A 72,089-nucleotide genomic window follows, 5' to 3' on the forward strand; every position below is an offset into this window, starting at 1 on the left:
CAGGACACTTGAAGCGGGGCAGGCCAGAAGTTCTATCGCAAATTGGGATAGCTCAGGCCACAGGTCAAGCCTGCACACCCAGTAGTCAAGGGGTTCATCGCTCCTCAAAGTGTCGATATCTGCAGTTAAGGCGAGGTAGTCTGCTACCTGTCGGTCGAGTCGTTCTCTGAGGGTGGACCCTGAAGGGCTGTGGCGATATGTAGGACTTAAAAAGCTCTGCATGTCCTCCATCAACAACACGTCTGTAAAGTGTCCTGTCCTTGCCGTCCTGGTCATGGTAGGAGGAGGAATTCTTTCACCTCTTCCCCTGTTAGATTCCCGTTGTGCTGTGACATCACCCTTATACGCTGTGTAAAGCATTCTTTTTAACTTGTTTTGGAACTGCTGCATCCTTTCCGACTTCCGGTAATTCGGTAACATTTCAGGCACTTTCTGCTTATACCGGGGGTCTAGTAGCGTGGCCACCCAGTACAGGTCGTTCTCCTTCAGCCTTTTGATACGAGGGTCCCTTAACAGGCATGACAGCATGAAAAACCTCATTTGCGCAAGGTTGGATGCCAAGCTACTTATGTCCCGTTCCTCGTCCTCACTGATGTCATTAAAGGCCTTTTCTTCCCATTAGCCACGGACAACACCACGGCTACCAGATAGGTGACAACGTGCACCCTGGGATGCCTGGTGTAGTTGGTCTTCCTCCTCCTCAAAGCCACATTCCTCCTCTGCCTCCTCTTCCTCAGACTCCTCTTCCAGCGTTGCCGCAGGTCCAGCAAGCGATGCTGATAAGGCTGTTTCTGGTGGTGATGGTGACCACAACTCTTCCTCTTCACGCTCATCTACGGCCTGATCCAGCACTCTTCGCAGGGCACGCTCCAGGAAGAAAACAAATGGGATGATGTCGCTGATGGTGCCTTCGGTGCGACTGACTACGTTTGTCACCTCCTCAAAAGGACGCATGAGCCTACAGGCATTGCGCATGAGTGTTCAGTAACGTGGCAAAAAAATACCCAGCTTCGCAGAGGCTGTCCTAGCACCCCGGTCATACAAATACTCGTTGACGGCTGTTTCTTTTTGGAGCAGGCGGTCGAACATTAGGAGTGTTGAATTCCAACGTGTCGGGCTGTCGCAAATCAAGCGCCTCACTGGCATGTTGTTTCGCCGCTGAATATCTGAAAAGTGCGCCATGGCCGTGAAGGAACGCCTGAAATGGCCACACACCTTCCTGGCCTGCTTGAGGACGTCCTGTAAGCCTGGGTACTTATGCACAAAGCGTTGTTCGATCAGATTCAACACATGTGCCATGCACGGCACATGTGTCAACTTGCCCAAATTTAATGCCGCCAACAAATTGCTTCCGTTGTCACACACCACTTTGCCGATCTCCAGTTGGTACGGAGTCAGCCACTGATCCACCTATGCGTTCAGGGCGGACAGGAGTGCTGGTCCGGTGTGACTCTCTGCTTTCAGGCAAGTCAACCCCAAGACGGCGTGACACTGTCGTATCCAGGATGTGGAATAGCCCCGGGGGGGGGGGGTGCAGTTGATGTGGAGCAAGACTCAGCAGAAGAGGACTCAGCTGAGGAGGTTAGTGAAGAGGATGGAGTAGGAGGAGTAGAGGAGGTGGCAGCAGGCCTGCCTGCCTGCAAGTCGTGGCAGTGTCACCAACTCTTCTGCAGAGTCACGCATTACATGCTTGGCAGCCATCAGCAGGTTTACCCAATGCATGCTTTGCAGACCAGGTATCAGTGGTCAGAAGGACCATTGTCCCAACACTGTGTGCCAGACATGCCATGACTTCCTTTTGCACAATCGAGAACAGGTTGGGGATTGCCTTTTGTGCAAAGAAATTTCGGCCGTGTACCTTCCACTGCGGTGTCCCAATAGCTAAAAATTTTTGGAAGGCCTTAGACTCCACCAGCTTGTATGGTAAATGCTGGCGGGCTAAGAGTTCCGACAAGCCAGCTGTCAGACGCCGGGCAAGGGGGTGACTTTGTGACATTGGCTTCTTATGCTCAAACATGTCCTTGACAGACACCTGACTGTGGGCAGATAAGCAGGAACTGCTCAAGGCGAGAGACGGAGTGGCGGATGGTTGAGAGGGGGCAAGGAGGACAGCAGTGGTTGACGTGGCTGAAGATGCTGGACCAGGAGGAGGATGGCGGCTTTGAGTTTGTGTGCTGCTTGTACTCTTGTGTTGATCCCATAGGCGTTTGTGATTTGAGATCATGTGCCTTCGCAAAGCAGTTGTACCTAGGTGGGTGTTGGACTTCCCACGACTCAGTTTTTTTTTTATGCACAGGTTGCAAATGGCATCACTGGTGTCAGAGGCAGACACACAAAAAAAATGCCACACTGCTGATCTCTGCAATGACGTCATTCTGGTGGTGCCAACAGCATGCGTTGATTGGCGTGCTGTCTGGCTGACCCCCGGTCGCCGATGCATGCTGTCTGACTGTGCCACTAGCTCCTTGCGACGACCTCCACCTGCTTCCAACTCGTCTCCTCCTCCTCTCTGTCTCCCCATCTGAACTTTCCCCCTGTTCTTCTTCTCTTCGAGCCGGCACCCACGTGACATCCACGGACACATCGTTATCATCAACCGCTTCACTTGTATCTGACAACTCAGCAAAGGAAGCAGCAGCGGGTACAACATCATCATCATCCCACCGTACATCCATGTGTGTAATGCTGCCTGACTGAGACATATCCCTGTTATGTACATCCTCTGGCAATAATGGTTGCGCATCACTCATTTCTTCCAACTGATGTGTAAATAACTCCTCTGACAGATCAAGTGAAGCAGCTGTGGTGCTAGTGTTGGTGGTGGCGGCAAGAGGGCGAGTAGTAACTTGAGAGGTGCCCGAAGCTGAGCTGGAGGAGGATGGTGCGTCAAGGTTCTGAGCGGAAGCTGTAGAAGATTGGGTGTCCTGTGTTAGCCAGTCAACTATGTCCTCAGAACTTTTCGAGTTCAAGGTACGTGGCTCTGAACACTGGGCATTATTCTAGGGCCAAAGGGAATCACAGCACCACGACCACGACGGCCCCTGCGGGGTGGCCTGCCTCTGCCTGTCATTTTTTTAAGATTAGCTTAGTTGTACTATGCGTGCAAGCTACTGTGACACCAGATATGAGTGGCACTGTGCACTGGCAAAAGTTGGCAGAGTAGACGCTGTGGGCCTGACACACACGCTTGCAGACAACTAACTGCTATTCAATCTATTACATTTTTTTTTATTTTTATGTAATCTACTGTGACACCAGATATGAGTTGCGCTGGTGACACTATGCACTTGCAGAGCCTGAAACACACACGCGTGCAGGCAACTGACTGCTATTATTTCACAGTCAAAATATATATATTTTTTAAATGTAATCTACTGTGACACCAGATATGAGTTGCGCTGGTAACACTATGCACTTGCAGGGCCTGAAACACACACACGTGCAGGCAACTGACTGCTATTATTTCACAGTCAAAATTGTTGTTTTTTAAAAAATGTAATCTACTGTGACATCAGATATGAGTTGCGCTGGTGACACTGTGCACTTGCAGGGCCTAAAACACACACGCGTGCAGGCAACTGACTGCTATTATATTACAGTCCAAAAAGTTTTTTAGTTTTTTTTTAAATGCAAGCTACTGTGACACCAGATATGAGTGGTGGCACTCGGCAAGTGGGCACAGTATATGCTGTGAGCCTGACACACACTCTGGCAGGCAACTGCAATTAGATTACACAGGAAAAAAAAAAAAAAGCAGACTGATGTACTAGCCCTAAAAAGGGCTTTTTGGGGTGCTGTCCTTACAGCAGAGATCAGATGAGTCTTTCAGGACTGTAGTGGACACTGAATACACTAGCCTAGCTATCGATTTCCCTATTAAATCAGCAGCAGCTACACTGTCCCTCCTCTCACTAAGACTGTAGTTTCCGAATGAATCTAAAATGGATGCTGTCCAGGAGGTGGGAGGGTCTGGGAGGTAGGGTATGATGCTAATTGGCTGGGTCAAAGTTTACTCAATGATGACGAATAGGGGGCAGACCGAACATCGCATATGTTCGCCCGCCGCGGCGAACGCGAACAAGCTATGTTCGCCGGCGAATAGTTCGGGACATCTCTAGTTGTCACCTATCTGGTACCCATGGTGTTGTACGTGGCTGGGTGGAGGAAGAGACCTTCAATGACATCAGTGGAGACAAGGAACGGGACATGGCTAGCTTGGTATCCAACCTTGTGCAAATGGGAAGTTTTGTGGTTGTGCAAATGGACTGTTTGCGGTGCGTTAAACGGGGAGTTTGGTCTGTCACTGTGAAGCGGGCGTAACCCTTACACTACCTGATCGATTCAACATCATACCTGATCGTATACACACACTGGATGTTTTAAAGCACGTTATTCCAAACAATTTAGGAATGTTAGGTTATTTATGCCCTTTATGGATTAAAACCCGACTCTGCGTCAACTACGTAATTTTCCATGGGAGATTTGCCATGGATCCCCCTCCGGCATGCCACAGTCCAGGTGTTAGTCCCCTTGAAACAACTTTTCCATCACTATTGTGGCCAGAAAGAGTCCCTGTGGGTTTTAAAATTCGCCTGCCTATTGAAGTCTATGGCGGTTCGCCCGGTTCGCCCGTTTGCGAACATTCGCAGAAATCCACGTTCGCCGTTCGCGAACCGAAAATTTTATGTTCGTGACATCTCTATTCTGGGACTTGAGGCATACTCATGTCCAGGGATCCTATTTAATCCTGCTACTGGATCTTGGGTGTGTCTCACTCTGGGGAGTGTGTTATCCGGAAACAGAGGCCTGTTAAGTCTCTGTATGTGTGGTCTCAGCCGGGCTAGGCTGAGGGACCACGAAGCTAAGTGACAGCCTGTTATTTGGGGGACGCCGTGATGCCTGCAGCCCAAGGGTCACAATGCCAGAGTCGGGAGGACTGCTGGACCACAATCCCCCAAAGGGACTTCTATTTGCTACAGCCTGGAGGCTGCTGGACTATTGGGCTGAGAAAGCCGCACCTGAGACAGTGTGTGAACTGTGATGTATAGGTGAGTCAGAGAGACACGTCATATGTTTAGTTAGAGCCTAGATGGGCAAATGTTTATTATTTTGTGTGGCTGTCACATGCGATGAGTTGAAGCTGCGACTTCATAACCAGTTTTGCTGAAACGTACGGAATAAAACACGAGTTTGGACATTCTACCCTTGTCTGGTGAAGTAATCTGTGATGGCGACCCCCTAAAAGTAAACGATCCCTTACACCTCACAGATGAAAACCTTGCATTTCCTCTTCAGCTGCTCTACAATCCCAAGGATTCGTTGTCTACATACAATTTCAGGAGCTTATTGCAGTCAACTGGGGTTAATCTTGACTGAAGCTAAATGACAAGATAGAAAGCTGCTCTCTCAAGAGCCTTCTTTTAATAAATCGGTGGAAAACAGGAAGGAGAGCCAAACCCAAGAGTTTAATCTCCAATCCCAGGGAACATTATTCCAAAGACAAGATTTAACCCATGATTAAGCTTAAAGCCTATGCATATGGGGGTGCCATATCTCCTTATATAGAACGCCTTTCTTGGCATGAAAAGTCTTATATGCCATACATGCTCCTCTGGAAGTCTGGGAAGAAGGTATGCAAAGAGCTCTTATCAAGCACTGCCTCTGATGCCACCCGATGGAAGGTGTAAGGGTGCATGCTCCCAGAATTCCAGAGGACTAATTGACCTTATCCTTTTTAACTCCTCACCACAACTAAATTGTGTTGGTGTCACCCTCTTTATATGGAGAGGAAGGAACATTTTAGAGAGAGATTGGTCAGTCAGTCTGAGCATAGGCTCAGTAGTGAGAGGCACATAGGTTGCTGACTCAAGAGTCAGATTGGTTATGTACCTTATGTAAAAATCTCCATATCCTACAGTGTATTTTGAGGATGTGTTGCTGTGAAACCTGAAACATCTGTGGAAAGTGTATTTTGTGAACATCTACCAGTCCATCACATGCTAAGAACTGTTGTGATCTATTTGCATTTCAATTCTTCAGAAAAGAACTGTTCTGCTGCACAACTGCCTCAAAATTGCTTTCTGCACTACTAAAGTGAACTGTTGGCTTGACGAACTGGGACCCAGCCTTGCCCCCAAAACCTTCAACACCAAAGGCACCTCAACCATTGTCACGCAGGTGAACCCCAGAACCAGAGTGTGCTCCAAAGGGATGAAATGTGTGACCTTCCACATTACACACAGCCATCAGAACTGTGAGTACTTCTACAACTTCCATGTGACCACCCACACTCAAGCACACTCCTGTAGCATGCTTCACATGGAGGTGCTCTACAATCCAGCTCCAAAAATCCACAGCTCAGACAAGAGGTATGTAAATTAACGAGATGGCTGTTTCACTTGTTACAATGCTTAATGGCATTTTAACAATAGATATATCATGTTACATGACACTTTTAATCACTGGCAGTGGCCTATTGGGTCACCGCACACCGAATTTACAAGGATGAACCACATGTTCTACTTTATCCGATATAGAAGTCAGCTAAAGTGGGTGAGGCAGAGAATTAAAAATTCCTCCACTTAAAAAACAAACAAACCGTAATTCATCTAAAATCTTATGTGGGGTAAGTTTTGCCCTATGGGATCTGAGTATACCCTTGTCTATTGGTTCCAACTAGAGAACCCCCTTAAGTAAATGAAGTTCAGATTTGGCTGTGAAGACATACATAAATAGTTTCCCTTCCAAACAAGGTATTCTACCATATGTGGGTGGGTCCGGAGGTTCCTATAAAGGTACGTTTCCACTGAAATTCCCTAGAAATATACGAGAAATATTCACACTTTGACTGAAAGTGTCTGTTACCTATTTTATTTTACAACTGTAAGAGACATAAAATCAAAGAGACAGATAGTGGAATAGAATTGTTGACTACTGAAGCACAATGACAATCTAATATCTGTATGGATTAACTGGTTAGTCCCAGAGCAACAAGGTGACTCAATGACAATGTTGTTTCGACAACAGCAAACACTGCTTCTTGTGTTCCATTATCTGATAAAAGAGCCAGAGAGTCTGACAACTGGAGGATGGGCTTACAATTGAAGAGGGATATTACTTTAGCCATTGTAGTAATAAGCTAGGAGACAAATCTTGGCCACTGAGGCTTTTACCAAGATCAGAGATGCGAGATAAAACACTGCTATATAACAAACATCTGAAATATTTATGTATGATGTACCAATCACATGATGCAACCAAAGTAAGGAGTTGACCAGGATTAAGGTGCCCGTATATTGGATCTGTTGGTGGAGTTATCTCTTTCGACTCCCTGATAAACAAATGTTCGGTTCGGCCCGGCCAAGTGTGTGTGTGTTTTTAATGGACGTCATGACAAACAAGTCAGACAGCAGTTTATCGCCCAGAAAAAAGGATCAGGTGTTAAAATTCAACATGACTGATACTTCTTTCCCCCACTATCATTTGTCAGAAGAGTGTTGGGAGATCCCCATACAGATCAGATTGTTGGCTTGTCCTGATAAAAACAGTAGTCGTCTCCTGTTTGGCTGCTAGAACTGCAGGTAGTGGTAGCATCAGGTGTACTGTCCAGGGTTATCCCATGATGAAAAAAAAAAATCAGACCTCATATAGTACATGACAATCTTTCTAACAAAGCCAGAACCAGCCCTGTACCTCGCATAGATCCAGAGACCCCAATTCATTGCTCTAATTTATATCAAACTGCCCTCTCATGCAGTCTGTCCATTCTAGTGGACCTTTCTTGGTTTTTGAGGTGTCTACTCCACTGCAGCTCGTGCTTTGCACTTAACTGCCTGGTCATGCAGGTTGTGCTCAGGTTGAGATTGCACAGCGTGCAAACCACTCGTGTCTTGTTGTCAGAACATTGTCTGAAGAACTGCCACGCCAGGGAACTCCTTGCAGCTGGCTTTGGTGTGCTCGGTCCCTTGCTGCGGTGGGCAGTAGGAGGCATACTGTCTAGAGGATGGCCGCTCTGCTTTTGCACCCTGCTCCCTCTTCTGCTGTGCTGGTGGCTCTGTGCGACCACCGCCTCTTCCTCCGAACTACATCGGTCAATCGCATGACCTTGATTTCATGTGGGGTCGAGGATCTCATTGTCCTCCACATCATCTTCCACCCAGTCTTCACCCCTGTCTTCCTTGTCGATCTGCACACTTTCGAAATCCCCAACAGTTGGCACCTGTGTTTCGTCATCTTCCGAGACGTGCTGCGATGGTCTTCCCATGTACTCATCTTAAAAGATAAATGGTTGGGCATCGGTGCACTCAATCTCTTCCACTTCTGGGGCAGGGCTAGGTGGATGGCCCTGGGAAACCCTGCTAACAGAGTCATCAAAAAGCAGAAGAGACTGCTGCATGACTTGGTGCTCAGACTGCTTGGCTGATTTGCAAGGGGGTGAGGTGAAAGACTGATGGACATCGGCTGCAGATGGCAACTGTGGTCTTTCAGTAGGAGACTGGGTGGGAGACAAAGTGAAGGAACTGGATCCACTGTCAGCAACCCAATCTACTATCGCCTGTACTTGTTCAGGCCTCACCATTCGTAGAGCAGCATTAGGCCAGACCAAATACCGCTGCAGGTTTTATCGCCTACTCGCACCTGAGGAAGGGGTTTCACTTGTGCGTGTAGCTGGCACAGAACGACCACGTCCTGTCCCTGCAACAGGACCTCCACCAGCAGCACCACGACCTGGGCCACGTCCCTTATTTGACGCTCGCCTCAAATAAGGATCTTGCCCTAAATGGGTGTTTAATTAATAGTAGAATAGAACGACAGTATGTAAAGGCTGTATCTCACACTGCCTGAACCAGACTAGGCCTCAATAAAAGATTTTTTTGTCCAAAATGGCTGTATTTCAAATGCTTGAATCAAACTCCTGTATGTAGAGGGAGTATCTCAAAGGGTCTGAACCAGTGTAGGCCTGAAGTAAATATATCTTTGAACAAAATGGTTGTATTTCAAATGGCTGTATTTCAAATGCCTGATTAAAACCTCTGTATGTAGAGGGAGAATCTCACAGGGCCTGAACCAGTGTAGGCCTGAAGTAAATATGTCTTTGCACAAAATGGCAGTATTTCAAATGGCTGTATTTCAAATGCCTGATTCAAACCCCTGTATGCAGAGGAGGTATGTCACACGGTCTGAACCAGTGTAGGCCTGAAGTAAATATATATTTTCAAAAAATGGCTGTATTTCAAATGGCTGTATTTCAAATGCCTGATTCAAACCCCTGTATGTAGGGGGGTATCTCACACGGTCTGAACCAGTGTAGGCCTGAAGTAAATATATATTTGCACAAAATGCCTGTATTTCAAGTGTCTGTATTTCAAATCCCTGAATCAAACCCCTGTATGTAGAAGGGGTATCTCACACGGTCTGAACCAGTGTAGGCCTGAAGTAAATATTTCTTTGCCCAAAATGGCTGTATTTCAAATGGCTGTATTTCAAATCCCTGAATCAAACCCCTGTATGTAGACGGAGTATCTCACACGGTCTGAACCAGTGTAGGCCTGAAGTAAATATTTCTTTGCCCACAATGGCTGTATTTCAAATGGCTATATTTCAAATCGCTGAATCAAACCCCTGTATGTAGAGGGAGTATCTCACACGGTCTGAACCAGTGTAGGCCTGAAGTAAATATTTCTTTGCCCAAAATGGCTGTATTTCAAATCCCTGAATCAAACCCCTGTATGTAGAGGGAGAATCTCACACGGTCTGAACCAGTGTAGGTCTGAAGTAAATATATCTTTGCCCAAAATGGCTGTATTTCAAATGGCTGAATCAAACCCCTGTATGTAGAGGGAGTATCTCACACGGTCTGAACCAGTGTAGGCCTGAAGTAAATACAAACCGGATTCCAAAAAAGTTGGGACACTAAACAAATTGTGAATAAAAACTGAATGCAATGATGTGGAGATGGCAAATGTCAATATTTTATTTGTAATAGAACGTAGATGACAGATCAAACGTTTAATCCGAGTAAATGTATCATTTTAAAGGAAAAATACGTTGATTCCAATTTTCACGGTGTCAACAAAGCCCAAAAAAGTTGGGACAAATAGCAATAAGAGGCTGGAAAAAGTAAATTTGAGCATAACGAAGAGCTGGAAGACCAATTAACACTAATTAGGTCAATTGGCAACATGATTGGGTATAAAAAGATCTTCTCAGAGTGGCAGTGTCTCTCAGAAGCCAAGATGGGTAGAGGATCACCAATTCACACAATGTTGCGCAGAAAGATAGTGGAGCAATATCAGAAGGGTGTTACTCAGCGAAAAATTGCAAAGACTTTGCATCTATCATCATCAACTGTGCATAACATCATCCGAAGATTCAGAGAATCTGGAACAATCTCTGTGCGTAAGGGTCAAGGCCGTAAAACCATACTGGATGCCCGTGATCTCCGGGCCCTTAAACGACACTGCACCACAAACAGGAATGCTACTGTAAAGGAAATCACAGAATGGGCTCAGGAATACTTCCAGAAACCATTGTCAGTGAACACAATCCACCGTGCCATCCGCCGTTGCCAGCTTAAACTCTACAGTGCAAAGAAGAAGCCATTTCTAAGCAAGATCCACAAGCTCAGGCGTTTTCACTGGGCCTGGGATCATTTGAAATGGAGTGTGGCAAAATGGAAGACTGTTCTGTGGTCAGACGAGTCACGATTCAAAGTTCTTTTTGGAAATCTGGGACGCCATGTCATCCGGACCAAAGAGGACAAGGACAACCCAAGTTGTTATCAACGCTCAGTTCAGAAGCCTGCATCTCTGATGGTATGGGGTTGCATGAGTGCGTGTGGCATGGGCAGCTTGCATGTCTGGAAAGGCACCATCAATGCAGAAAAATATATTCAGGTTCTAGAGCAACATATGCTCCCATCCAGACGTCATCTCTTTCAGGGAAGACCCTGCATTTTTCAACAAGATAATGCCAGACCACATTCTGCATCAATCACAACATCATGGCTGCGTAGGAGAAGGATCCGGGTACTGAAATGGCCAGTCTGCAGTCCAGATCTTTCACCTATAGAGAACATTTGGCGCATCATAAAGAGGAAGGTGCAACAAAGAAGGCCCAAGACGATTGAACAGTTAGAGGCCTGTATTAGACAAGAATGGGAGAGCATTCCTATTTCTAAACTTGAGAAACTGGTCTCCTCGGTCCCCAGACGTCTGTTGAGTGTTGTAAGAAGAAGGGGAGATGCCACACAGTGGTGAAAATGGACTTGTCCCAACTTTTTTGGGATTTGTTGACACCATGAAATTCTGATTCAACATATTTTTCCCTTAAAATGGTACATTTTCTCAGTTTAAACTTTTTTTCCGTGATTTATGTTCTATTCTGAATAAAATATTAGAAGTTGGCACCTCCACATCATTGCATTCAGTTTTTATTCACGATTTGTATAGTGTCCCAACTTTTTTGGAATCCCGTTTGTATATCTTTGCACAAAATGGCTGTATTTCAAATGGCTGAATTTCAAATGCCTGATTCAAACCCCTGTATGTAGAGGGGGTATCTCACAGGTTAACCTACAAAACCTCTCTGTCTAATCTAGACAGCAAATCATTCCACCTGTACGGCATCCAATATAGTATCAAACAAGCAAGTGGAAATAATATATCAAAGTATCAATTCATTATCAAATATAAAATATGGGGAAAAGACAGGATGATATACAGTATACAGAGAAGCAAAGGGCAGTAAGTACAATTGCATTCACGGGTATATCCACAAGGCAATAAGCACTAAGCGGTTATCAGGTAAGAAAAGGGCTATAATTCAAGGGCAACCAGATCTGCATAACAATAATAGTAATCACCCCATATGGGCTATAAGATATGTTGCAGAAAATAGTAAAATAACTGGATGTCCGTGAGTTATCCCAAACGTCCAGGGATCATAGACAGCCAAGACTAATAAGTATAATACCAAAACAAAATATCTCAAGTCTAGTCGATGACTAAATCCCAAGGTATAGCGATGGTCTGGAAAATGTCTAAGACCCAATATGGATGTGTGGAATGCCATATAAAGGTGAACACAAGAGAGTACTGGACCATAAGCGTTTCACCTCAGCGGCTTCGTCAGGAGGTACTAAATGATATAATGGCAGGGTATATATAGTGTGGGAAAGGGGTGGGAGAAATTTACCTGGGTTGCGAACACCTGCGGTCCAATGAAGCGGGCGCGGGAACATCATGATCCAGGGAGCCATCTCCCGGCGCGTCTCTGCCCGCACACCGCGCATGCGTGGCACATGCAGACGTAACAGAGCACTTAGAGATGACGCCGTGCAGTGCATGCGTGTTCCGCGACCCAATGGAACGCAGGTGACCCGCAAACATCAGCGGATGGATCCTATTGGGGGAAGGCTGCAGAATGAACTGCAATTCCCAAAGGTCCACAAAAGCCAAACCTATCCTCCCGGACATCCCATTGTTTCGGGGATTGGGGGTCTGTGCACTAATGTGGGCAGATTCATTTACTTCTTTCTCCAAAAAAGTGTGGAGATTCTCCCCTCCTTTGTGTAAGATACTAGGGACATGCTGAGACGTCTTAATGGGATCCACGTTGATCAGGACGTGGTTCTTGTTACGTGTGATATAGAATCTTTATATACGTCTATATGCCATGACCAAGGAGTGCGGGCATCTAGATTCTTTCTATCCACGACAGATTATGATAACAACATGGTCGAGTTTATGCTTTCGCATAATTTTTTTTGTTTAAAGACCGCCTCTTCCTACAGCTCCAGGGGACAGCAATGGGGGCGTCATGTGCGCCCTCATATGCTAATTTGTTCCTGGGGCTGTGGGAAAGAGAGATTGTTCATAATACTCCGGGATACGATGCCGCACTCCTATGGTCTAGGTATATAGACGATATATTTTTCCTGTGGCAGAACTCCGTTCCTGCCCTGGAGGACTTCTTGGCTCGTCTGAACATCAACAAACATAATATTAAACTTACTTTGAAGTATAGCCTAACGAATGTTGAGTTTTTAGACATCATGATCACTAAGGGTCCTGATGGATATTTGTCCACTAACCTTTTTAGGAAGTCCACGGCTGTCAATTCCCTTCTCCACGCCTCCTCTGCACATCACCCGAAAACTATACAGGCAATACCTACCTACAGGGCAATTTTTAAGAACTCGCAGGATCTGCTCCAATGAAAAACACTTCGAACAGCAGGCATCTGTTTTGACACAGCGATTCCTCGAAAGAGGATATCAGCTAAATATGATCCAGCAAGGCTACGAGAGAGCCAAAAAAACAACAAGAGATTCCCTGCTGGTAAGTAAAATCAAAACAAAGGATAATAGGGACTCAGGGGTTAGATTTATTACCCCATTTAACAATAAATGGCGGTTTATCCAGAATATCTTGCGTAGGCACTGGCCGGTTCTACAAACTGATGGGGATCTGGCAGTATGCCTTACTGCATACCCCCAGATTACATGGAGGAGGTCACGCAATTTGCGGGACATCCTGACTAAGAGTCATTACGTTCCTAACCAAGCAGGAGGCATATTTGGTAGTAAGGGCCCTAGATGGGGATCATTTTCTTGCGGAGCATGTGTTGCTTGTAAATACATGGTCCCCTCCACTGCCTTCTGTGATTCCTCTGGGAAAAATAATTTTAAGATCGTACATAACATCAATTGCAACACAGAGGCAGTGATATACCTCATTACATGCCCATGTAATCTTATTTACATTGGTATGACAACTAGGGCCCTCAAGGTTCGGGTGTTGGAACATATTAGTAAAATTCATGCAGCTTCAGAGGTATCCGAGAAAGATTGGAAAACATTACAAGCAGTTCCACGACATTTCCGCAGATTTCATGGGTCTGATCCACGGGGTCTTACAGTGAAAGGCATTGATAGAGTCAACCTAGGATCTAGAGGTGGTAACATCAAATTGGCTTTACTTCGTAAAGAAACTAAATGGATAGTCACCCTGGACACTGTTACCCCGTACGGCCTGAATGAGTCTAATAGCTTCTCCTCCTTCCTATAAGAACAGTGCGAATTTTAATCAGCAGGGTATAGCACTCTCTTTTTATAAATAGTATTCTTTAATTCTTTATTATAACATTCTGTTTTCCTTTTTTTGAGACTTATTACTTCTTCACATCTGGGATATGGTGGTGATGGATCCAGCAAGCAATTAGGGGAAGATATATTCGGGATGAAAGACACGACATGAAATGAATATCCAACAACATACATATAGGAGAATGTATTATATGGAGAACTATGTGTATTCAGTTTATATTCTGCCTATCTTATCATTGGGGTTATTTTTGCCTATATTGGTTGGGGATAGCTTCTGTATAGTCAGCTTGTGATATTTTAAATTGCTGGGGACTGTTTTTGTATGGACCATTGGTCTACGACTTTTCTATGCATCATGGGTCGGGAGTGTCTCGGTCGACCCCAGGGTGCGGCCTTTGCCGCCGCTGTGGCCGCCCTTGACACTCTCGCCCCACTTCTTTGAGGTCCAGCAATACTTTTTTGAGATCCAGTACATTCTATGGGGAAGATGTGTATTCTTCGGTGCGGATATGCTGCAGTCACCTTTGTTGGGGTGCACTGATTATGTCACCTCTATGAGTATCAGTTTGATACATTTACTATTTTGTTGGGATTAATTTCCGACACAATATTACTTAGAATATTAATATGCACAGTCTCATTGAGACTCACTTGATGTTTAATATGACATGTATTAGTGTAAATTATACATTTATAATTTATTAAGTACCTTAGATCCACAATAATTACGATATCTATCTCTTATGAACTATTATAGCACCTCTTTTTAATGTTTTATATGGTGCCTATTTATATCTTCACTTTTTTGATTATCTATTATTTATTGTTCTAGGGTGTTCACTATGGCCGATTATGTACTATATCACCTGCCATTATGTGGACCGGCGGTATGGTTCCGCCTATATATGTATGTATGCTGGACTTGTGCTTTGTCTGTGGGTATTGCGATGCATGGGGAATGTCGTGGGACCAATATGGATGTTATCTATGCACATACAGCGGTTTCCTTTCCTCTTTTTCCCCGCCTGGCATCGGTATATTGATTATGTGAATTGCAGTTCATTCTGCAGCCTTCCCCCAATAGGATCCATCCGCTGATGTTTTCGGGTCACCTGCGTTCCATCGGGTCGCGGAACACGCATGCTCTGCACGGCGTCATCTCTAAGTGCTCTGTTACGTCTGCATGTGCCGCGCATGCGCGGTGTGCGGGCAGACACGTGCCGGGAGATGGCTCCGTGGATCATAATGTTCCCGCGCCCGCTTCATTGGACCGCAGGTGTTCGCAACCCAGGTAAATTTCTCCCACCCCTTTCCCACACTATATATACCCTGCCATTATATCATTTAGTACCTCCTGACGAAGCCGCTGAGGTGAAACGCGCGTCGAGGTCTCGCGCTTAGGGTCCAGTACTCTCTTGTGTTCACCATGTCTTCAGGTACGTCATGTGTTTAGTATAGCTTGACACCTTTATATGGCATTCCACACATCCATATTGGGTCTTAGACATTTTCCAGACCATCGCTATACCTTGGGATTTAGTCATCGACCAGACTTGAGATATTTTGTTTTGGTATTATACTTATTAGTCTTGGCTGTCTATGATCCCTGGACGTTTGGGATAACTCACGGACATCCAGTTATTTTACTATTTTCTGCAACATATCTTATAGCCCATATGGGGTGATTACTATTATTGTTATGCAGATCTGGTTGCCCTTGAATTATAGCCCTTTTCTTACCTGATAACCGCTTAGTGCTTATTGCCTTGTGGATATACACGTGAATGCAATTGTACTTACTGCCCTTTGCTTCTCTGTATACTGTATACCATCCTGTCTTTTCCCCATATTTTATATTTGATAATAAATTGATACTTTGATATATTATTTCCACTTGCTTGTTTGATACTATGATGGGGTATCTCAAAGGGCCTGATCCAGTGTATGCCTGAAGTAAATATATATTTGCACAAAATGGCTGTATTTCAAATTGCTGTATTTCAAATGCCTGATTCAAACCCCTGTATGTAGAGGGAGTATCTCACACGGTCTGAACCAGTGTAGGCCTGAAGTAAATATATCTTTGCACAAAATGGCTGTATTTCAAATGCCTGATTCAAACCCCTGTATGCGGACGGGGTATCTCACACAGTCTGAACCAGTGTAGGCCTAAAGTAAATATTTCTTTGCCCAAAATGGCTGTATTTCAAATGGCTGTATTTCAAATCCCTGAATCAAACCCCTGTATGTAAAGGGTGTATCTCACATGGTCTGAACCAGTGTAGGCCTGAAGTAAAGGTTTCTTTGCCCAAAATGGCTGTATTTCAAATGGCTGTATTTCAAATGCCTGATTAAAACCCCTGTATGTAGAGGGGGTATCTCACACGGTCTGAACCAGTGTAGGCCTGAAGTAAATATATCTTTGCGCAAAATGGCTGTATTTCAAATGGTTGTATTTCAAATCCCTGAATCAAACTCCTGTATGTAGAGGGGTTATCGCACACGGTCTGAACCAGTGTAGGCCTGAATTCAATATTGGTGCACCAAATGGCAGTATTTAAACTCTCTGAATGTAATCCAAATGTATTAAAGGGTTTCTGTCACCCTGCAAAACTCATTTTTTTTTTTTTGGGATAGTTAGATTGCTCATAGTGCGATATAGCAGAATATAATGCTCTTACTTACTTTCATGCGGCCGATTCTTTATAAAACGAACTTTTATAATATGTAAATGAGGGCTCTACCAGCAAGTAGGGCGTCTACTTGCTGGTAGCTGCTGCAGAAATCCGCCCCCTCGCCGTGTTGATTGACAGGGCCAGCCGTGATCTCCTCCTCCGGCCGGCCCTGTCAGTAATTCAAAAATCGCGCGCCTCGCGTCATTCGTCGCAGGCGCTTTGAGATGAGGAGGCTCGTATCCTCAGCACTCCCTCAGTGCGCCTGCGCCGATGACATCACCGAAAGAGAAGACGTCATCGGCGCAGGCGCACTGAGGGAGTGCTGAGGATACGAGCCTCCTCATCTCAAAGCGCCTGCGCCGAATGACGCGAGGCGCGCGATTTTTGAATTACTGACAGGGCCGGCCGGAGGAGGAGATCACGGCTGGCCCTGTCAATCAACACGGCGAGGGGGCGGATTTCTGCAGCAGCTACCAGCAAGTAGACGCCCTACTTGCTGGTAGAGCCCTCATTTACATATTATAAAAGTTCGTTTTATAAAGAATTGGCCGCATGAAAGTAAGTAAGAGCATTATATTCTGCTATATCGCACTATGAGCAATCTAACTATCCCAAAAAAAAAAATGAGTTTTGCAGGGTGACAGAAACCCTTTAAGGGTGTATCTTACAATGACATCTGCATCAAAGGCTGCCAACTAAATTTTTTGTGCCCAAAGGAGTGTTTAACTAATATTAACCGGACAGAATGATATCAAAACATCGGACCCCCAAGGAGTCATAATAATCACCAAAAAAATGAAACTAACTTTTGTATGTATGAAAATCCAAAAAGCTTTAATGTAAATATATATAAACAGTACATAAATGTATTATAAAACAGGCAGCACAAGGCGGGACACACAGATGAGGAGCAGGACCCAAGGGAGAGGCCGGGAGATCAGTGCAAAAAAATACAGGGAAAAAGAATACTAGCTGAAAGAGCATACCTCAGAGTCTCATAGCAGCAACGCCCCAAACACAATGCAACAGAGGCGATTGTGGAGACTGAGGTTTAAGATGGAAGGAACACAAAGGAACACAATTAAACATACCCTGAATGGTGCAAAGATCTCTCGGCCAACTCCTGACCCAACGCCGTTTCGCCAGTAGATCTGGCTTCTTCCCCCAGACAGGATGGTGTCTCTACCTTTGGGTTTTATACCATCATAACCCTAGACACTAGGGATACTGGCGCCTCTTCGTGGTCCTTTTTTTGCGTTTTTCGCGTCTCCGCGCAACCCCACTGTTTTCTTTCGTCACAGAGGGAGGGAGCCCCCCTCTATCCCCTTCCCCTTGCTCAGTTGTGGCAGGCGGGAAAGGTTCCCATGGCAACAGGACGCCTTCTCAGGCATCCTGCTGTCCATGGTGCTGAACAGATCTGTTCTAAAGGCAGAGATCTGTTAAGACAAAGTGTAAGTAAAATACAGTACAATACACTATATAGTGTACTGTACTGTATTATACAGACATCCGACCCACTGGATCTTCAAGAACCAAGTGGGTCTGGGTAAAAAAAAAAATGTAATAAAAAAGTGAAAAAAAGTAAACATAAAAAAACACATTTATCACTGAATAAAAATAATAAAATACACTACACATATTAGGTATCGCCGCGTCCGTAACGACCTGATCTATAAAACAATCATGTTACTTTCCCCGCACGGTGAACGCCATAAAAATAAAAAAATAAAAACTATGAGGAAATTTAAGTTTTGCCCACCTTACTTCCCAAAAAAGGTAATAAAAGTAATGAAAAAAGTCGCATGTACGCCAAAATAGTACCAATCAAACTGTCAAATCATCCCGCAAAAAATGAGCCCCTACATGAGACAATGGCCCAAAAAATAAAAAAACTATGGGTCTCAGACTATGGAGACACTAAAACATGTTTTTTTTGTTGTTTCAAAAATGATATTATTGTGTAAAACCTAGATAAATTTAAAAAGGTAGACATATTAGGTATTGCCACGTCCGTATGAACCCGCTAAATAAAAATAACACATGACCTAACCCCTCAGGTGAACACTGTACATTTTTTTTCATTAAAAACTGTGTCAAAAAAGCTATTTTTTTGTTACCTTACATCACTAAAAGTGTAATAGCAAGTGATTAAAAAGTAATATGCACCCCAAAATAGTACCAATCTAACCGTCATCTCATCCCGCAAAAATGATATCCAACCTGAGACAATTGCCTAAAAACTGAAAAAACTATGGCTCTCAGACTATGGAGACACTAAAACATGATCTTTTTTTGTTTCAAAAATGATATTAAGACCTAAATAAATAAAAAAAAGTATACATATTAGGTATCGCCGCGTCCGTAAGAACCTGCTCTATAAAAATAGCGCATGATCTAACCTGTTAGATGAACATTGTAAATAATAAAAAATGAAAACAGTGCCAAAACAGCTATTTTTTGGGCAAATTTTCCATTTTAATCCATTTTTTCCCAGTTACAAAGCAAGGGTTAACAGCCAAACAAAACTCAATATTTATTGCCCTGATTCTGTAGTTTATAGAAATGCCCCATATGTGGTTGTAAACTGCTGTATGGCCACACGGCAGGGCGCAGAAGGAAAGGAGCGCCATATGGATTTTGGAAGGCAGTTTTTGCTAGACAGTTTTTTTGACACCATGTCCCATTTAAACCCCCCCCTGATGCACCCCTAGAGTAGAAACTCCAAAAGTGACCCCATTTTGTAAACTACACCCCTCAAGGTATTCAAAACTGATTTTACAAACTTTGTTAACGCTTTAAGTGTTCCACAAGAGTTAATGGCAAATGGAGATGAAATTTCTGAATTTCTATTTTTTGTTACTTTGCCTCACAAAAAGTGTAATATAGAGCAATCAAAAATCATATGTACCCTAAAATAGTACCAAAAAAACTGCCATTATCCCGTAGTTTCCAAAATTGGGCCACTTTTTTGGAGTTTCTACTCTAGGGGTGCATCAGGGGGCTTCAAATGGGACATGGTTTCTAAAAACCAATCCAGCAAAATCTGCCTTCCAGAAACCATATGGCGCACCTTTCATTCTGCGCCCTGCCGTGTGCCCGTACAGTAGTTTACATCCATATATGGGGTGTTTCTATAAACTACAGAATCAGGGCCATAAATATTGAGTTTTGTTTGGCTGTTAACCCTTGCTTTGTTACTAGAAAAAAATTGATTAAAATAGAAAATTGGCCAAAAAATTGCAATTTTGAAATTGTATCTCTATTTTCCATTAATTCTTGTGGAAGACCTAAAGGGTTAACAACATTTGTAAAATCAGTTTTGAATACCTTGAGGGGTGTAGTTTCTTAGATGGGGTCACTTTTTTGGAGTTTCTACTCTAGGGGTGCATCAGGGGGGCTTCAAATGGGACATGGTGTCAAAAAACCAGTACTGCAAAATCTGCCTTCCAAAAACCGTATGGCATTCCTTTCCTTCTGCTCCCTGCCGTGTGCCCGTACAGCAGTTTACGACCACATATGGGGTGTTTCTGTAAACTACAGAATCAGGGCCATAATTAATGAGTTTTGTTTGGCTGTTAACCCTTGCTTTGTAACTGGGAAAAAAAATATTAAAATGGAAAATCTGCCAAAAAAGTGAAATTTTGAAATTGTATCTCTATTTTCCATTAATTCTTGTGGAACACCTAAAGGGTTAACAACGTTTGTAAAAATCAGTTTTGTATACCTTGAGGGGTGTAGTTTCTTAGATGGGGTCACTTTTATGGAGTTTCTACTCTAGGGGTGCATCAGGGGGGCTTCAAATGGGACATGGTGTCCCAAAAAACAGTCTAGCAAAATCTGCCTTCCAAAAACCGTATGGCATTCCTTTCCTTCTGCTCCCTGCGGTGTGCCCGTACAGCAGTTTGCAACCACATATGGGGTGTTTCTGTAAACTACAGAATCAGGGCCATAAATAATGAGTTTTGTTTGGCTGTTAACCCTTGCTTTGTAACTGGAAAAAAAAAATTGAAATTGTATCTCTATATTCCATTAATTCTTGTGGAACACCTAAAGGGTTAACAACATTTGTAAAATCAGTTGTGAATACTTTGAGGGGTGTAGTTTCTAGAATGGGGTCATTTTTGGGTGGTTTCTATCATGTAAGCTTCAATAAGTGACTTCAGACCTGAACTGGTCCTTAAAAAGTTGGTTTTTGAAAATTTCTGAGAAATTTCAAGATTTATTTCTAAACTTCTAAGCCTTGTAACGTCCCCTAAAAATAAAATGTCATTCCCAAAATGATCCTAACATGAAGAAGACATATGGGAAATGTAAAGTAATAAATATTTTTGTAGGTATTAATATGTATTATAGAAAATTGAAACTTCGAAATTTGCAAATTTGGTATTTTTTATAAATAAAAATGAATTTTTTTGACTCCATTTTACTAGTGTCATGAAGTACAATATGTGACGAAAAAACAGTCTCAGAATGGCCTGGATAAGTCTAAGCGTTTTAAAGTTATCACCACATAAAGTGACACTGGTCAGATTTGCAAAAAATGGCCTGGTCCTTAAGGTGAAGTAAGGCTGTGTCCTAAAGGGGTTAAGCAACAAAATAATCTTGAAAATACTGTTTTAAAAAAATAAAAGTCTGTTCTTCAAACCACAGAAAATGATGGGTGTATTTCTAGCTTAAATTGCACACTGAATAATCCAGATGTTGTCTCAGAATGGCCTGGATAAGTCTAAGCGTTTTAAAGTTATCACCACATAAAGTGACACTGGTCAGATTTGCAAAAAATGGCCTGGTCCTTAAGGTGAAGTAAGGCTGTGTCCTTAAGGGGTTAAGCAACAAAATAATCTTGAAAATACTGTCTTAAAAAAATAAAAGTCTGTTCTTCAAACCACAGAAAATGATGGGTGTATTTCTAGCTTAAATTGCACACTGAATAATCCAGATGTTGTATTTTGCCCAAAAAAATTGGTGATTTGCAGTGTCCCAAAAGCTCAGATGTAGTGCTGGTGCACTGAGCTTGCATAAAATGGTCAATGGGCTCAGGGCAGGGTAAAACGATTGTGCCCTGCACCCACACAACTATTTCTCTGTAGATCGCTGAGTTAGATTCTCTCCTATTCTCTCCATGAAATCTCAAGTCCAGCAGCATCCTCTCCCTACACTTGTAACAGGAGAGTGACGTGCAGCGCTACGTGACTCAAGCTTATATAGAGCCTGGGTCACATGCTGCTCTGGCCAATCACAGCCATGCCATTAGTAGGCATGGCTGTGATGGCTTCTAAGGTCAGACAGTTAACCGTTTGTTGATTGGCTGCTGTGCAGCCTTTCAAAAAGCGCCAAGAAAGCACCGAACACCGAACCCGGCACTTGCCATGCTCTTAACCACATTTTGACGACATTTGCAGCCCTCTAGCCCTTTCCATGACATTTTTACAGCCATTTTAGTGCTCAAAAGTTCGGGTCCCCATTGACTTCAATGGGGTTCGGGTTCGGGGTCAAGTTCGAGTCAAGTTCGGGTCCCGAACTCGAACTTTTTTCCGAAGTTTGGCCGAACCCGTCGAACCCGAACATCCCGGTTTCCGCTCAACTCTAGTCAACAGTATTAAACACTTGGATGACCCTTTTAAAATAAATTAACAACTGGGTGTATCACCAGTTGCGGGGGAAGGTCCTAGCAGCCTCTCAAACTGCCCAATCAGTGCTGTCTGTGAGACAGTTGAGAGACACCCTTTTGGCAAGGAAAATGGTAACCTCTAGTGTCAATTATTTCATACATTTTTCAGGAAGAATAGCAGAGGAATGGCACCCCACAAACTTATGAGAAAAAGATCCTCCAGAATATTCATTTCATGGAGAATGCAAGTTTTTACTGATGGGGAGCAGAGTTATCTAGGTTTGACCAAAGAATTTCTGATCCCTCAACAGGACATTTTCAAGTAGTTTCTTCTCACTACACTCTTTCTATTTTTTTTGGCCAAATTGTTTTTAGAAACGAAAAACTGCTAAAGTTGTTAATAAAGATGTTAATAAATTCCATCCTCTAGCAGTTGAGTGTGATTTAAGCATTAGTGAATATTTCCCTGGTCTCTGAAGGTCTAAGATAATGAGTAGGTTAGCTTATGGATTCACAGGAGGAGATTTATTGCCCCCAAACACCATGGATTTGGCAAAACAAAGTCGCAAAACCAGTTTTGGCACTTTTTAAATGCCATTGTGACTAGATTTTGTAGTCGCAATTGGCATTTTTTATGTCGCTCTAGCCATTTCCGAAAAATTTACCATAATTTACACCATAGACATCTACGACCTGCAGTAGATTTCAGTCTGGACTGCCGGAGGAGGCAATTCATTTATGACGAGGCCCGTGCCTTCTCATAATGCTTGCTTCGGCAGCCTAGGGCCCATCAAGACAGGCGTGTGCTACGATATATCAGGGTCATAGTTTTTATCACTGAAGGGCTGCGTGGATGAAGAAGTGTGCAGTGAGTTACTCAGCTTAAAGGGGTTTTCTGGGACCAACATATTGATGATGTATGAGATCAGTAGGGGTCCTACGTCCGGCCAATCCACAATCAGCTGTTAGTAGCATACATGTTTCTGGAAGTACACAGCGTTTGGAGCCAGAGAACCTCAACTGCTGCTCAGCTCCTATTTAAAGAGGTTGTCCAGGATTAGGAAAACATGGCTGCTTTCTTCTAGGAACAGCACTACACCTGTCAATGAGTTGTGTCTGGCTCCATTGAAGTGAATGGGGCTGAGCTTCAATACCACACACAACCTGTGGATATGTGTGGTGCTGTTTATGGAAGAAAGCAGCCATATTTTTGGGGATCTTGGACATGCCCTTGAAGTGAATAGCAGCTGAGCTGCAGTACTCAAGAATGACCACTACACACTATACGGAGCTGTGGTATTGCCGCTCTATAGACTGCCACTTACAGCTTGAACCCCACTGATCTGATATTGATGACCTATCTTCTATCTTACTGAAGTATCACTATCTGTTCAGTCTTCTACTGTAAATCATGTGAAATGTCCACATTACAGCAGGAAACCAGTGTCGAATCATCAGACTTTCAGGATGATTAAACGTTGGATTAAAGGAATTTCACTGTGCTATTATATTAACATTTTTGATATAAACGGCCACATCATTATATAGCACACACAGCCTATGTCCTTAATCCATTTTCTATTCTCTCTCGGTAAACACTGAGATAAACTCCTACGCTTGGATTTTATTTCTCTAATGGCTTCGTCCATTTAATCAAATAAATGTGCAGACGTCATTCTTCTGCTCTGTCATTTTGGCCTTTTATTACATCTCGTATTTTTAGACACAATTGTAGCATTTTCATGAGGATCAATACATTTCTCCGTGCTCCTTTTATGTTGCTTCTGTTTATAGTTTCTTCACACCAGGAGTTTTTTTATACAGAGTAAATTTTGGGTCTTTTCTGGAGCTTGCAAATTTGCAGTTTATTTAGTCTTTTTTTATCCTCCAAGAATCCTTCATTCATTCAGATTTTTTAAAAATATTTCATCAGTTTTCTGCTGTACTTTATGTCTTCTTCTCCTGTCAGCTTGACTGAGCTCCAGGGGTTGTCAGTTGATTCCACAATGAAGTTGTCCTACATAATAAAATCCCTGTGTCAGTGCGTTGTGTCCGTGTATGTGTCACCAGTTTTGCACGGGGCATGCGCGGCGTCCAATCAGGACACAGCGCTACACACACATAGCGCTCCATAACTGTTTAAGCCCTTTCATGCCGCGATCCTTAGGGACCGCTGTCTGGAAGGGGCTAACCATCGGGCCACTTCTCTGCCCTGGCAGTGGTCCGATGGTTGAAGGGTTAATGCCCCCGCTGCAGCATCCGCACACCCCCCTTTCAAGATAGCAGAGCGCGCAGCACCCCCCTCCCCCTTCCAGCATGCGCACCATGTTATGAGCCGCCACAGTCAGTGGAGAAGGAGGGAGTCCCTCCCTCCCCAATGTGTGCGGCTGCCGCTGGCCATCAATGAGAATAGAGAGGAGTAGAAGGGAGGGACTGTGGCCACTGCGCCACCAATGAATATAGTTAATGCTTGAATAAAAACTTAGCCTGCGTGGGCCGGCCATATCCCATACCTGACCCCTGGCCTCTATGACTGCGCACTGCGACCTGCCGCAATTAATCCCCTTCGGATCGCAGAGTGCAGTCATAGAGGCCGGGTATGGGATATGGCCGGCACACGCAGGCTACGTTTGTATTCAAGCATTAACTATGTTCATTGGTGGCATAGTGGCCACAGTCTCTTCCTTTACTCCCCTATTCTCAGTAAATTGCGGTCCCCTCCCCCTCCCCCTGCAGTGCGCCCCAACCCCCCCACAGTATTAAATCATTAGTGGCAGTGGACCCAGGGTCCCCCCCCCTTCTCACCCATTGGTGGCAGTGGTAGTTGTGATCGGAGCCCCAGCAGTCTAATCCTGGGGCTCCGATCGGTTATCATGGCAGCCAGGATGCTACTGAAGCCCTGGCTGCCATGGTAAGCTCCCTGCTGCCGTGTGCACTATGCACAGGGCAGCAGGGAGAGTGTGAAGTCCTATTTACCCCAATAGATCTCTATTAGAGTGACTAGGACAAGGGCTCTAGCCCCTAAGGGGGCTAATAGTTAGTAAATAAAAAGTAAAAAAAAAAAAGTTTAACCCCTGTGAGACAGTGACAGATCTCACACAGGTTAGATGCAAGGAAGGGGTGGATAGTGTGATCCACACCCCTATTACACCACAGGTGAGACCAGCTGGAGATACTCAGGCTGGCATAAAGCACCTCCCAGGGTGTCAGTAAGGGGGGAGTGTGTTACCCGTGGACAGAGGCCTGGAGGCTCTGTGAATGTGGTCTCAGCTGGGCAAGGCTGAGGGACGACAAGGCTGGGAGATAGCCTGGACTGACTTTGTTACAGTCTGGAAGTGAGCTGGACTACTGACTAAGAAAGCCGCACCTGAAACAGTGTGTGAACTGTGATGTATACTTTAGGTGAGTCAGGTTATTATATGTTTAGTTAGAGCCCAGCCAGGCAGGTGTTTGTTTTGTATTATGTTTTGTTTTTGCTGAGGTGCCAAATAAAAGCAATGTTTGGACCTTAAAACTTAGTGTTTGTGAAGACGTGTGTGAATGACCCCCTGGGAACAGCAAACCCCTCCCCCAAAAAAAAATAATATAGAAAATAATAAATTGTGATATATATCGTTGTCGCACATGCATTAAATTATATCTCGATATAGATTTTAGGCAATATCGCCCAGCCCTAAGTTCAATACACTGCAGTACACTATATAGTGTACTGTAGTGTATTGTAAGCCACCAGACCCACTGGATCTTCAAGAACCAAGTGGGTCTGGGTCCAAATATTATTATTTTTTAAGTGAAAAAAAACATGTTTGGTATTGCCGTGTCCGTAAGAACCTGATCTATAAAGGATCATGTTACTTTTTCAGCATGGTGAACACCATAAAAAAATAAAAACTATGATGGAATTGCAATTTTGCCCACCGCACTTCCCAAAAAATGGTATAAAGAGATCAAAAAGGTCATATGTATCCAAAATTAGCACCAATCTAACCGTGACCTCATCCCAAAAAAATGAGCCCCTACATAAGCCAATCTTCCAAAAAAAAATATGGCTTTCAGAAAATGGAGACACAAAAACATGATTTTTTTTTTCAAACATGCTTTTATTGAATAAAATAAAGTAAAAAAATGCACATATTAGGTATCGTCATGTCCGTAACGACCTGCTCTATAAAAATAGCATGTGGTCCAACCCATCTGGTGAACACAATAATAAAAAAAAGTGCCATAAAATCCCTTTTTTATCACCTTACATCACAAAAAGTATAATACCAAGCAATCAAAAAGTCATATGTGCCCCATAATGGTACCAATCAAACCATCATCTCTTCCAGCAAAAAATTTGATCCTACCTAAGACAATCGTCCCAAAAATAAAAAAAATATGGCTTTCAGAAAATGGAAACACAATAACATGATTTTTTCAAAAACATTTTTATTGTGTAAATCCGAAATAAAATTAACAAAATAGACTTATTAGGTATTGCCGCATCGTTACGACCTGCTCTATAAAAATATCACATTATCTACTCTGTCAGGTGAACATTGTAAAAAAACAAATAATAAAAACTGTGCCAGAACAGACATTTTTTGGTTATCTTCCTCATAAAAAGAGTAATATATATGTTTATATATATATATATATATATATATATACACACACAATGCACAACTATCTCTAGCAGAAGATTTCTATACTGCAGGTATAACCCTAATAATAACACGCCCTCCACGTCGCTCACACTAGCGCGCCGACCAATCAGGACACGACATTCCACATGCCGTCTGCACCGCTCACACCTGCACGCCGGCAAGCAGGTCGGAGCGCCACCATTTCTGTTCGTCATTCCTAGCCCGCATTTCTGTTCATCAGTCACAGCACTATCAGCTACAGTTGCAAGAAAAAGTATGTGAACCCTTTGAAATGATATGGATTTTTGCACAACTTGGTCATAAAATGTGATCTGATCTTCATCTAAGTCACAACAATAGACAATAACAGTCTGCTTAAACTAATAACACACAAAGAATTAAATGTTACCATGTTTTTATTGAACACATCATGTAAACATTCACAGTGCAGGTGGAAAAAGTATGTGAACCCCTAGACTAATGACATCTCCAAGAGCTAATTGGAGTGAGGTGTCAGCCAACTGGAGTCCAATCAATTAGATGAGATTGGAGGTGTTGGTTACAGCTGCCGTGCCCTATAAAAAAAACACACCAGTTCTGGGTTGCTTTACACAAGAAGCATTGCCTGATGTCTGGCACAAAAGAGCTCTCAGAAGACTTACGATGTTGACTTGCATAAAGCTAGAAAGGGTTATAAAAGTATCTCCAAAAGCCTTGCTGTTCATCAGTCCACGGTAAGTAAAATTGTCTATAAATGGAGAAAGTTCAGCACTGCTGCTACTCTCCCTAGGAGTGGCCGTCCTGTAAAGATGACTGCAAGAGCACAGCGCAGACTACTCAATGAGGTGAAGAAGAATCCTAGAGTGTCAGCTGAAGACTTACAAAAGTCTCTGGCATATGCTAACATCCCTGTTAGCGAATCTACGATACGTAAAACACTAAACAAGAATGGATTTCATGGGAGGATACCACAGAGGAAGCCACTGCTGTCCAAAAAAAACATTGCTGCACGTTTACAGTTTGCACAAGAGCACCTGGATGTTGCACAGCAGTACTGGCAAAATATTCTCTGGACAGATGAAACCAAAGTTGAGTTGTTTGGAAGAAACACAACACTATGTGTGGAGAAAAAGGGGCACAGCACACCAACATCAAAACCTCATCCCAACTGTGAAATATGGTGGTGGAGGCATCATGGATTGGGGCTGCTTTGCTGCGTCAGGGCCGGGACGGATTACTATCATCGAAGGAAAAATGAATTCCCAAGTTTATCAAGACATTTTGCAGGAGAACTTAAGGCCATTTGTCCACCAGCTGAAGCTCAACAGAAGATGGGTGTTGCAACAGGACAACGACACAAAGCATAGAAGAAAATCAACATCAGAATGGCCTAAACAGAAGAAAATACGCCTTCCGGAGTGGCCCAGTCAGAGTCCGGACCTCAACCCGATTGAGATGCTGTGGCATGACCTCAAGAAAGTGATTCACACCAGACATCCCAAGAATATTGCTGAACTGAAACAGTTCTGTAAAGAGGAATGGTCAAGAATTACTCCTGACCGTTGTGCACGTCTGATCTGCAACTACAGAAAAACGTTTGGTTGAAGTTATTGCTGCCAAAGGAGGTTCAACCAGTTATTAAATCCAAGGGTTCACAAACTTTAGCCACCTGCACTGTGAATGGTTACATGGTGTGTTCAATAAAAACATGGTAACATTTAATTCTTTGTGTGTTATTAGTTTAAGCAGACTGTGATTGTCTATTGTTGTGACTTAGATGAAGATCAGATCACATTTTATGACCAATTTGTGCAAAAATCCATATCATTCCAAAGGGTTCACATACTTTTTCTTGCAACTGTATATAGAAAGGAGCCCTGTCAGCAGTCTGACCTACCAGTCGCTACCAGCAGTCTCAGCACCAGCAGTCAGTGCTAGTCGTACAGTCACAGCCACCAGTCAGTGCCAGCCATCTCAACCATCAGTCAGTGCCACCAGCCTCAGCCACCAGTAGTGCCAGCAGTCTCAGCCACCAGCCACAGTCAGCAGTCTCAGCCACAGCCAGCACTCAGTGCCAGCAGTCTAAGCTACAAGCCACAGCCAGCAATCTCAGCCACAGCCACCAGTCTCGGCCACCAGCCACAGCAATCAGTCTCAGTCACAAGTCTCAGCCACAGCCACCAGTCAGTGTGGTCAAGTTCCCTTGTTCCTACTAATGTTTATGCACTACTGTTCGATGTACTGAGCTTAATGTCTAGTAGTACTATAAGTTGTAAAGAAATGCAAAAAGAGGGATGAAGTGGTAATGGCATAGTGGACTATAGGGGTTTTAATTATTAAACATGAAAAACAGGCCTAAAATAATATAATAATATTCATTATTTAAAGCATTAGGTTGTGTCCACATCTGCATTCAATAAATCCAGTAGTCCATTCTGTCCGGGGAGCAGACTACTGGAGTTATCATATATGGCATAGCTGAGCACCACCAGGAACCGCCAGATCCCCATTCACTATTATGGGATCCGCCAGGAATCTGGAGGGTTTCCGGCATAAATGTCGGCTTTCTGCCAGAAAGGTACTGCTGCATGCAGGGGTATTTTATAGTGAATCTGGATCCAGCTGTGTCCTGATATGATGTATACTGTAACTCCGGTAGTCTGTTCCTCTACCAGAACAGACTACCAGATGTGAACCTAGTCTTAAAGGGGTTGTCTCACTTCAGCAAATAGCATTTATCATGTAGAGAAAGTTACTTCAAGACACTTACTAATGTGTTGTTCTCCATATTGCTTTCTTTGCTGGCTGGATTCAGTTTTTCATCACATTATACACTGTTTATATCCATGGTTACTGCAATCCAACAAGCGGTGACCGTGCTTGCATGCTATAGAAAAATGCGCTGGCCTATGCGCACTCCCATGGTCCCGGCTCCTTTTCTTAGAGTGTGCAAGCACGACCATCGCTGCTGGATTGTAGGGTGGATGTAACCCCTGGATACGAGCAGTGTAGATTGTGATGGGAAAATAAATCTAACCAGCTATCTCTCTGCAGAATTCGACACTGTATATCACCATCTACTCCTCACCATGGTCCAATCTATTGGCCTTAAGGACTCCGTTCTCTCTTGTTTTTTTCCTATCTCTCTGGCTCCTCTTATAGTGAATCATTTGCTGGCTCTACCTCCAGTGAGGCCGGACGAAGCGGCACGCTTCAGGGGAGGCCGGCATGAGGGGTTTTGTGAGCAAGGGTCAGGGAAGGTAAGGGTTAAGTGGATGAGTGCAGGAAAAGGGGGGAGGAGCTAGAAAGGGGCGGGGAGCGGCAGGCTGAAGTAGTGGTGAGGCAGGTCAGCGCCCGCCATTTTAGGAGCAGAGAGCCAGCATCTGGCAGAGAGCCAACATCTTCTGAACTGCAGCATCGGATTCAGCAATGGCAGAAGCAGTGGAGGTGATGCTGCGGCGCTTGAGGGAAGCGGCGGACACCAGAGGCAGCGACTGGCTGGAGCAGCAGGTGACCGCATTGCTAGGGGGGGCGGAGGTGGGTACGTCTAGCCCTACTCCAGCAGCTACACGGCCGCGGCGGGTACGGCCGCCGGCGCGCCTGAGCCCTGATTTACCCCCCCGGGTCCGGCGCCGTGTCAGGAGCCCCACAAGGGACCCTCCACGCCGGGAGCATTCTAAGGAGTCGTCCGTCAGGAATCAGGACCTGCGGCTGCCGGGTTCACAGCACCCGGGCAGCTAGGTGAGACATCACTGGGAACACTGTTATCTATATTTAATGTGGCGCCTGGGGCGGGGGGGAGCAATAGTGCTATTATCGGTGGTTTGGGGCGCTTGCTGTGTGGTTTAGCTGCGGTTAGTCAGGATAGGGGGGCAACGGGGGCTACCCCCTTAGCAGCGTGGGGGTTGGGGGCAGAAAATAGCAATGTACCGGCGACCGCTAACAATAGTAATGTAGCAGTGGCCAATAGCACAGGTGTAGCCGAATCAGTGTCAGTGCAGACGCAGGCGGGAGGTGAGGAGGATAGGCCCAGATTAGATGACGCCGCAAAAGGGGAGGTGTATGTTTGCTTTGAGGGTCCCCTGGGAGCGCATTTGAAAACTGAGGTGCGTGAGAAAATTTGGAAGGGAGAGTATATAGAAATTTTTTCGCTGCTTCCGTTGGAGCGGTTCAACCTTGATGTGGTAAAAAAGGACGGAGTAAGAAAGGAGGATGATGATAAGCGTCGCTATCGCCTTATCCCTAGGTCATTTAGTAATTGGCTACAGGCCTTTGCTATTTTGGCAAGTGTGATTGAGGAGAAGAGTCCGGAATGCTGTTCCCCTTTATTTTGCTATCTGGATGCTATTGGGGAAGCCTATAGAGTGTATGGGGGTTCCGGGTGGTTACGGTATGACGAGCAGTTTCGTCAGAGGAAAGCGGTCCGTCCTAATATGAGATGGGACCATAAGGACATTGCGTTATGGATGAGGGTGACAGCGCCAGGTAGGAGTGGTCAGTCCTTTCGGAGTGAGTCAGGGGTTGGGGTACAGCAAGGTACAGGGACGCCCCCAGTTGGAAGAGGATACTGCTTCCTTTTCAATGAGGGAAGTTGCAAATTCGGCCAAAAATGCAAATTTAGGCATGAATGTTCCGTGTGTGGCGGGGGCCATGGGGCTAGCAGATGTTTTAGAGGGGGTAGACAAAGGGGGGGGGATAGTTTTGCAAAAGGGGCAGACCCCAGTGCGAGTGGAAAGGATGGTGGGGCATCTAAATAGATATCCGAACCAGGAGTTAGCTGAATTTTTGTATTCAGGGTTTAAGTTCGGTTTTCATATACCTTCACACCCGTTACCAGTCTTAGAGAAGCGGAAGAATTTGCGCTCGGCATTGCAGTTCCCGGACATAGTGACAGGAAAGTTAGCTAAAGAGGTTTCCCTAGGGAGGATGGATGGTCCGTTTGTTACATCACCCATCAGTAACTTGCGAGTTTCCCCTTTGGGTTTGATCCCTAAGAAGGAGCCTAATAAATTTAGGCTCATCCACCATTTATCATTCCCTAAGGGTGCGTCGGTCAATGAGGGCATTGACCCGGAACTTTGTTCTGTGGTTTATGCTTCCTTTGATGCGGCTGTGGAATGGGTAAGGAAGCTGGGTCCGGGTACCCTGTTGGCAAAATGTGACATTGAAGCGGCATTTCGGTTGTTGCCAGTTCACCCGGATAGTTTGTATTTACTGGGTTGTTTTTGGAATGGCGCTTATTTTGTGGATAGGTGTTTGCCAATGGGCTGTTCAATATCGTGTGCATATTTTGAGCGTTTCAGTTCTTTTCTGGAGTGGGTGGTGGTTCAGGAATCAGGTTGTCACTCTGTCATTCATTATTTGGATGATTTCCTGTGTTTGGGGCCGGGGGGATCTAGGGTTTGTTCGTTGTTGTTATCCACATTACAGTCTGTTTTTGAGTGTTTTGGAGTCCCGTTAGCGGTGGACAAAACGGTGGGGCCGGCTACTGAGCTAAGTTTTTTGGGTATTGTCATAGATACACAGCGGATGGAGTGTAGGCTACCAGTAGACAAAGTGTCAGATTTAAGAACAGAGGTGGCGGCGGCATTGACAGCAAAAAAGATTCGCCTGCGGGACCTGCAGTCATTGTTGGGCAAATTAAATTTTGCATGCAGAATCCTACCTATGGGCCGCATTTTTAGTAGGAGGTTGGCTTCGGCGACAGGAGGGGTGGTGTCTCCCCACCATTTTATTAGACTAGGCAGTGAGTTGAAAGGGGATTTGAAAGTTTGGGATTCCTTTTTAAAACAGTTTAATGGCAGAGCATTAGTTATGGGGGGGGGTGGTTGATGCGTTTGATTTCGAATTGTTTACGGATGCTGCGGGTGGAGCGGGTTTTGGGGCGTACTGTGAAGGGCAGTGGTGTGCGGGTCGGTGGCCTGAGTCCTGGGTACGAAAAGGGTGGGTAAAAAACGTGGCATTGTTGGAACTCTTCCCCATTGTGTTGGCAGTCACGCTCTGGGGGGAGAAGTTTCGGCACAAGAAGGTTCGTTTCCATTGTGACAACTTGGGAGTTGTGCAAGCCATCAACAGTGTAACGGCTTCTTCCCCCCCAGTTATTTGCCTATTGCAGCAGTTGGTTCTCCGGTGTTTGTCCCTTAATGCTTGGGTGTTTGCGGTGCATGTGCCTGGTTCCTCTAACTGTATAGCTGACGCACTTTCTCGTTTTCAGTGGGAGCGGTTTCGCCAGCTGGCCCCGGAGGCGAGTCAGGTCGGATTGGTGTGTCCAGAGTCGTTGCGGGAGATCCTGGAGGTACCGTAGCTTGTCTGTTGCAGGCATCATTGAGTGAAGGCACGTGGAGGATGTACGATAGGGCTTGGAGTAGGTGGCAGCAGTGGTGTAATGACCTAGGGGTCGAGGTACTGGACGGGGAAATTCCGTTGTTACTGTTCATTGGCCACTTGAAGGATCAAGGTTGGTCGGTTGCCAAGATCAATGGTTGCATGGCGGGCTTGGCTTTCGGATTCAAGTTGCGGAATTCCCCGGACATTACTAAGTCCTTTTTGGTCCGACAAATTTTGAAGGGTTATAGAAGGTTTCAGCGTGTCAAAGATTCCCGCCTACCGGTGTCCTTTTCGTTATTGTTACAGTTAGGGGAGCAGGTAGCTGGAGTGTGTCGCTCGGCTTGGGAGGTGAGCTTATTTAGACTAGCCTTTGCTCTGGCTTTTTTCGGAGCCTTTCGTTTAGGGGAGTTAGTGTGTGCAAGTGTGCAGCGGGAAGGGGGTCTGAGGAGTGAGGATGTAACGTTATATGACGACAGGGTGCTGATTTATCTGAGATTTTCAAAGACGGATCAGGAGGGGAGGGGTCATTTAGTCTCATTGTTTGAGGTGCCGGGATGTCTATTGTGTCCAGTACGGTGTTTGCGGGATTTTCAAGGAAGGGCAGGGGTCGCGGCAGGCCCGATTCTCAGACACGAGGATGGCTCCTTTTTATCGCGATTTCAATTTATAGCGGTATTCAAGAAATGTTTGCGTAATCTAGGAATGGACTCTGGCAAGTTTACGAGTCATTCCTTCAGGATAGGTGCTGCCACGGAGGCTGCTCGCTTGGGGGTGCGAGATGAAGTGATTAAGCGTATTGGGAGGTGGGAGTCGGAGCGTTTTCGGCTGTATGTGCGTTTAGGGGCAGTTTAAGGCTGTGTCTAACCATGTTTGTCTCGTTCTTTTTTCAGGTGATGCCCCGTTATTAGTTTGGATCCTGGGCCATTCGTTCGTGTTCTGGGGGGCATTACGAGCGGATGTTCAGCAGAATGGGCGGCAGCTGGGGTTTGATCGGGGGACAGCTATAGTAAGATGGATCGGACGCAGAGGTATGGTGTGGGGTAGTGTTTTGCAGGAGGTTCATCGGCAAGCCAGGTTAGATAGAGTCCCAGATATCTTGGTGTTGCATGTTGGGGGAAATGACCTAGGGGTCCGACCTTGCAGAGAGTTGATCAGGGATATACGTTTTGATTTTTTGCGTTTGTGGTCCCTCTTCCCGTCAGTTGTCACTGTGTGGTCGGACATTGTCCCCAGGAAGGTCTGGAGGGAGGCGAGATCGGTTGAAAGGCTGAATAAGGCTAGGATTAAGCTGAACAGGGTGATTGGGCGGTTCTGTGCCAAACATGGGGCGGTGGTGGTGAGGCACCCCGAGTTGGAAGCAGGAACAGGAGGCTTCTGGAGACAGGATGGAGTCCACCTCAATGCGGTGGGCATTGATTTGTGGTCACTGGACTTGCAGGGAGGTATTGAAACAGCCCTCCGGGTGTGGCGGAACGCGCGAGCTTAAGGGCTGTCAAGCTGCGCGTTGTTGGCGGGGGGAGGTCATAGAAGCTGGGGCTACTGGATGGTAACGGTGAATGAGAGGGCCTCAATGGTGGGGCTGGACTCTCAGAGTTGGGGCACCTGGTTGGCTTGGTATGGCGTCCGTCAGTTGGTGTCCCCGAGCTTGTGGTACGCGGCTGGGGGCAAGATGGAATTGCCGTGGTGGTTTGTGGTCGTTTAAGGTGCAGTTAGGCGGCTTCTAGGACCCCCCTCGTCAGTTAGACATGTATATATTTATATATATATGTCATTGTTATATCAAGTGTTATGTTTATTCATGTTATTTATATTATTTAATAAAAGACGGCTGCTGTGGCCGATTTAATCCAAACAGTGGCTGTGTGTGGTTATTGGGAGAGGAAATGGGGAAGGTTAGTTAGCTAAATGATGGGGTAGTGGACCCGAGCGTAGCCAATAACCCTACTCAAGTGAGGCCGGACGAAGCGGCACGCTTCAGGGGAGGCCGGCATGAGGGGTTTTGTGAGCAAGGGTCAGGGAAGGTAAGGGTTAAGTGGATGAGTGCAGGAAAAGGGGGGAGGAGCTAGAAAGGGGCGGGGAGCGGCAGGCTGAAGTAGTGGTGAGGCAGGTCAGCGCCCGCCATTTTAGGAGCAGAGAGCCAGCATCTGGCAGAGAGCCAACATCTTCTGAACTGCAGCATCGGATTCAGCAATGGCAGAAGCAGTGGAGGTGATGCTGCGGCGCTTGAGGGAAGCGGCGGACACCAGAGGCAGCGACTGGCTGGAGCAGCAGGTGACCGCATTGCTAGGGGGGGCGGAGGTGGGTACGTCTAGCCCTACTCCAGCAGCTACACGGCCGCGGCGGGTACGGCCGCCGGCGCGCCTGAGCCCTGATTTACCCCCCCGGGTCCGGCGCCGTGTCAGGAGCCCCACAAGGGACCCTCCACGCCGGGAGCATTCTAAGGAGTCGTCCGTCAGGAATCAGGACCTGCGGCTGCCGGGTTCACAGCACCCGGGCAGCTAGGTGAGACATCACTGGGAACACTGTTATCTATATTTAATGTGGCGCCTGGGGCGGGGGGGAGCAATAGTGCTATTATCGGTGGTTTGGGGCGCTTGCTGTGTGGTTTAGCTGGGGTTAGTCAGGATAGGGGGGCAACGGGGGCTACCCCCTTAGCAGCGTGGGGGTTGGGGGCAGAAAATAGCAATGTACCGGCGACCGCTAACAATAGTAATGTAGCAGTGGCCAATAGCACAGGTGTAGCCGAATCAGTGTCAGTGCAGACGCAGGCGGGAGGTGAGGAGGATAGGCCCAGATTAGATGACGCCGCAAAAGGGGAGGTGTATGTTTGCTTTGAGGGTCCCCTGGGAGCGCATTTGAAAACTGAGGTGCGTGAGAAAATTTGGAAGGGAGAGTATATAGAAATTTTTTCGCTGCTTCCGTTGGAGCGGTTCAACCTTGATGTGGTAAAAAAGGACGGAGTAAGAAAGGAGGATGATGATAAGCGTCGCTATCGCCTTATCCCTAGGTCATTTAGTAATTGGCTACAGGCCTTTGCTATTTTGGCAAGTGTGATTGAGGAGAAGAGTCCGGAATGCTGTTCCCCTTTATTTTGCTATCTGGATGCTATTGGGGAAGCCTATAGAGTGTATGGGGGTTCCGGGTGGTTACGGTATGACGAGCAGTTTCGTCAGAGGAAAGCGGTCCGTCCTAATATGAGATGGGACCATAAGGACATTGCGTTATGGATGAGGGTGACAGCGCCAGGTAGGAGTGGTCAGTCCTTTCGGAGTAAATCAGGGGTTGGGGTACAGCAAGGTACAGGGACGCCCCCAGTTGGAAGAGGATACTGCTTCCTTTTCAATGAGGGAAGTTGCAAATTCGGCCAAAAATGCAAATTTAGGCATGAATGTTCCGTGTGTGGCGGGGGCCATGGGGCTAGCAGATGTTTTAGAGGGGGTAGACAAAGGGGGGGGGGATAGTTTTGCAAAAGGGGCAGACCCCAGTGCGAGTGGAAAGGATGGTGGGGCATCTAAATAGATATCCGAACCAGGAGTTAGCTGAATTTTTGTATTCAGGGTTTAAGTTCGGTTTTCATATACCTTCACACCCGTTACCAGTCTTAGAGAAGCGGAAGAATTTGCGCTCGGCATTGCAGTTCCCGGACATAGTGACAGGAAAGTTAGCTAAAGAGGTTTCCCTAGGGAGGATGGATGGTCCGTTTGTTACATCACCCATCAGTAACTTGCGAGTTTCCCCTTTGGGTTTGATCCCTAAGAAGGAGCCTAATAAATTTAGGCTCATCCACCATTTATCATTCCCTAAGGGTGCGTCGGTCAATGAGGGCATTGACCCGGAACTTTGTTCTGTGGTTTATGCTTCCTTTGATGCGGCTGTGGAATGGGTAAGGAAGCTGGGTCCGGGTACCCTGTTGGCAAAATGTGACATTGAAGCGGCATTTCGGTTGTTGCCAGTTCACCCGGATAGTTTGTATTTACTGGGTTGTTTTTGGAATGGCGCTTATTTTGTGGATAGGTGTTTGCCAATGGGCTGTTCAATATCGTGTGCATATTTTGAGCGTTTCAGTTCTTTTCTGGAGTGGGTGGTGGTTCAGGAATCAGGTTGTCACTCTGTCATTCATTATTTGGATGATTTCCTGTGTTTGGGGCCGGGGGGATCTAGGGTTTGTTCGTTGTTGTTATCCACATTACAGTCTGTTTTTGAGTGTTTTGGAGTCCCGTTAGCGGTGGACAAAACGGTGGGGCCGGCTACTGAGCTAAGTTTTTTGGGTATTGTCATAGATACACAGCGGATGGAGTGTAGGCTACCAGTAGACAAAGTGTCAGATTTAAGAACAGAGGTGGCGGCGGCATTGACAGCAAAAAAGATTCGCCTGCGGGACCTGCAGTCATTGTTGGGCAAATTAAATTTTGCATGCAGAATCCTACCTATGGGCCGCATTTTTAGTAGGAGGTTGGCTTCGGCGACAGGAGGGGTGGTGTCTCCCCACCATTTTATTAGACTAGGCAGTGAGTTGAAAGGGGATTTGAAAGTTTGGGATTCCTTTTTAAAACAGTTTAATGGCAGAGCATTAGTTATGGGGGGGGGTGGTTGATGCGTTTGATTGCGAATTGTTTACGGATGCTGCGGGTGGAGCGGGTTTTGGGGCGTACTGTGAAGGGCAGTGGTGTGCGGGTCGGTGGCCTGAGTCCTGGGTACGAAAAGGGTGGGTAAAAAACGTGGCATTGTTGGAACTCTTCCCCATTGTGTTGGCAGTCACGCTCTGGGGGGAGAAGTTTCGGCACAAGAAGGTTCGTTTCCATTGTGACAACTTGGGAGTTGTGCAAGCCATCAACAGTGTAACGGCTTCTTCCCCCCCAGTTATTTGCCTATTGCAGCAGTTGGTTCTCCGGTGTTTGTCCCTTAATGCTTGGGTGTTTGCGGTGCATGTGCCTGGTTCCTCTAACTGTATAGCTGACGCACTTTCTCGTTTTCAGTGGGAGCGGTTTCGCCAGCTGGCCCCGGAGGCGAGTCAGGTCGGATTGGTGTGTCCAGAGTCGTTGTGGGAGATCCTGGAGGTACCGTAGCTTGTCTGTTGCAGGCATCATTGAGTGAAGGCACGTGGAGGATGTACGATAGGGCTTGGAGTAGGTGGCAGCAGTGGTGTAATGACCTAGGGGTCGAGGTACTGGACGGGGAAATTCCGTTGTTACTGTTCATTGGCCACTTGAAGGATCAAGGTTGGTCGGTTGCCAAGATCAATGGTTGCATGGCGGGCTTGGCTTTCGGATTCAAGTTGCGGAATTCCCCGGACATTACTAAGTCCTTTTTGGTCCGACAAATTTTGAAGGGTTATAGAAGGTTTCAGCGTGTCAAAGATTCCCGCCTACCGGTGTCCTTTTCGTTATTGTTACAGTTAGGGGAGCAGGTAGCTGGAGTGTGTCGCTCGGCTTGGGAGGTGAGCTTATTTAGACTAGCCTTTGCTCTGGCTTTTTTCGGAGCCTTTCGTTTAGGGGAGTTAGTGTGTGCAAGTGTGCAGCGGGAAGGGGGTCTGAGGAGTGAGGATGTAACGTTATATGACGACAGGGTGCTGATTTATCTGAGATTTTCAAAGACGGATCAGGAGGGGAGGGGTCATTTAGTCTCATTGTTTGAGGTGCCGGGATGTCTATTGTGTCCAGTACGGTGTTTGCGGGATTTTCAAGGAAGGGCAGGGGTCGCGGCAGGCCCGATTCTCAGACACGAGGATGGCTCCTTTTTATCGCGATTTCAATTTATAGCGGTATTCAAGAAATGTTTGCGTAATCTAGGAATGGACTCTGGCAAGTTTACGAGTCATTCCTTCAGGATAGGTGCTGCCACGGAGGCTGCTCGCTTGGGGGTGCGAGATGAAGTGATTAAGCGTATTGGGAGGTGGGAGTCGGAGCGTTTTCGGCTGTATGTGCGTTTAGGGGCAGTTTAAGGCTGTGTCTAACCATGTTTGTCTCGTTCTTTTTTCAGGTGATGCCCCGTTATTAGTTTGGATCCTGGGCCATTCGTTCGTGTTCTGGGGGGCATTACGAGCGGATGTTCAGCAGAATGGGCGGCAGCTGGGGTTTGATCGGGGGACAGCTATAGTAAGATGGATCGGACGCAGAGGTATGGTGTGGGGTAGTGTTTTGCAGGAGGTTCATCGGCAAGCCAGGTTAGATAGAGTCCCAGATATCTTGGTGTTGCATGTTGGGGGAAATGACCTAGGGGTCCGACCTTGCAGAGAGTTGATCAGGGATATACGTTTTGATTTTTTGCGTTTGTGGTCCCTCTTCCCGTCAGTTGTCACTGTGTGGTCGGACATTGTCCCCAGGAAGGTCTGGAGGGAGGCGAGATCGGTTGAAAGGCTGAATAAGGCTAGGATTAAGCTGAACAGGGTGATTGGGCGGTTCTGTGCCAAACATGGGGCGGTGGTGGTGAGGCACCCCGAGTTGGAAGCAGGAACAGGAGGCTTCTGGAGACAGGATGGAGTCCACCTCAATGCAGTGGGCATTGATTTGTGGTCACTGGACTTGCAGGGAGGTATTGAAACAGCCCTCCGGGTGTGGCGGAACGCGCGAGCTTAAGGGCTGTCAAGCTGCGCGTTGTTGGCGGGGGGAGGTCATAGAAGCTGGGGCTACTGGATGGTAACGGTGAATGAGAGGGCCTCAATGGTGGGGCTGGACTCTCAGAGTTGGGGCACCTGGTTGGCTTGGTATGGCGTCCGTCAGTTGGTGTCCCCGAGCTTGTGGTACGCGGCTGGGGGCAAGATGGAATTGCCGTGGTGGTTTGTGGTCGTTTAAGGTGCAGTTAGGCGGCTTCTAGGACCCCCCTCGTCAGTTAGACATGTATATATTTATATATATATGTCATTGTTATATCAAGTGTTATGTTTATTCATGTTATTTATATTATTTAATAAAAGACGGCTGCTGTGGCCGATTTAATCCAAACAGTGGCTGTGTGTGGTTATTGGGAGAGGAAATGGGGAAGGTTAGTTAGCTAAATGATGGGGTAGTGGACCCGAGCGTAGCCAATAACCCTACTCAAGTGAGGCCGGACGAAGCGGCACGCTTCAGGGGAGGCCGGCATGAGGGGTTTTGTGAGCAAGGGTCAGGGAAGGTAAGGGTTAAGTGGATGAGTGCAGGAAAAGGGGGGAGGAGCTAGAAAGGGGCGGGGAGCGGCAGGCTGAAGTAGTGGTGAGGCAGGTCAGCGCCCGCCATTTTAGGAGCAGAGAGCCAGCATCTGGCAGAGAGCCAACATCTTCTGAACTGCAGCATCGGATTCAGCAATGGCAGAAGCAGTGGAGGTGATGCTGCGGCGCTTGAGGGAAGCGGCGGACACCAGAGGCAGCGACTGGCTGGAGCAGCAGGTGACCGCATTGCTAGGGGGGGCGGAGGTGGGTACGTCAAGCCCTACTCCAGCAGCTACACGGCCGCGGCGGGTACGGCCGCCGGCGCGCCTGAGCCCTGATTTACCCCCCCGGGTCCGGCGCCGTGTCAGGAGCCCCACAAGGGACCCTCCACGCCGGGAGCATTCTAAGGAGTCGTCCGTCAGGAATCAGGACCTGCGGCTGCCGGGTTCACAGCACCCGGGCAGCTAGGTGAGACATCACTGGGAACACTGTTATCTATATTTAATGTGGCGCCTGGGGCGGGGGGGAGCAATAGTGCTATTATCGGTGGTTTGGGGCGCTTGCTGTGTGGTTTAGCTGGGGTTAGTCAGGATAGGGGGGCAACGGGGGCTACCCCCTTAGCAGCGTGGGGGTTGGGGGCAGAAAATAGCAATGTACCGGCGACCGCTAACAATAGTAATGTAGCAGTGGCCAATAGCACAGGTGTAGCCGAATCAGTGTCAGTGCAGACGCAGGCGGGAGGTGAGGAGGATAGGCCCAGATTAGATGACGCCGCAAAAGGGGAGGTGTATGTTTGCTTTGAGGGTCCCCTGGGAGCGCATTTGAAAACTGAGGTGCGTGAGAAAATTTGGAAGGGAGAGTATATAGAAATTTTTTCGCTGCTTCCGTTGGAGCGGTTCAACCTTGATGTGGTAAAAAAGGACGGAGTAAGAAAGGAGGATGATGATAAGCGTCGCTATCGCCTTATCCCTAGGTCATTTAGTAATTGGCTACAGGCCTTTGCTATTTTGGCAAGTGTGATTGAGGAGAAGAGTCCGGAATGCTGTTCCCCTTTATTTTGCTATCTGGATGCTATTGGGGAAGCCTATAGAGTGTATGGGGGTTCCGGGTGGTTACGGTATGACGAGCAGTTTCGTCAGAGGAAAGCGGTCCGTCCTAATATGAGATGGGACCATAAGGACATTGCGTTATGGATGAGGGTGACAGCGCCAGGTAGGAGTGGTCAGTCCTTTCGGAGTAAATCAGGGGTTGGGGTACAGCAAGGTACAGGGACGCCCCCAGTTGGAAGAGGATACTGCTTCCTTTTCAATGAGGGAAGTTGCAAATTCGGCCAAAAATGCAAATTTAGGCATGAATGTTCCGTGTGTGGCGGGGGCCATGGGGCTAGCAGATGTTTTAGAGGGGGTAGACAAAGGGGGGGGGGATAGTTTTGCAAAAGGGGCAGACCCCAGTGCGAGTGGAAAGGATGGTGGGGCATCTAAATAGATATCCGAACCAGGAGTTAGCTGAATTTTTGTATTCAGGGTTTAAGTTCGGTTTTCATATACCTTCACACCCGTTACCAGTCTTAGAGAAGCGGAAGAATTTGCGCTCGGCATTGCAGTTCCCGGACATAGTGACAGGAAAGTTAGCTAAAGAGGTTTCCCTAGGGAGGATGGATGGTCCGTTTGTTACATCACCCATCAGTAACTTGCGAGTTTCCCCTTTGGGTTTGATCCCTAAGAAGGAGCCTAATAAATTTAGGCTCATCCACCATTTATCATTCCCTAAGGGTGCGTCGGTCAATGAGGGCATTGACCCGGAACTTTGTTCTGTGGTTTATGCTTCCTTTGATGCGGCTGTGGAATGGGTAAGGAAGCTGGGTCCGGGTACCCTGTTGGCAAAATGTGACATTGAAGCGGCATTTCGGTTGTTGCCAGTTCACCCGGATAGTTTGTATTTACTGGGTTGTTTTTGGAATGGCGCTTATTTTGTGGATAGGTGTTTGCCAATGGGCTGTTCAATATCGTGTGCATATTTTGAGCGTTTCAGTTCTTTTCTGGAGTGGGTGGTGGTTCAGGAATCAGGTTGTCACTCTGTCATTCATTATTTGGATGATTTCCTGTGTTTGGGGCCGGGGGGATCTAGGGTTTGTTCGTTGTTGTTATCCACATTACAGTCTGTTTTTGAGTGTTTTGGAGTCCCGTTAGCGGTGGACAAAACGGTGGGGCCGGCTACTGAGCTAAGTTTTTTGGGTATTGTCATAGATACACAGCGGATGGAGTGTAGGCTACCAGTAGACAAAGTGTCAGATTTAAGAACAGAGGTGGCGGCGGCATTGACAGCAAAAAAGATTCGCCTGCGGGACCTGCAGTCATTGTTGGGCAAATTAAATTTTGCATGCAGAATCCTACCTATGGGCCGCATTTTTAGTAGGAGGTTGGCTTCGGCGACAGGAGGGGTGGTGTCTCCCCACCATTTTATTAGACTAGGCAGTGAGTTGAAAGGGGATTTGAAAGTTTGGGATTCCTTTTTAAAACAGTTTAATGGCAGAGCATTAGTTATGGGGGGGGGTGGTTGATGCGTTTGATTTCGAATTGTTTACGGATGCTGCGGGTGGAGCGGGTTTTGGGGCGTACTGTGAAGGGCAGTGGTGTGCGGGTCGGTGGCCTGAGTCCTGGGTACGAAAAGGGTGGGTAAAAAACGTGGCATTGTTGGAACTCTTCCCCATTGTGTTGGCAGTCACGCTCTGGGGGGAGAAGTTTCGGCACAAGAAGGTTCGTTTCCATTGTGACAACTTGGGAGTTGTGCAAGCCATCAACAGTGTAACGGCTTCTTCCCCCCCAGTTATTTGCCTATTGCAGCAGTTGGTTCTCCGGTGTTTGTCCCTTAATGCTTGGGTGTTTGCGGTGCATGTGCCTGGTTCCTCTAACTGTATAGCTGACGCACTTTCTCGTTTTCAGTGGGAGCGGTTTCGCCAGCTGGCCCCGGAGGCGAGTCAGGTCGGATTGGTGTGTCCAGAGTCGTTGCGGGAGATCCTGGAGGTACCGTAGCTTGTCTGTTGCAGGCATCATTGAGTGAAGGCACGTGGAGGATGTACGATAGGGCTTGGAGTAGGTGGCAGCAGTGGTGTAATGACCTAGGGGTCGAGGTACTGGACGGGGAAATTCCGTTGTTACTGTTCATTGGCCACTTGAAGGATCAAGGTTGGTCGGTTGCCAAGATCAATGGTTGCATGGCGGGCTTGGCTTTCGGATTCAAGTTGCGGAATTCCCCGGACATTACTAAGTCCTTTTTGGTCCGACAAATTTTGAAGGGTTATAGAAGGTTTCAGCGTGTCAAAGATTCCCGCCTACCGGTGTCCTTTTCGTTATTGTTACAGTTAGGGGAGCAGGTAGCTGGAGTGTGTCGCTCGGCTTGGGAGGTGAGCTTATTTAGACTAGCCTTTGCTCTGGCTTTTTTCGGAGCCTTTCGTTTAGGGGAGTTAGTGTGTGCAAGTGTGCAGCGGGAAGGGGGTCTGAGGAGTGAGGATGTAACGTTATATGACGACAGGGTGCTGATTTATCTGAGATTTTCAAAGACGGATCAGGAGGGGAGGGGTCATTTAGTCTCATTGTTTGAGGTGCCGGGATGTCTATTGTGTCCAGTACGGTGTTTGCGGGATTTTCAAGGAAGGGCAGGGGTCGCGGCAGGCCCGATTCTCAGACACGAGGATGGCTCCTTTTTATCGCGATTTCAATTTATAGCGGTATTCAAGAAATGTTTGCGTAATCTAGGAATGGACTCTGGCAAGTTTACGAGTCATTCCTTCAGGATAGGTGCTGCCACGGAGGCTGCTCGCTTGGGGGTGCGAGATGAAGTGATTAAGCGTATTGGGAGGTGGGAGTCGGAGCGTTTTCGGCTGTATGTGCGTTTAGGGGCAGTTTAAGGCTGTGTCTAACCATGTTTGTCTCGTTCTTTTTTCAGGTGATGCCCCGTTATTAGTTTGGATCCTGGGCCATTCGTTCGTGTTCTGGGGGGCATTACGAGCGGATGTTCAGCAGAATGGGCGGCAGCTGGGGTTTGATCGGGGGACAGCTATAGTAAGATGGATCGGACGCAGAGGTATGGTGTGGGGTAGTGTTTTGCAGGAGGTTCATCGGCAAGCCAGGTTAGATAGAGTCCCAGATATCTTGGTGTTGCATGTTGGGGGAAATGACCTAGGGGTCCGACCTTGCAGAGAGTTGATCAGGGATATACGTTTTGATTTTTTGCGTTTGTGGTCCCTCTTCCCGTCAGTTGTCACTGTGTGGTCGGACATTGTCCCCAGGAAGGTCTGGAGGGAGGCGAGATCGGTTGAAAGGCTGAATAAGGCTAGGATTAAGCTGAACAGGGTGATTGGGCGGTTCTGTGCCAAACATGGGGCGGTGGTGGTGAGGCACCCCGAGTTGGAAGCAGGAACAGGAGGCTTCTGGAGACAGGATGGAGTCCACCTCAATGCGGTGGGCATTGATTTGTGGTCACTGGACTTGCAGGGAGGTATTGAAACAGCCCTCCGGGTGTGGCGGAACGCGCGAGCTTAAGGGCTGTCAAGCTGCGCGTTGTTGGCGGGGGGAGGTCATAGAAGCTGGGGCTACTGGATGGTAACGGTGAATGAGAGGGCCTCAATGGTGGGGCTGGACTCTCAGAGTTGGGGCACCTGGTTGGCTTGGTATGGCGTCCGTCAGTTGGTGTCCCCGAGCTTGTGGTACGCGGCTGGGGGCAAGATGGAATTGCCGTGGTGGTTTGTGGTCGTTTAAGGTGCAGTTAGGCGGCTTCTAGGACCCCCCTCGTCAGTTAGACATGTATATATTTATATATATATGTCATTGTTATATCAAGTGTTATGTTTATTCATGTTATTTATATTATTTAATAAAAGACGGCTGCTGTGGCCGATTTAATCCAAACAGTGGCTGTGTGTGGTTATTGGGAGAGGAAATGGGGAAGGTTAGTTAGCTAAATGATGGGGTAGTGGACCCGAGCGTAGCCAATAACCCTACTCAAGTGAGGCCGGACGAAGCGGCACGCTTCAGGGGAGGCCGGCATGAGGGGTTTTGTGAGCAAGGGTCAGGGAAGGTAAGGGTTAAGTGGATGAGTGCAGGAAAAGGGGGGAGGAGCTAGAAAGGGGCGGGGAGCGGCAGGCTGAAGTAGTGGTGAGGCAGGTCAGCGCCCGCCATTTTAGGAGCAGAGAGCCAGCATCTCCCTCCCTCCCTCCCGTAGTGTGTACTTGGATGTTTCAGGGCGGCAACGGTATATTATAGAGGGGATGCATATATAAAAAAAAAAAAAAAAAAAAAAAATGTGTATTTTATAAATAAATAAATGTAAAAAAAAAAAAAAAAAAAAAAAATGGACAAGGGGTGGTGGACGGAGTGTGTCTTTAAGTGTTGCGTTTGTCGCAGCAGTCGTGGCGGGGGGAGGTCATAGAAGCTGGGGCTACTGGATGGTAACGGTGAATGAGAGGGCCTCAATGGTGGGGCTGGACTCTCAGAGTTGGGGCACCTGGTTGGCTTGGTATGGCGTCCGTCAGTTGGTGTCCCCGAGCTTGTGGTACGCGGCTGGGGGCAAGATGGAATTGCCGTGGTGGTTTGTGGTCGTTTAAGGTGCAGTTAGGCGGCTTCTAGGACCCCCCTCGTCAGTTAGACATGTATATATTTATATATATATGTCATTGTTATATCAAGTGTTATGTTTATTCATGTTATTTATATTATTTAATAAAAGACGGCTGCTGTGGCCGATTTAATCCAAACAGTGGCTGTGTGTGGTTATTGGGAGAGGAAATGGGGAAGGTTAGTTAGCTAAATGATGGGGTAGTGGACCCGAGCGTAGCCAATAACCCTACTCATGTCCTCTGCCGCTTACTGTTGGGGTTTCTGAGGGTTCAATACTAGGTCCGCTCCTCTTTTCTCTCTACACAGCCTCTATTAGACAGACCATCAGCAGATTTGGTCTCCACTACTATCTTTATGCTGACGACACCCCACTATATACTTCTTCCCGTGACATCATCCCCGTGGTACTACAGAACACCAGTGACTGACTGTCCGCTGTCTCTAACATGATGTCCTCTCTCTATCTGAAACTGAATCTTTCAAAAACTGAACTAATGGTGTTTTCTCCATCTACAGGGAGTGCAGAATTATTAGGCAAGTTGTATTTTTGAGGATTAATTTTATTATTGAACAACAACCATGTTCTCAATGAACCCAAAAAACTCATTAATATCAAAGCTGAATATTTTTGGAAGTAGTTTTTAGTTTGTTTTTAGTTTTAGCTATTTTAGGGGGATATCTGTGTGTGCAGGTGACTATTACTGTGCATAATTATTAGGCAACTTAACAAAAAACAAATATATACCCATTTCAATTATTTATTTTTACCAGTGAAACCAATATAACATCTCAACATTCACAAATATACATTTCTGACATTCAAAAACAAAACAAAAACAAATCAGTGACCAATATAGCCACCTTTCTTTACAAGGACACTCAAAAGCCTGCCATCCATGGATTCTGTCAGTGTTTTGATCTGTTCACCATCAACATTGCGTGCAGCAGCAACCAGAGCCTCCCAGACACTGTTCAGAGAGGTGTACTGTTTTCCCTCCTTGTAAATCTCACATTTGATGATGGACCACAGGTTCTCAATGGGGTTCAGATCAGGTGAACAAGGAGGCCATGTCATTAGATTTTCTTCTTTTATACCCTTTCTTGCCAGCCACGCTGTGGAGTACTTGGACGCGTGTGATGGAGCATTGTCCTGCATGAAAATCATGTTTTTCTTGAAGGATGCAGACTTCTTCCTGTACCACTGCTTGAAGAAGGTGTCTTCCAGAAACTGGCAGTAGGACTGGGAGTTGAGCTTGACTCCATCCTCAATCCGAAAAGGCCCCACAAGCTCATCCTTGATGATACCAGCCCAAACCAGTACTCCACCTCCACCTTGCTGGCGTCTGAGTCGGACTGGAGCTCTCTGCCCTTTACCAATCCAGCCACGGGCCCATCCATCTGGCCCATCAAGACTCACTCTCATTTCCTCAGTCCATAAAACCTTAGAAAAATCAGTCTTGAGATATTTCTTGGCCCAGTCTTGACGTTTCAGCTTGTGTGTCTTGTTCAGTGGTGGTCGTCTTTCAGCCTTTCTTACCTTGGCCATGTCTCTGAGTATTGCACACCTTGTGCTTTTGGGCACTCCAGTGATGTTGCAGCTCTGAAATATGGCCAAACTGGTGGCAAGTGGCATCTTGGCAGCTGCACGCTTGACTTTTCTCAGTTCATGGGCAGTTATTTTGCGCCTTGGTTTTTCCACACGCTTCTTGCGACCCTGTTGACTATTTTGAATGAAACGCTTGATTGTTCGATGATCACGCTTCAGAAGCTTTGCAATTTTAAGAGTGCTGCATCCCTCTGCAAGATATCTCACTATTTTTGACTTTTCTGAGCCTGTCAAGTCCTTCTTTTGACCCATTTTGCCAAAGGAAAGGAAGTTGCCTAATAATTATGCACACCTAATATAGGGTGTTGATGTCATAAGACCACACCCCTTCTCATTACAGAGATGCACATCACCTAATATGCTTAATTGGTAGTAGGCTTTCGAGCCTATACAGCTTGGAGTAAGACAACATGCATAAAGAGGATGATGTGGTCAAAATACTCATTTGCCTAATAATTCTGCACTCCCTGTACTAACCTACCTAAAAAGGATATTAGGCCCCTTTCACATGGGCGAGTTTTCCACGCGGGTGCAATGCGTGAGGTGAACGCATTGCACCCGCACTGAATACGGACCCATTCATTTCTATGGGGCTGTGCAGATGAGCGATGATTTTCACGCATCACTTGTGCCTTGCGTGAAAATCGCAGCATGCTCCTCTTTGTGCGTTTTCCACGCAACGCAGGCCCCATAGAAGTGAATGGGGCTGCGTGAAAATCGCAAGCATCCGCAAGCAAGTGCGGATGCGGTGAGATTTTCACGCACGGTTGCTAGGAGACGAACGGGATGGAGACCCGATCATTATTATTTTCCCTTATAACATGTTTATAAGGGAAAATAATAGCATTCTTAATACAGAATGCATCGTACAATAGGGCTGGAGGGGTTAAAAAAAAAAATATATTATTTAACTCACCTTAACTCACTTGTTTGCGCAGCCGGCTTCTTCTTCTTTGCTGTGCACAGGAAAAAGACCTGTGGTGACGTCACTACGCTCATCACATGGCCTGTCACATGATCCACCACCATGGTAAAAGATCATGTGATGGACCATGTGATGAGCGCAGTGACGTCATCAAAGGTCCTATTCCTCAAAGAATAAGACAGAAGAGATGCCGGCTGCGCGAACAAGTGGATTAAGGTGAGTTATATATATTTTTTTTTAACCCCTCCAGCCCTATTGTACTATGCATTCTGTATTAAGAATGTTATTATTTTCCCTTATAACCATGTTATAAGGGAAAATAATACAGTCTACACAACACCTAACTGAAACCCGAATTTCTGTGAAGAAGTTCGGGTTTGGGTACCAAACATGCCGTTTTTTCTCATGCGCGTGCAAAACTCAATACAATGTTTTGCACTCGCGCTGAAAAATCGCGCATTTTCCCACGACGCACCCGCATCTTATCCGGGCCAAAAACATGACGCCCGTGTGAAAGAGGCCTTATACATCTCTGGTCAAACAATAAATATTTTTCTCATCTATATATATGCGACCCAATATCAAAAATTATTGGAACCGATATTAGAAAATATATGGATCAAAATTCAATCTAGAAAATGATTCATTACTACAGTATATATTCAAATAATCAAAATTTTTATTAAACATTTACATAATTACAAAAAACTGGCTTCACGTAATATCATGTGAAGCCAGTTTTTTGTAATTATGTAAATGTTTAATAAAAATTGTGATTATTTGAATATATACTGTAGTAATGAATCATTTTCTAGATTGAATTTTGATCCATATATTTCCTTATACATCTCTGTGTCTGGCACCGTCATCAGACCTAGGATACACCGCCGGTGTCTTGTTGTTTTGTTTGACGCTGATCTTCCTTTTACCCCTTATATTCAATCTCTTGCCCAAACATCCCTAGAATTCACCCCCTTTCTTACTGTGGAAACAACAAAAACTCTCATTGCTGCCCTGATCCATTCCTATCTCGATTACTGAAACTCATTACTAATTGGTTTCCCCTTCATCGGACTCTCCCCTTTTCAATCTACCCTGAATGCAGGCTCATCTATCTGTCTAACCGGTACTCAGATGCTTCCTCCCTGTGCCAGACATTGTACTGGTTGCCGGTACAGTACAGGATTGGATTGAAACTGCTCATTCTCACCCACAAATCTCTTGCCAGTGCTGCACCCTCCCTAAATCTCTTCCCTCATTACTGTCTACCATCCTACCTGCGCTCCTTATTCAGCTAATGACTTATGACTGACATCCACCACAATCCAAACCTCAGTTTCGTCTCCGAGACCTCTCCCGAGCTGCACCAGTTCTCTAGAATGCCCTACCCTAAACAATTAGGCTAATTCACAACATCTACAATTTTAGACTCTCCCTAAGGCCTCTTTCACACGACCGTTTTTTTTTTCTGTTTTACGGGCCGTTTTTTGCGTTCCATATACGGTCCGTATAAGGAACCATTCATTTCAATGGTTCCTCAAAAAAAACGGAATGTACTCCGTATGCATTCTGTTTCCGTATTTCTGTTCCGTTAAAAGATAGAACATGTCCTATTATTGCCCGCAAATCATGTTACGTGGCCCCATTCAAGTCAATGGGTCCGCAAAAAAAAGGAACACATACGGAAATGCATCCGTATGTCTTCCGTATCCGTTCCGTTTTTTGCGAAGCCATCTATTGAAAATGTTATGCCCAGCCCAATTTTTTCTATTAAATTACTGTATACTGTATATGCCAAATGGAAAAACGGAACGGAAACGGAAACACAACGGAAACAAAAAACGGAACAACGGATCCGTTTAAAACGGACCGCAAAACACTAAAAAAGCCATACTGTCATGTGAAAGAGGCCTAAAACACATATTTTTAGGTTAGCCTATCTCATCCCCTGATCAAACCCTTCTCCATTTACTGCCCCCACCCTTCAGAATTATTCCTCTGGACCTGATTTATCAGCATCCACCATACCCTATACAATCAGAGGCACTACAGATATTGCCTGGTGACTGGCTCATGTAGCCTTATATCTACTCCATTGGCTGGAGCATTGTACAAAACAAGCACTTCTACCTTTTTTACGTGTCTGACAAATAAGAATGGACTGCAGGACATAGGATATGAGCTTACAGTTGAGGAGGAACTACAAGAGGAAAGACACAATGAAAAACAACCATAGATAACTTCATAAAACTAAATATACCAATGGCCACTAGACGGCGGCAAACACACTAAATATAATATAACAGAATACAATAATGAATTCTAGTCGAAAGCCATAGCATGGACAGCACAGGTATTATTATAATAAATGGTCAACAACTGGCTATCAAACAAATGAATGATGAATATGAATGAAAACATGATAAATAAATGAATAAATAGTAATCCCATGAAGAAACCATGGAATGGCATGGATTTGTCTGTACAGTGAGACCCGATGGAAGCATACAAATATTTATACCCTTACTTTTGCTTGAATTTGGTTAACGGTAATATTTCACCTATAATCTTTTTCTGCCAGTTAAAACTAAATAGTGACATGTACCCATTTTCCTAATCTACTTTTATTTTCCTTTTTTTAGATTTTTTAAAAATTCTTTTTCCTGATTATGATTATTGGGGTGGCCATCTTGTCTGAGCTGTTCTTAACAGTATATCGACATATTCTTTACAGCAGCTAGCATGGGCCATAGACACAATGGTCAGGAGGGGACCTCATTGACTTCTATGGGAGAATTCTCTAGACATGCTCTGTGACCTGTGCAGAGGTCATTATGCAGGGACAGAGTGCTGTAGATGAGCTTTGACAATCACCTATTGTGAATGGTGGATTTCGTGTTATCTATATATAGGTGATACATTTCATTGTAATCCTGCCTGTGATGATAGTGAGATGACTGCTGAAAAGTGATCTGTACAGACCAAGAAATGGCACCTATTGTTAGGCTAAATGCAAAAACTGCAGGATTTAAAAAAAAAATATTAAAACATAGTTTAATGGAAAATTAAATATCACCAATAGTTCTGTAAAAACCTGTCTAACATATAAACTTGATTCAAACAATGTAGGTCATTTTCTGATGATACAGTTGTGTTGAAAATAATGGCAGTCAGACATCACTAACCTGATCAATCACAGTTTTTGGTAGAAATGATATTTCTACATAGCAAATATTTTACTAGCAGGTGTAGTAGAGTAAAACAAACCCAACAGTCATGACATGCATGCTGCTGATTCTCTGTAATTCAATCACTTATTGAAGGGAGCATGTTCAAAATAATAGCAGTGTGGAGTTCAATGGGTGAGGTCATTCATTCTTTAAAAAACAGGTGGCAATTATTGCCCTTATTTAAGGAAGGAAGGCAGCAAATGCTGTACATGCTGGTTACAGTGCATTTCTCTCTGAAATTCTGAGGAAAATGGGTTGTTCCAGACATTGTTCAGAAGAACAGCGTACCTTGATTAAAAAGTTAATTGGAGAGGGGAAAATATATAAAGAAGTGCAGAAAATGATAGGCTGCTCAGCTAAAATGATCGCAAATGCTTTAAAATGGCAACCAAAACCTGAAAGATGTGGAAGAAAGCGAAAAACTACCATTCGAATGGATAGAAGAATAGCCAAAATGGCAAGGACTCAGGCAACAATCAGCTCCAGGAAGATCAAAGAAGGTGTAAAGTTCCCTGTGAGGACTGTTACAATTAGAAGACGCCTATGTGAAGCCAAGCTATCTGCAAGAAGCCCCGCAAAGTCCCACTGTTGAAAAAAAGACGTGTGCTGAAGAGGTTACAATTTGACAAAGAGCACATAGACTGGACTAAAGAGACATTTTGTGGACTGATGAAAGTAAGATTGTTCTTTTTGGGTCTAGTGGCCGGAGACCGTTTGTCAGACGACCCCCAAACACTGAATTCAAGCCACAGTACATTGTGAAGACAGTGAAGCATGGTGGGCAAGCATCATGATATGGGGATGTTTCTCATACTAAGGTGTTGGGCCTATTTATCGCAGACCAGGGATCATGGATCAGTCTGAATACATCAGAATACTTGAAGAGGTCATGCTGTCTTATGTTGAAGAGTAAATGCCCTTGAAATGGGTTTTCCAACAAGACAACGACCCCAAACACACCAGTAAACGTGCAACATCTTGGTTCCAGACCAACAAGATTGACGTTATGGAGTGGCCAGCCCAATCCTTGGATCTTAATCCAATAGAATACTTGTGGGGTGACATCAAAAATGCAGTTTCTGAGGCAAAACCAAGAAATAAAGAAGAACTGTGGAATGTAGTCCAATCATCCTGGGCTGGAATACCTGGTCACAGGGGCCAGAAGTTGGTTGACTCCATGCAACACAGATGTCCAGCAGTTCTCAGAAACAGCGGTTATACAGCTAAATATTAGTTAAGTGATTCAAAGGAAAGCAAAATCTTCAAACCTTTTTCAGTTTATATAGTGAATGTTTGAGTTTGTAAAGAAGAATACAAACACTGCTATTTTTTTGAACAGTCTAATATTCACTTTTCTTGATTTTTTTTTAGAGGAACAACACAAATTTGATATAGTTTTCTTCATGTTTTAATTTGGAATAAAATGTGTAGTGTTCCCAATTAGGGTTGAGCAAACCCAAACTGTAAGGTTCTTTAGGATTTTTGGACCCCGGGTTTGAGTTCGGTGTTCGGCGAGTTAATGGCGCTTTTTGAAAGGCTGCAGAGCAGCCAATCAACAAGTGTTTAACTTGTGTGCCCTTAGAAGCCATCACAGTCATGCCTTCTAATGGCATGGCTGGGATTGGCCAGTGCAGCATGTGACTCAGCCTCTATATAAGCTGGAGTCACGTAGCGCTCCACGTCACTCTGCTCTTACTAGTGTAGGGATAGGATGCTTCTGCTGTGAGGGAGAGAATAGGAAAGAATCTGTTATCAGAAGAGCTTGATAACTCTGCGATCTACAGCGATTTTGTTGTGTGGGTGCAGTGCACCATTTTTTTAAACTGCAGTGAGCACAGTGACACAGAAAAATAACTTTTATCCGTCTGTTAGTTAGGTGGGCGTATGTTCATTTGTGACAGTCAAATACAAGGTTTAAATACTGCAGTTATATTCACAGTTTAAAAAAACACCAATTGTTTGCAAGATAATACACTTTGGGTCCTTTGCTGAATTTGTCACAGTCAAATACAAACTTTGAATACTACTATTATATTCTGGGTTTTAAAAAAAACACCCATTTTGTGCAAGACCCTACATCTGGGGCCTTTGCTGCATTTGTCACAGTGAAATACAACCTTTAAATACTGCAATTATATTCTGGGTTTAAAAAAACACCCATTTTTTGCAAGATAATATAAACCGGATTCCAAAAAAGTTGGGACACTATACAAATCGTGAATAAAAACTGAATGCAATGATGTGGAGGTGCCAACTTCTAATATTTTATTCAGAATAGAACATAATTCACAGAACAAAAGTTTAAACTGAGAAAATGTACCATTTTAAGGGAAAAATATGTTGAATCAGAATTTCATGGTGTCAACAAATCCCCAAAAAGTTGGGACAAGGCCATTTTCACCACTGTGTGGCATCTCCCCTTCTTCTTACAACACTCAACAGACGTCTGGGGACCGAGGAGACCAGTTTCTCAAGTTTAGAAATAGGAATGCTCTCCCATTCTTGTCTAATACAGGCCTCTAACTGTTCAATCGTCTTGGGCCTTCTTTGTTGCACCTTCCTCTTTATGATGCGCCAAATGTTCTCTATAGGTGAAAAATCTGGACTGCAGACTGGCCATTTCAGTACCCGGATCCTTCTCCTACGCAGCCATGATGTTGTGATTGATGCAGAATGTGGTCTGGCATTATCTTGTTGAAAAATGCAGGGTCTTCCCTGAAAGAGATGACGTCTGGATGGGAGCATATGTTGTTCTAGAACCTGAATATATTTTTCTGCATTGATGGTGCCTTTCCAGACATGCAAGCTGCCCATGCCACACACATTCATGCAACCCCATACCATCAGAGATGCAGGCTTCCGAACTGAGCGTTGATAACAACTTGGGTTGTCCTTGTCCTCTTTGGTCCGGATGACATGGCGTCCCAGATTTAAAAAAAGAACTTCGAATCGTGACTCGTCTGACCACAGAACAGTCTTCCATTTTGCCACACTCCATTTTAAATGATCCCTGGCCCAGTGAAAACGCCTGAGCTTGTGGATCTTGCTTAGAAATGGCTTCTTCTTTGCACTGTAGAGTTTCAGCTGGCAACGGCGGATGGCATGGTGGATTGTGTTCACTGACAATGGTTTCTGGAAGTATTCCTGAGCCCATTCTGTGATTTCCTTTACAGTAGCATTCCTGTTTGTGGTGCAGTGTCGTTTAAGGGCCCGGAGATCACGGGCATCCAGTATGGTTTTACGGCCTTGACCCTTACGCACAGAGATTGTTCCAGATTCTCTGAATCTTCGGATGATGTTATGCACAGTTGATGATAATAGATGCAAAGTCTTTGCAATGTTTCGCTGGGTAACACCTTTCTGATATTGCTCCACTATCTTTCTGCGCAACATTGTGGGAATTGGTAATCCTCTACCCATCTTGGCTTCTGAGAGACACTGCCACTCTGAGAAGCTCTTTTTATACCCAATCATGTTGCCAATTGACCTAATTAGTGTTAATTGGTCTTCCAGCTCTTCTTTATGCTCAAATTTACTTTTTCCAGCCTCTTATTGCTACTTGTCCCAACTTTTTGGGGATTTGTTCACACCGTGAAAATTGGAATCAACGTATTTTTCCTTTAAAATGATACATTTACTCGGATTAAACGTTTGATCTGTCATCTACGTTCTATTACAAATAAAATATTGACATTTGCCATCTCCACATCATTGCATTCAGTTTTTATTCACAATTTGTTTAGTGTCCCAACTTTTTTGGAATCCGGTTTGTACATTTGCGGCCTTTGCTGTATTTCTGACAGTCCAATACAAGCGTTAGATACTGCTGTTATATTCTGGTATTAAAAAAACACCCATTTTGGGCAAAATAATACATTTGCGGCCTTTGTTGCATTTGTGACAGTCAAATACAAACTTTTAATACTGCAATTATATTCTTGGTTTAAAAATACACCCATTTTGTGCAAGACCCTACATCTGGGGCCTTTGCTGCATTTGTCACAGTGAAATACAAACTTTAAATACTGCAATTATATTCTGGGTTTAAAAAAACACCCATTTTTTGCAAGATAATACATTTGCGGCCTTTGCTGCATTTCTGACAGTCCAATACAAGCGTTAGATACTGCTGTTATATTTCTGGTATTAAAAAAACACAAATTTTAAGCAAGATAATACACTTGCGGCCTTTATTGCATTTGTGACAGTCAAATACAAACTTTAAATACTGCAGTTTTATTCTGGGTTTAAAAAAACATCAATTTTTTGCAAGATAATACATTTTGGGTCCTTTGCTGAATTTGTGACAGTCCAATACAAGCGTTAGATACTGCTGTTATATTCTGGTATTAAAAAAACACCCAAACACCCATTTTGGCCAAGATAATACATTTTGGGTCCTTTGCTGAATTTCTGACAGTCCAATACAAGCGTTAGATACTGCTGTTATATTCTGGTATTAAAAAAACACCCATTTTGTGCAAGACACTACTTTTGGGGCCTTTGCTGCATTTCTGACAGTCAAATACAAGCCTTAAATACTGCAGTTACATTGTTGGTTGACAAATTACATTTTTTTGTGACCATGAAGAAATTGTATAAAATTCGCCTGTCACACTGTTGTGTGATCTCAAGAAATTTTTCCTCTTTATGACACCGGCACTGCCTTACTCTCAGGGAACTTAATTGTTGTGTATTGGCGGTTACATTGTCGCCTGATATAAACCATCTGTTAGTTTGGTGGGTGAATGCAAAGAATGAGGAGAGCGTCAAATAAGGGACGTGGCCCCGGTTGTGCTGCTGCTGGTGGAGCTCCTGTTGCAGGGAGAGGACGTGGTCGATCTGTGCCAGCTACACGCACAAGTGAAACACCTTCCTCAGGTGCGAGTAGGCGACAGAACCTTCAGAGTTATTTGGTACGGCCGAATGCTGCTCTACGAATGGTGAGGCCAGAACAAGTACAGGCGATAGTAGATTGGGTTGCTGAAAGTGCCTCCAGTTCCTTCACATTGTCTCCCACCCAGTCTCCTGCTGAAAGATCAGAGTTGGCACCTGCAGCCCATGGCCATCAGTCTTTCACCTCACCCCCTTGCAAATCAGGCAAGCAGTCTAAGCCCCAAGTCATGGAGCAGCCTCTTCTCTTTTTGATGACTCTGCTAGCATCCACATAGCCCTGCCCCAGAAGTGGAAGAGATAGAGTCCCTTGATGCCCAACCACTTATGTTTCAGGATGAGTACATGGGAGGACCACCGCAGCACGTCTCTGATGAATACAAAACACAGATGCCAACTGCTGTGGCTTTCTGCAGTCTGCAGACCGACAAGGAGGGCAGGGGTAAAGAGTGGGTGGAAGATGATGTGGAGGATGAGGAGGTACTAGACCCCACATGGAATAAAGGTCATGCAAGTGACCTGTCTAGTTCGGAGGAAGAGGCGGTGGGTCTTCCCCCTTCAACTTCAGGGTCTCCAAATTGGGCACATGGCCTGAGCTTGCCCTTTATGCCTTGGAGGTGCTGGCCTGCCCTACAGCCAGTGTATTGTCTGAATGTTTGTTTAGCACGGCTGGAAGGGGTTATCACAGGTTATATTTCCCAATGTTTTGGTGTGTACCCTGATTTAAACAATAAAAGAATAAAAAAAATTAAAACCAAAAACCAGTGTTGGCTACCTCCTCCTCCTCCAACGCTGCTTCCACCTACACCTCCACCTCAACCTCCTGATCCATACACTGCGTGCAGAATTATTAGGCAAATGAGTATTTTGACCACATCATCCTCTTTATGCATGTTGTCTTACTCCAAGCTGTATAGGCTCGAAAGCCTACTACCAATTAAGCATATTAGGTGATGTGCATCTCTGTAATGAGAAGGGGTGTGGTCTAATGACATCAACACCCTATATTAGGTGTGCATAATTATTAGGCAACTTCCTTTCCTTTGGCAAAATGGGTCAAAAGAAGGACTTGACAGGCTCAGAAAAGTCAAAAATAGTGAGATATCTTGCAGAGGGATGCAGCACTCTTAAAATTGTAAAGCTTCTGAAGCGTGATCATCGAACAATCAAGCGTTTCATTCAAAATAGTCAACAGGGTCGCAAGAAGCGTGTGGAAAAACCAAGGCGCAAAATAACTGCCCATGAACTGAGAAAAGTCAAGCGTACAGCTGCCAAGATGCCACTTGCCACCAGTTTGGCCATATTTCAGAGCTGCAACATCACTGGAGTGCCCAAAAGCACAAGGTGTGCAATACTCAGAGACATGGCCAAGGTAAGAAAGGCTGAAAGACGACCACCACTGAACAAGACACACAAGCTGAAACGTCAAGACTGGGCCAAGAAATATCTCAAGACTGATTTTTCTAAGGTTTTATGGACTGATGAAATGAGAGTGAGTCTTGATGGGCCAGATGGATGGGCCCGTGGCTGGATTGGTAAAGGGCAGAGAGCTCCAGTCCGACTCAGACGCCAGCAAGGTGGAGGTGGAGTACTGGTTTGGGCTGGTATCATCAAAGATGAGCTTGTGGGGCCTTTTCGGGTTGAGGATGGAGTCAAGCTCAACTCCCAGTCCTACTGCCAGTTTCTGGAAGACACCTTCTTCAAGCAGTGGTACAGGAAGAAGTCTGCATCCTTCAAGAAAAACATGATTTTCATGCAGGACAATGCTCCATCACACGCGTCCAAGTACTCCACAGCGTGGCTGGCAAGAAAGGGTATAAAAGAAGAAAATCTAATGACATGGCCTCCTTGTTCACCTGATCTGAACCCCATTGAGAACCTGTGGTCCATCATCAAATGTGAGATTTACAAGGAGGGAAAACAGTACACCTCTCTGAACAGTGTCTGGGAGGCTGTGGTTGCTGCTGCACGCAATGTTGATGGTGAACAGATCAAAACACTGACAGAATTCATGGATGGCAGGCTTTTGAGTGTCCTTGCAAAGAAAGGTGGCGATATTGGTCACTGATTTGTTTTTGTTTTGTTTTTGAATGTCAGAAATGTATATTTTAGAATGTTGAGATGTTATATTGGTTTCACTGGTAAAAATAAATAATTGAAATGGGTATATATTTGTTTTTTGTTAAGTTGCCTAATAATTATGCACAGTAATAGTCACCTGCACACAAAGATATCCCCCTAAAATAGCTAAAACTAAAAACAAACTAAAAACTACTTCCAAAAATATTCAGCTTTGATATTAATGAGTTTTTTGGGTTCATTGAGAACATGGTTGTTGTTCAATAATAAAATTAATCCTCAAAAATACAACTTGCCTAATAATTCTGCACTCCCTGTATGGACCTCCTCCTCCTAGATCAAGATTATTTTTTTTTATTTTTACGTATTTTATGTTATTTTAAGTCATTTCCCTATCCACATTTGTTTGCAGAGCACTTGCCATGCTCTTAACCACATTGTGCTGACATTTGCAGCCCTCTAGCCCTTTCCATTACTTTTTTTAGAGACAATTTAGTGCTCAAAAGTTCGGATCCCCATTGACTTCAATGAGGTTCGGGCTCAAGTTCGAGTCAAGTTCGGGTCCCGAGCTCAAACTTTTTTATGAAGTCCGGCCGAAACCGTTGAACTCGAACATCCAGGTGTCCGCTCAACTCTATTCCCAATGCATTTGTGTGTATAGAAATAAAAGCTTTATTCACTTTTTTAAACACACTGCTATTATTTTGAAAATATTTCATAAAACAAATACAATCCAATATCACTACACGCTAGGATATCAGACAGGATGTAATACACAACCACTGGGTTGCCACATATGGACAAATACAAGATAGACATCTTGTGATACAATATCACAATTAAAATTTTTATTAAAAAAAAATGCTGGTCATTTCATGCCACAAATCTTTTGATACCGTATGTTGAGTCAAGAAAAAAAGTAAGAAAGGACACATCTGTAGTTGTATAATATCTTGTTCATCCCCACCATGCTACCCAAACAGATCCGATCCATCAAGAAATGGACTCCACAAGACTACTTAAGGGTGGACACATCTCGAGGAGAGAGTTTCCAGTTTCAGCACATGATCTGCGACAGGTGGAAGTAGATCTGTGAGACTGGCAACACGTGGTTTGATCTGACATGTTTTCCTTTTAGATCAAATGACGTCTGTGTTGTTTATGGTGCTTAACACACCTTCTTTCCCCAGGTGTTGCTATTGTGGTCATTTAACCTTCTGTATTTATTGTTTTTTCTTCCACTATGCTAAGCGGTTTATAGCTTCTGTTGGACTTGTGGTTAGCTTGTGTTTGAGTTCCTGGTGCTACCAAAGCTTCCAGGTGCTACCAAAGCTTCATTGAAGATAAGTGTTTCCTTTTGTATTTTGTTTATATATGTGTGTGTGTTGCCTTTCCCTGTTGTTTGTCATTAGGCCTGAGGGAGACTCCTGTTCATCCTTCCCTTTGGAGGAACAGGTAGACTCAGTCCTGACATTAGTTCCAAGGTTCTATAGGGTGAGATAGGATTCTAGGTATCCGGTGTATGAACTTGCCTACCTTTGGGGCCTGTAAATACTGGTAGTCTGTCAGGACTGGAGTTAGGGTTTTCTCTAGGAGGTGTCCATCTTCCTTCCCTAGTTTTCAGGCCTTATTCCGGTATCCCCTTTCTCTCCCATGCTTGGTGTGGTGTTTTCCTACCACACACGAGCATGACAGTTGAATGTCTTTGTAAGGTTTCTCAGACCATTCCTGAACAATTTGTGCATTGTGGTAGGAGGATTATCTTGCTGAAAGATTATGCTGCTTTTAGGTAATACAGCTGCCATTAAGGTAGGCAGTACATCACATCCATATAAATGTCAGTACGCAAGGTTTCCTGGCAGAACACATCCCAAAGCACCACACTGCCTTCACCAGCTTGTATTCAGTTTGGTCTAAATTGGCCCTTGTCAAAGTCACTCCAATTCTGGACAATTTTTCCTGCTTTACAGACAACAATTTAAAGAACTGAATTATCACATGTTTCCTAATATATCCCACCCCTTGACAGGTGCCATTATCAATCGATTACCACGAAGCACAAGGAAATTTGTTTTGAGGCGAATCAATTTTTCCAGAAATTCGGAACAAAGTACACTTCATGGACTTCGATTCGCTCAAAACTAGTTATGATTCTGAATATGTTGTGTGACAAGGAAGACTGTTAGTAACGCTCAGTCTGAAACCAGTGTTTGGGGATATACAGTCAGGTCTGTAAATATTGGGACACCGACACAATTCAAAATTTTTTGGCTCCATACACCACCACAATGGATTTGAAATGAAATAAACAAGATGTGCTTTGCCTGCCGACTGTCAGCTTTAATGTGAGGGTATTTACATCTAAATCAGGTGAACGGTGTAGGAATTACAACAGTTTGCATATGTGTCTCCCACTTGTTAAGGAACCAAAAGTAATGGGACAGAATAATAATCATAAATCAAACTTTCACTTTTTAATACTTTGTTGCAAATCCTTTGCAGTCAATTACAGCCTGAAGTCTGGAACGCATAGACATCACCAGACGCTGGGATTAATCCCTGGTGATGCTCTGCCAGGCCTCTACAGCAACTGTCTTCAGTTCCTGCCTTTTCTTGGGGCATTTTTCCTTCAGTTTTGTCTTCAGCAAGTGAAATGCATGCTCAATCGGATTCAGGTAAGGTGATTGACTTGGCCATTGCATAACATTCCACTTCTTTCCCTTTAAAAACTCTTTGGTTGCTTTTGCAGTATGCTTTGGGTCATTGTCCATCTGCACTGTGAAACGTTCTGAAGCATTTGGCTGAATATGAGCAGATAATATTGCCCGAAACACTTCAAAATTCATCCTGCTGCTTTTGTCAGCAGTCACATCATCAATAAATACAAGAGAACCAGTTATATTGGCAGCCATACATGCCCACGCCATGACACTACCACCACCATGCTTCACTGATGAAGAGGTATGCTTTGGATCATGAGCAGTTCCTTTCCTTCTACATACTCTTCTCTTCCCATCACTCTGGTACAAGTTGATCTTGGTCTCATCTGTCCATAGGATGTTGTTCCAGAACTGTGAAGGCTTTTTTAGATGTCGTTTGGCAAACTCTAATCTGGCCTTCCTGTTTTAGAGGCTCACAAATGGTTTACATCTTGTGGTGAACCCTCTGTATTCACTCTGGTAAAGTCTTCTCTTGATTGTTGACTTTCACACACATACACCTACCTCCTGGAGAGTGTTGTTGATATGGCCAACTGTTGTGAAGGGTGTTTTCTTCACCAGGGAAAGAATTCTTCGGTCATCCACCACAATTGTTTTCTGTGGTCTTCTGGGTCTTTTGGTGTTGCTGAGCTCACAGATGAGTTCCTTCTTTTTAAGAATGTTCCAAACAGTTGTTTTGGCCATGCCTAATGTTTTTGCTATCTCTCTGATGGGTTTCTTTTGTTTTTTTTCAGCCTAATGATGGTTTGCTTCACTGATAGTGACAGCTCTTTGGATCTCATCTTGAGAGTTGACAGCAACAGATTCCAAATGCAAATAGCAGACTTGAAATGAACTATGGACCTTTCATCTGCTCATTGTAATTGGGATAATGAGGGAATAACACACACCTGGCCATGGAACAGCTGAGAAGCCAATGTCCCATTACTTTTGGTTCCTTAACAAGTGGGAGGCACATATGCAAACTGTTGTAATTCCTACACCATTCACCTGATTTGGATGTAAATACCCTCAAATTAAACCTGACAGTCTGCAGTTAAAGCACATCTTGTTCGTTTCATTTCAAATCCATTGTGGTGGTGTATAGAGCCAAAAACGTTAGAATTGTGTCGATGTCCCAATATTTATGGACCTGACTGTACATCCCTGGTGATAATCCGATTAGAATCAAGATTAAAGGTTAAGCCACTGTGGCAGTGAAGATTCTTGGCATGAAGAGATTGAGAACTGTGCTACTCGAGCAGAAATAACCATGCCCTGCTGTAATCTGATAAGCACCTGTCACAACCAGATGTATCCTGTCTCTAAACCCAATGAACCAGTGACAAAGCTTTTTAACCGAAAACCAGGAATCTGACTTATAATTAAAGAACTACAGATTAATTAATTCATTACAGAGGTACAAAAACGGTCGGCATGATAAAATATGAATTAGGAAAACATTTTCGTGCCCACCTCTCCGCCAGAGTAGATGGGAAGATGTTGCTTTTAATATTTCATATCTGTCAGCTGGGTGAGGAGATGGTTATATTTACTCACGGTTAGCGGAAATCACATTAGATGGGGTGATTGTCGACCGAGTGGAGGGACAGAGATGGTAGATAGGGTCCAGAGATGACGACAATGAAAAGGACCTAAATATAATCACCCCATCTAATGTGATTTCAGCTAACCGTGAGTAAATACTAAGTATCTTTGATACTGAGGACAATTACATTATGAGATTGTATGTGTCATCCTGATCCTCGGGACTTAGTCCGGCCGTAGGCCAGTTTTTTATGAGAATTTATTAAAAGGTATATTTTAAATATTTGGAAGGTATTCATGTTCATAGTGCTTTATTCTTCCCTAATGGATATTTACTGCTATAGCGGTTTTTGTGTTTGGGTGAGGAGGTGGACATGTTTAATGGGTGCCTTCCTAGACAGCTGGGCCAGGAATGGGAAGGGGATCCCTTTCATCTCCACCCTCTGCTTCAGGGGGATAAAAATGAGGGACTCTGGACGTTTCCTTTAACAAAATTTGTGGATCCATCATTGGGTTGTATTCCGCTTTCTCCTTATCCCCAGGACCAGAAAAATAACTTTTACCAAGCCATTCGCTAGGTCCTTTCTGCTTTAATCCTTTTATATATATATATAACTATTTGGAGTACCTCTATGTCTGTTATTGCTTTAAATTTTTGTAACTAAGTGCTCTACATATTGATACATTAAAGCTAAAACTTTTATGGTGTGCCTTGTAGCCTTAAATGAACCCCGTAAGTTCTGCGTTAGTGTATAAGTGCGCCCTGTGTTGCCATGTGTCTGCTTATAGATGCGGCTGGTGCTACCCCAAGGCAACATTGGGGTCTCTATCAGCCGGTGGAGTTTCGATAGATGGTGGCAGTATGTTTTGTGGTGCATAAAAGGCTAAGTTGGGGTGTGATTTATGTTCAGTCTGTTTCCTGTGTGAGGGTGCATAAGATTAAAGCGGTTGTCCGGGTTCAGAGCTGAACCCGGACATATCCCCATTTTCACCCAGGCAGCCACCCTGGCTTAAGCATCAGAGTTCATGCTCCGATGCTCTCCTTTGCCCAGCGCTAAATCGCATGTTATAAGGGAAAATAATTACATCTACATAACATCGAACCCAAACCTGAACTTCAGTGAAGAAGTTCGGGTCTGGGTACCACAGTCAGTTTTTTATCACGCGCGTGCAAAACGCAAACAACGGAATGCAATCGCAGTCAAAACTGACTGCAATTGGGTACCTACTGGCGCGGGTTTGCCGCAGTACACCCGAAAAGCATCCTGAACAAATCCGTCACAACCGTGTGAACTCAGCCTAACAGCTCAGGTCACACTTGGAACATGCATTCTACACATACAGTAGTACATACACACTGCTACACTATATAGAGTATAAATTAGGTAGAGATGAGCAAATTACAGTCACAGAAAATAATGCACTATAATAATAGATGCAAGCAATAATAGATGCAAGCATAACATATGATTAAAATACATCTAACCCCACCTACCAAGCGACAAGGTGGTCTCAGTTCAGATCAGCGAATTATTCAAAAATTCGATTCAGCTGCTTCTCTGAATTTTACAAAACAACTTCTTTTGTGATGAATTACTTCATCACTAAGCACATTTCTTTGTAAGCAGTGGCCGCAATTACAGGGAATGGCAATTGTGCAGCTCCCGGTCATTGAAATTCTCAGACGCTGTGTTCATATATGATAGAGTGCAAAATCAAAAGAAAAACTAAAAAAATCATACTTACCCGATCCATTTGCTGGTGACGGGCCGGCAGTCGCCATATTGCTTGAACAAATCTCACGCGGCCCGTGGTGACGTCATATGTCACAGTGCACAGGATTTCGTGCAAGATCTTCAAGCAAGGATGGCGTCGGTCGCCCAGTCATGTTCAAATGGATCAAGTAAGTATGATTTTTTTTGTTAATTTGGTTAAATTGATTCGCTACCAATTCGGCTAAACACTAATGTCAGGGTCACAAACCCGCGCGAGTAGGTACCCAATTACAGTCAGTTTTGACTGCGATTGCGTTCCGTTGTTCAATTTTTATCGCGCGGGTGCAATGAGTTTTGCACGCGCGTGATAAAAAACTGACTGTGGTACCCAGACCCGAACTTCTTCACTGAAGAATTCTCCGGTTCGACAATTTTTTCAGGAAAAATTTGTTTCAATCCGAATATAATCTCAGTGAATTACGTAAAAAAAAAGAAGCTATTTCCTGGCTGCTAAGAACCTTTATAGTGGTGTAGAACACTGTGCCTTGCAGTAACACACATAGGGAGTCAGTCACAGGGCCAAAACTGACCAAATAACTCAAGTATGAACTCAACCTTACAGGTCGGTTAGCGCCAAGAAGAAGCGCACTCCTTTTACACTGTCGCCAGATGATACCACATAGATGTTATCAGAACCTCTTCTATTAAATGCTTATACAAGTAGAGCCCCCCGACACAGTAGAAAGTGTGTCAGCAGTAAGTTTGTGTTGACGTCACTGATTAATTTGCCCTTCCTCTGATGCGTCAGAACAATAACAGACAAAAAACTGATCCTGTCTGTTGAGCATACGCCTTCACTCAGTCAGCATTTGCTCAATAATTCATCAGTATTGCTAATGCCCAAAAAAAACAGGACTGGATCTAAAGCAGAGATGACACGAGAATGGAATATTTGCATGTCTGTGTTTTGTACCGACTCCTGCTTTTGGCTACCAAATCATAAGCCAATTCTGATGGGACCATACAGGCCTTACAGCTGCAACACAGACAGGATCCATTGTGCGTCTCATTTTTCCTTCCATCTGACAGGTCAGAAAAAGGGTCAAGCAAATAATGATGTTAGCCAGGCCGAAAGGCAAATATTGGCCCAGTCATAAAGTCGGAAGGGTGGGAACAGCATGAGGAGACCACAGAGTGGCCCAGTGACAGAGCCTGGAGGTGGCGGCAGCATCAGGAGGCCTCAGAGTGACACAATGACAGAGTCTGGAGGTGGCAGCAGTAGCAGCATCAGGAGAAGGCCACCGAGTTGGACAATGACAGAGTGTGGATGTGGCAGCAGTATGAGGAAGCCACCGAGTGGCACAATAAAAGAGTCTGAAGGTGGCACAATGACAGAGTCTGGAGGTGGCGGCAGCAGCAATAGCAGCATCAGGAGAAGGCCACCGAGTTGGACAATGACAGAGTGTGGAGGTGGCAGCAGTATGAGGAAGCCACCGAGTGGCACAATAAAAGAGTCTGGAGCGGCACAATGACAGAGTCTGGAGGTGGCGGCAGCAGCAATAGCAACATCAGGAGAAGGCCATCGAGTGGCAGAATGACAGAGTCTGGAGGTGGCAGCAGCAGCATCAGTAGGAGGCTACAGAGAGGCAGAATTACAGAGTGTGGAGGTGGCAGCAGCATCAGGAGGAGGCCACAGGGTGGCACAATGACTGAGTGTGGAGGTGGCGGCAGCATCAGGAGACCACAGAGTGGCAAGGTGACAAAGTGTGGAGGTGGCAGCAGCATGAGGAGGCCACAGAATGGCACGACGATGAGAGATTGAGGAGGTGGCAGCAGCATCAGAGAGTGGCACGACGACGAGAGATTGTGGAGGTGGCAGCAGCATGAGGAGACCACAATAGGCTTTATCTATTCATTTATAGGAAATATGGAATAGAAACTTTTCATCTTTATAAAGTGTTGCTTAAAACACAATATTAATAATACACGTTCTCCGGCACAAAAGGCTTAGCAAATTTATTGTTCTTGAATTTCCCTCAAAGATTGGGATAATATATTGGCAAATTTCTGTCCACCTGCATACGAATTCTGTCAAGATTGATGCAAGTGCGGTATCGACTGCTCATCGACCCAGATACTACTGGGGAAACCTGCCTGGCATGAACAGGCCTCTAGTAGCTACAGACAATGAGAGGACAAAACGTCAATATAGCTTCGAGCCCGGAAGAGTTGCTAAGTTCATCAAGATACGTCACTAAAGATTTTACCGCATATAACTGCAGTGCTGAACGCTGAATACCATTTGTTTTTTGACCAAAATACTTCAATAAAGATTTTACCGCATATAACCACAGCACTGATCGCTAAATAAATTTTGTTTTTCGACCAAAATACTTCAATAAAGATTTTGCCGCATATAACATCAGTAGAGTTGAGCGGACACCTGGATGCTCGGGTTCGGCAGGTTCAGCCGAACTTGAAAAAAAAATTCGGGTTCGGCACCCGAACTTGACCCCGAACCCGAACCCCATTGAAGTCAATTGTGACCCGAACTGTTGCTCTAAAATGGCTGTAAAAATGTCATGGAAAGAGCTAGAGGGCTGCAAAAGGCAGCAAAATGCAGCAAATGCTCTGCAAACAAATGTGGATAGGGAAATAAATTAAAAAAACATAAAAGACCTTAAAAAAATAAAAATGAGGAATGATGTAGGAGGAAACATAGAAACATAGAAACATAGAATGTGTCGGCAGATAAGAACCATTTGGCCCATCTAGTCTGCCCAATATATCTGAATACTATGGATAGCCCCTGGCCCTATCTTATATGAAGGATAGCCATATGCCTATCGCATGCACGCTTAAACCCCTTCACTGTATTTGCAGCTACCACTTCTGCAGGAAGGCTATTCCATGCATCCACTACTCTCTCAGTAAAGTAATACTTCCTTATATTACTTTTAAACCTTTGCCCCTCTAATTTAAAACTGTGTCCTCTTGTGGTAGTTTTTCTTCTTTTAAATATGCTCTCCTCCTTTACCGAGTTGATTCCCTTTATGTATTTAAAAGTTTCTATCATATCCCCTCTGTCTCTTCTTTCTTCCATGTTAAGGTCCTTTAACCTTTCCTGGTAAGTTTTATCCTGCAATCCATGTACTAGTTTAGTAGCTCTTCTCTGAACTCTCTCTAGAGTATCTATATCCTTCTGGAGATATGGCCTCCAGTACTGCGCACAATACTCCAAGTGAGGTCTCACCAGTGTTCTGTACAGCGGCATAAGCACTTCACTCTTTCTACTGCTTATACCTCTCCCTATACATCCAAGCATTCTGCTGGCATTTCGTGCTGCCCTATTACATTGTCTTCCCACCTTTAAGTCTTCTGAAATAATTACTCCTAAATCCCTTTCCTCAGATACTGAGGTCAGGACTGTGTCAAATATTCTATATTCTGCCCTTGGGTTTTTACGCCCTAGGTGCATTATCTTGCACTTATCCACATTAAATTTTAGTTGCCAGAGTTCTGACCATTCCTCTAGTTTTCCTAAATCCTTTTCCATTTGGCGTTTCCCTCCAGGAACATCAACCCTGTTACATATCTTTGTGTCATCAGCAAAAAGACACACCTTCCCATCGAGGCCTTTTGCAATATCACTTATGAAGATATTAAACAAAATTGGTCCCAGTACAGATCCCTGTGGAACCCCACTGGTAACATGACCTTGTTTTGAATGTTCTCCATTGACTACAACCCTCTGTTGTCTGTCACTCAGCCACTGCCTAATCCACTCAACAATATGGGAGTCCATGCTCAATGACTGCAGTTTATTGATAAGTCTTCTATGTGGGACAGTGTCAAAAGCCTTACTAAAATCTAGATATGCGATGTCTACTGCACCTCCACCGTCTATTATTTTAGTCACCCAGTCAAAAAAATCTATAAGATTTGTTTGACATGATCTCCCTGAAGTAAACCCATGTTGTTTTTCATCTTGCAATCCATGGGATTTTAGATGTTCCACAATCCTATCCTTTAATAGGGTTTCCATTAATTTGCCTACTATTGATGTCAGACTCACTGGTCTATAGTTGCTTGATTCCTCCCTACTACCTTTCTTGTGAATGGGCACGACATTTGCTAATTTCCAATCTTCCGGGACGACTCCTGTTACTAATGATTGGTTAAATAAATCTGTTAACGGTTTTGCCAGCTCACCACTAAGCTCTTTTAATAATTTTGGGTGTATCTCATCAGGCCCCTGTGACTTATTTGTCTTCACCTTAGACAGCAAACTTAGAACATCTTCCTCTGTAAAGATACATGCATCAAATGATTTATTAGTCATCCTTTCTAGTGGAGGTCCTTCTCCTTTTTCTTTTGTAAAAACTGAACAGAAGTATTCATTAAGGCAGTCGGCTAGCCCTTTATTCTCTTCTACATACCTTCCGTCCTTTGTTTTTAATTTAGTTATTCCTTGTTTTAATTTCCTTTTTTCATTTATATATCTGAAGAATGTCTTATCCCCTTTTTTCATAGACTGAGCTAGTTTTTCTTCTGCCTGCGCTTTAGAAGTTCTTATAACTTGCTTGGCCTCTCTCTGCCTAATCTTGTAGATTTCCTTATCTTCATTGCTCTGGGTTTTTTTATAATTACAAAATGCTAGCTTTTTATTTTTAATGATTTGGGCCACTTCTGCTGAGTACCACAGTGGTCTCTTCCTTTTTTTGCTTTTACTGACAAGTCTAATGCAATTTTCTGTTGCCTTCAATAATGCACCTTTTAAGTAGTCCCATTTCTCCTGGACTCCATGTAATCCGTTCCAGTCTGATAAGGACTCATTTATGACTAATTTCATTTTTGAAAAGTCTGTTTTTCTAAAATCTAAAACTTTTGTTTTTGTGTGGTAGGACTCTTTCACAGTTCTTATATTAAACCACACTGACTGGTGATCACTAGATCCCAAGGTTTCGCCTACAATGACATCATATACCGAATCCCCATTTGTGAATACCAAATCCAAAATGGCCTCCCTCCGGGTTGGCTCCTCAACCACTTGTTGTAGAGATAACCCCAGTAGGGAATTTAGAATATCTGTACTCCTGGTAGAACTTGCTATTTTGGTTTTCCAGTTTATATCTGGAAGATTGAAATCTCCCATAATGATAACTTCTCCTTTCATTGTCATTTTAGCTATTTCTTCAGGAAGAGGTTGAGGATGCGGTGAATGGGTTGATGTGGCCGTGTAGGCTCACGTGGCGGTCTAGGTGGAAGCGGCGGCGAAGGAGGAATAGGTATTATTTAGCATTTTTACATAGGGGTATCCCCCAAAATATTGGGACATATAAAAAAAAAAAAAAAAAAAGGAATAAGTGCACTTGAGTACAAGGATGGATGGTTGAGGCTGTTAGAAATGTCTATTCTGCACAAGGTACAGACAAGTCCTGAGGGATCCAAGCCTGGTTCATTTTAATGAACGTGAGCTTGTCCACATTGGCTGTGGACAGGCGGCTGCGTCTGTCTGTAATGACACCTCCTGTCGTGCTAAATACACTTTCAGAGAGTACACTGGCTGCAGGGCAGGCCAGCACCTCCAAGGCATACAGGGCAAGCTCTGGCCATGTGGACAATTTGGAGATCCAGAAGTTGAATGAGGCAGAACCATCAGTCAGTACGTGTAGTCTTGTGCACAGGTACTGTTCCACCATGTTGTTCAAATGCTGCCTCCTGCTAACACGCTCCATATCAGCAGTTGGGGCCGGTTGTTGCGGCGAGGTGACAAAGCTTTTTTACATGTCGGCCATGATAACCCTGCCTTCTGAGGTGCTGGCGCTGACACAGCGGCGTTGGCGACCTCTTCCTCCTCCCCTGCCTTCGCATTGTGCTTCCACTTGTCGCCCAGCGTCAGTCGGGAATGCTCTCAGGAGCGCGTCTACCAGCGTGCGCCTGTAGTCGCGAATCTTCCGATCACGCTCCAGTGAGAGAATTAAGGACGGATGTCTTTGTAACGGGTATCCAACAGGGTGGCCACCCAGTAGTCCGCACACGTTAAAATGTGGGCAACTCTGCAGTCGTTGCGCAGGCACTGCAGCATGTAGTCGCTCATGTGTGCCAGGCTTCCCAGAGGTAAGGACAAGCTGTCCTCTGTGGGAGGCGTATCGTCTGTGTCCTCCGTATGCCCCCAGCCACGCACCAGTGATGGGCCCGAGCTGCGTTCGATGCCACCCCGCTGTGAACATGCTTCATCCCCATCCTCCTCCTGCTCCTCCTCATCCTCCTCCTCCTCCTCGTCCTCCAGTAGTAGGCCCTGGCTGGCCAAATTTGTACCTGGCCTCTGCTGTTGCAAAAATCCTCTTTCTGAGCCACCTCTAAAAGACTGGCCTGAAAGTGTTAGAGATGACCCCTCTTCCTCCTCCTCATCCCTGGCCACATCCTCTTCCATCATCGCCCTAAGTGTTTTCTCAAGGAGACAGAAGTGATATTGTAAGGCTGACCATGTTGGTGGAGTATTCGAAACAGCGCAACAGGGCACACAGGTCTTGCATGGAGGCCCAGTCATTGGTGGTGAAGTGGTGCTATTCCGCAGTGCGACTCACCAGTGCGTGCTGCAGCTGAAACTTCACTATGGCCTGCTGCTGCTCGCACAGTCTGTCCAGCATGTGCAAGGTGGAGTTCCACCTGGTGGGCACGTCGCATATGAGATGGTGAGCGGGAAGGCTGAAGTTACGCTGCAGAGCAGACAGCCGAGTGGCGGCAGGATGAGAACGCTGGAAGCACGCACAGACGGCCCGCACTTTATGCAGCAGCTCAGACATGTCGGGGTAGTTGTGAATGAATTTCTGCACCACCAAATTCAGCACATGCGCCAGGCAAGGGATGTGCGTCAAACCAGATAGTCCCAGAGCTGCAACGAGATTTCACTGATTATCGCACACCACCAGGCTGGGCTTGAGGCTCACTGGCAGCAACCACTCGTCGGTCTGTTGTTCTATACCCTGCTACAACTCCTGCGCAGTGGGGGCCTGTCCCCCAAACACATTCGTTTCAGAACGACCTGCTGACTTTTACCCTTGGCTGTGCTGAAGTTGGTGGTGTCGCTGACCAGATGAAGAGGTGGTAGAAGAGGAGGAGGAAGCCGAGTAGGCAGAGGAGGCAACAGGAGGCAAAGAATGATGCCCTGCAAACCTTGGCGGCGGAAGGACGTGCGCCAAACAGCTCTCCGCCTGGGGCCCAGCCGCCACTACATTTACCCAGTGTGCAGTTAGGGAGATATAGCGTCCCTGGCCGTGCTTACTGGTCCACGTATCTGTGGTT

The sequence above is a fragment of the Bufo bufo genome, chromosome 1, assembly GCF_905171765.1.
Source record: "Bufo bufo chromosome 1, aBufBuf1.1, whole genome shotgun sequence".
Classification (NCBI taxonomy): Eukaryota; Metazoa; Chordata; class Amphibia; order Anura; family Bufonidae; genus Bufo; species Bufo bufo.